This window comes from Euphorbia lathyris, chromosome 7, assembly GCF_963576675.1.
Source record: "Euphorbia lathyris chromosome 7, ddEupLath1.1, whole genome shotgun sequence".
NCBI lineage: Eukaryota > Viridiplantae > Streptophyta > Magnoliopsida > Malpighiales > Euphorbiaceae > Euphorbia > Euphorbia lathyris.
Window position 1 is genome coordinate 64,144,515 of NC_088916.1, and position 72,089 is coordinate 64,216,603.

Genomic DNA, 72,089 nt, shown 5'->3' on the forward strand with positions numbered 1-72,089 from the left:
TCAACTATGGAAGCCATCCATCTAATGAGATAATTAATGGAGCACTATCGAAATAAGAAGAAAGACTTGCATATGGTTTTCATTGACTTTGAGAAAGCATATGGTAAGGTACCAATGGAAGTACTTTGGTGGGCCTTGATAAGGAAATGCATTTCGCGAAAATATATTGACATCATAAAGGACATGTATGAGGGAGCATGCACGAGTGTACGTACTAGTGTTGGGAAGACTGAAGAGTTTCCTATTACGATTGGAGTGCATCAAGGTTCCGCACTAAGCCCATTTCTTTTTGCCATCGTTATGGATGAACTAACAAGTTCACTTCAAGATGGTATACCATGGTGCATGCTGTTTGCAGATGATATTGTGTTGGTTGATGAGACGAAAGAAGGAGTGGAGAGGAAGTTGGAACTATGGAGACAAACTCTAGAATCTAGAGGCTTTAAGTTGAGCCGAAGTAAGACAGAATATTTGGAGTGTAAGTTTAGCGGCCATAGGAGTAGGGAGGCAGGGACAATCACCCTAGATGGGAGAGTTGTTCAGGCCTCGGATTGCTTCCGGTATTTAGGATCTATTATCCAAACGGATGGAGAAGTAGATGGAGATGTTGCTCAGATTAAAGCTGGTTGGTCGAAGTGGAAGATTGCTACGGGTTTCCTTTGTGACCCCGGCATGCCTAATAGATTGAAGGGAAAATTCTACCGGACGGCAATTAGACCAGCATTGTTATATGGTACGGAGTGTTGGGCAGTGAAACACTGCCACATCCATAAGATGTCGGTGGCGGAGATTCGTATGTTGAGATGGATGTGTGGTCATACAAGAAAGGATCGGGTGAGTAATGAAATAATTAGGACAAAAGTAGGGGTCACATCTATTGAGAATAAAATGAGAGAAAACCGACTAAGGTGGTTTGGCCATGTGAGACGTAGAGCGCTTGATGCGCCGATTAGGAGAACCGAAGAGTGGCAAAGGGATGTAGTGGTGAGGGATAGGGGAAGACCTAAGCAAACTTGGAGAAGGGTGATCGAGAGTGATATGAGTTTACTGGGAATTGAGGAAAATATGGTAGTGGATAGGACGGAGTGGAGGGAGCGAATTTGTGTCGCTGACACGACTTGATTTCACGGTTTTATATGATGGTTCATGTTAGCCGACCCCGAATCATTTCGGGACTAAGGTTTTGTTGTTGTTGTTGTATAGCATAAGAAAAAATAAAAAGGCAACTAGCCATGGTTGTATGATATGGTATATTTATTTTTATTTTTTTTGAAAAGAATATGGTATATTTATATTTTTTTTTTTGTAGGAATAGGAAAAGAAAACGAACAAACAAAGAAAACTAACCCGGGATCAGCCTAGAAAGGCTAACCCCAATTCTATCCTCTAAAAGAAGAGACGAAAGAAAGATGGGAGGATCAGAAAGGGTAGAGACACCTAACATCCCCTCATGCCCAGCTGCCGCCAAGCGATCCGCAACCCGGTTCTGTTCCCTGTAAATGTGGCTGAACTTTAAGAACTAAAAGGAAGGGCGAAGCCTTAAAATAGCTTTAATAAGATTTTGGCTGTTAAGACAAATAGCCTGGTTATCTGAAATCCTGTTGATTGCCTCCATGTTATCATACTCCACAGATAACCTCTTTACACCCAGGCTAATGGCAAGCTTGATACCCGAAAGAATACCCCACAGTTCCGCCGAAAAGGAAGAACCCATCCCCAGGTTCTGGGTAAACCCAGACAGCCAGGCGCCACCCGCATCACGAAGAACTCCTCCGGCAGCAATCTTGTCATTGCTAAGGTAGGAGCCATCCGTATTCAGCTTCACCACCCCTTCTCCTGGCCTGCTCCATCCAACGAGGTGGACCTCTCTTTTCTGGGTAGAACTCGCAAGGGGATCCCCTTTGAAGCTCTCAGTAATAATAGAGAGTTTTTTCGAGAAGAAATCAAGTAAGTCAGGAATAAAGACAGTTTTATCAGCAAAAATCTCCTCGTTCCTCCACTTCCAAATTTGGTGACAGATGATAGCAAAGAAAATGTCACCATGCTCCATGTTAGCCAATAAATTTCCACTAACACCATCAGAGAACCAGTTATACTCAGAGTGGGCCATGAAGGAAGGAAGAATGTGGTGAGGGATAATTTTCTTCCATACCTCTTTACTCTTAGAGCAATCCCTCAGAGCATGACACAAAGTTTCATCATGGCCTCTGCATCTACTGCAAGCTCCTGAATCCGCCAAGTGCCGTCTGTGTCGATCCGAATTAGTAAGCAACCTGTTCTTGACTCCCAGCCACAGGAAACTCCTAATACGGTAAGGGGTTTTAAGTGCCCAAATGGATTTCCATGTATCCGAAAGAGGATCGGCCCTGTTAGGGGTAAAAGCTTCAAAGGCTGACTTGCAAGAATAAGCACCATTGGTAGTCAGGGCCCATCAATGCCTATCCTTATCTTCCTCATGATTACTAATCTTAACTCCTCTAATTCTAAGGAGAGTCTCCAGGATAAAGAATGTATCAAACTTTGACCAGATCCAGTCTCCCTCAGAGTCCACCACATCGGCAATTCTCCAGTTACGGATGTTACTAGGCCGGGGGGATCTACACACCTCAACAAGCGGTTTGTCACCAATCCATGTATCATACCAGAAGCTGATGGACTTACCATTACCCACCTCCAGACCAACCCCCGAGCAGAACTCTTCAAACACAGCGCTAAGCCCTTTCTAGAGGAAGGAACAACTGACAACTCTCTCCTTAGGGCCACCAAAGATTTTGTCTTTCCGATACTTGCCACAGAGAAGATGAACCCAAAGAGAGGATGGGCATTGCCACATTCTCCAGAGAAGCTTCATTAAAAGGACTTTATTATTGTCCTTAGCTTGTCTTATACCAAGACCTCCCCTGCTTTTCGGCTGGCAGACCTCCTTCCAAGGGACAAGGTGAATCTTTTTCCCTTCTCCAGACTCTCCCAAAGGAAACGCCGGTCGATTTTGTCAAGCTCGTTGAGGACCGGCTCAAGCAGTCTACAGGCTTGCATGATATGATTAGGAGCCGCGCAATTGACAGATTGGATTAAAGTTAGACGGCCTGCTAGGGAAAGAGAATTAGCTTTCCAACTAGCACACAAACCATTGGTTTTGTCCAAAGTTTCTTTAAAGGAGGCTTTGGAGACTCTGTCGCTACGGAGAGGGACCCCAAGATACTTACCCAAAGAGTGAGTAAGGGGAATGACGGAAAGATCACTCAGCCTTCTACAAATGCCTCTGTCCATGTTTTTAGAGCAAAGCATCCGAGACTTTTGGATATTAATCTTCTGGCCAGAAGCAGCACAGAAACAATTAAGAATATCCATTACCACACTAATTTGCTCCTTATTCCCTTCCACGAAGAGCATCACATCATCAGCGAAGAACAAATGGGTAATAGGAGGGCAAAATTTGTTGATGGACACAGGATGGAGAATCCCCTTGCTCACAGCCTCTTGGATCAGGTGCGACAATCTTTCCATAGCAATAACAAAAAGGAAGGGGCTCATGGGATCTCCTTGACGGATTCCCCTAGAGGGAGAGAACTCATCAGACATATCTCCATTGATCATAACCTGGAAAACATGAGAGGAAATGCAATCCTCAATCAATTTCCTCCAGCTCTCCGGGATACCAGCTTTCTTCAAACTATCCAGGAGAAAACTCCAGTTTAAACGGTCATAAGCTTTCTCCAGATCCAGCTTGAGCGCCACAAACCCTTTCTTACCCTTCTTCATTTTCATGGAATGAACCATTTCCTGGGCGATAACCACATTGTCCATCATTTGCCTGCCAGGGACAAAGCTGCCTTGGTTGTGGCCTATAATCTCAGAAAGAATACGCCGGATCCTATTAGCCACAATCTTAGTGATAGCTTTGTATAACACATTGCAAAGACTAATCGGCCTCATCTGCAAAAAGGAGGAAAGTTTTTCGACTTTTGGGATCAGGACCAGGAGGGTTTTATTCACCAGTTTAATATCATTAGAACTGCTGAAAACACCTTTAACAAAACTGTAGATGCCTTCCTTCACAGTGTCCCAGTGTTTGTGGTAAAAACTAGCAGGAATACCATCGATCCCCGGAGCTTTAGTGGCTCCAATACTAGAGAACGCCAGATCAATTTCTTTCTGGTCGATAGGATGGAAAGCTTCTTTAATAGCATCCTCCTCCAACCTAGGAAAAGAAATCCCAGCGAGGGCTTTATCCAGATCCACCTCGTCCTCTTTAAAAAGGACTTTGTAGAAGTCAAGGGCCAGGCGACGAATCTCTTCATCCTCATAGACCCAGTCTCCATTGGAATCTTTAATAGTATTCATCTGATTCCTCTGCCTCATAACAATAGTCGAGAGGTGGAAAAACCTGGTATTCCGGTCTCCGTCCTTAATCCAAGCCTTCCTAGATTTCTGGAACCAAAGAAGCTCTTCCTGTCTAAGAACAGCTTCCAGCTCGTTCTGGAGGGATCTAAGCTGACAACTCAGACTGTGATCAAAACGGATCTCCAAACAGCGTTGAATGCCGTCAATTCTTCTCAAAAGTTTACTTTTCCGTCTGATAATATGGCCAAAGATGTTTTTATTCCATCCCACCACATTCTTCCTAAACCCCTCCGCGGCGAGGAGAACATTAGAATGAGGCTGCCAATTATCTTTAACAAAATTCCTAAACTCAGGATGAGATTCCCAGGCAACAAGGTACCTAAAAGGTCTATTCCCTTTAGGCCGACATTTAACTAGATTGACGAGGATAGGACAATGGTCAGAATGACGGAAAGGGAGATTCAGTACGTTCACCTCGGGAAATCTACAAATAGCCGCAACATTCACATACATTTTGTCCAACCGAACAAACACGCTATTCCTTTTCCAAGTAAACTTGTGGCCAGCAGCTCCCAGGTCAGACAGTCCGCATAAATCCATATTCTGCTTATGGTTAAGGCACCGGTTGACATAATGATTACCTCCCCCTTTCTGATCACTCATCAGGGCAATATCATTAAAGTCCCCAACAACCAACCAAGCATCCACCATGCTTGTACTAATAGAGTATAGGATCTCCCAAAGCCTTTTCCGGTTAGTCAAAACAGGATCGGCATAGACAAAGGTAACAAAAAAAGGTTTATTGCCAGGATAACACACCTTACTATGAATGAATTGATTATCTATACTGATAATATCAATATTAACACGACCTGGCTTCCAAAAAAGCCAAATCCTCCCTGCCCGACCAGTCGCCTCCGATCTGACACAATTCCAATTTTTAAACTTTTTAACCACCTCATCTGTTTTAGAACCACTAACCTTGGTTTCAAGAAGAGCAAAACAAGAAGGATTAAATTTCTTAATAAGATCATTAACATGGATGCGGGTCGCCTTGCTAGCCGCACCTCTAACATTCCAAACAAAAAAGTCCATCAGAAGGAACACTACAAGAAAATATCTATTTACTGACGGAAAATTCCGTCAGTAAACATAGAAATTCCGTCAGTAAACTGGTTTATTGACGGAACTATGACGGAACGAGTCAGTAAATTATTCTGACGGAATATTGACGGAATAATGAATTGACGGAATACTGGCGGAAATATTCCGTCAAAAAATTTTGACGTTGGAACCGTCAAAACTGTTGCCGTTTAAAATAACAGAAACATTTTCGTCAGGATATTTATTCTGACGGAAGTTTCTGTCAATAAATTTAAAATCAAAATTTTTAAAATAAATAATAATATATAGCATTGATTTTATAATTATAGTTCATAAATTAAAAAATAAATATTATTTGTTAAATATCAACATTTGGATTGAAGGGAGCTAATTATATCTACAAAGACGCATTAAAAAAATTGTGCCCAAAACTAATAATAAAATTGTCCCAAAAAGAGGATAACCAACACAAATATGGTGACCATGGATAAACAGTTGTAGGTGAACATGTTACATTTGGATTGAAGGAGCCAATAAAATATATAAAAGTGGCAAACTCTTACATTAAATTAGCAATAAGTGAGTAATGCTAATTTACATCAGGTTTATATATACAAAAGAAAGAAGACATTATAATAATCCATTCCAGGGAAACAGAATATACAAGCTATACTAAGAAACATTGTGTAAGATGGGCACAATTTCGTAATTGAAATTTGTGAACCTTTAAACATTATGTGCAATGTGGCATATCAGCAAATCTATGAACACAAACAACAAATCCAATTTTTCTAGTCACCAACACTTAAAATGAACCCATACCCTAGAGTTTACTTTGGCAGATGAAAACTGCAATAGACAACTTCTACATAGGACGAACAGATGCTTACTGCAATTAGCTCGATTGCCACCTGCCTTGGTTAGTTACATACATCTGACTACCTAAATCTCAAATTAGCTCTAGTAATTGGCACCAACCTAAAACACGAACTGAACTTAGTACAACATTAATAAATGACGTCCTATAATTTTAAACAGATGCCTATCTTGTTTAAATAAGGCACGAACTAATACAATGTATCGACTAGACTACCGAGTTAACTAAATCATGGTGATACATGAACAACCTTGGACTAGTGTACACTTACAAGTGATAACGAGTATGACAGCAAAGCCGTGACAAGCAAAACATGGATCTTTCACTGATTTGAACATGAACATCTACAACTTGGATCTCGATGCCCCTTTTTTCTTCAAAATCTATTTCACAAAGCAGGAACCAGCATGGTCCAGGAAAGCTTCAGCCCTTTAACTGCTGCTGCAAAAATCTGGAGATCCAAATGTGGAACTTGTCAAAGAATTGAAACACAAATAGCAGTCAAAGAATTGAAACACAAATAGCAATCAGATGCATATAAAAAAAAGCAGGAACCAGCATGGTTCAGGAAAGCTTCAGCCCTTTAACTGTTGCTGCAAAAATCTGGAAATCCAAAGGTGGAACCTTATATATATATATATATAGTGTTATTTTATTTTATTTTAATTATGATGAATGGAATACATATATCTATTTTAGGTCCAGGTAACAACCCCTAAAGTAGGTCTTATATAGGTCCAGAGGCAGAGTTAAGAAGCACGAGGATAGAGGCAGAGCTAAGGTGCACGAGAATGTCGGTGCACTTCTAGCCCTTCGGAACCACCCTTTACAGGATAGTTCCCCTTCCTCTGCACATCTCTCATTTTACATTTTTAGGGAGTTGATTGCATCTTCAGTAGATGAAGGTTTATGTATCTACTTTTTTTCTCCAACCTAAGCCAAAACAGTGTCGTTCTGGCCGAGGTTATATGTACTTTACCCCGAACATCAACCACATTTTGATGAGCAAAAAAATAGGTGAAAGAAGTAAATTTAGAGGACTGTTCATTGGTACTTTGCTACAAATCCTTTACTTCCTAGTGTTAAAAGACCTAACCATTGAGGTTGAATTTATTACAATGTCAAAAATCACTTACCATAAAAAAGCAAACAAACAAAAAGTGTCCTTATTTGTGCCATAAAACATCAGTTTCAGTGTTCACACCAATAATTTGACACTATTAATAACAAATTAATAATAATTTCAGAACTCATATTCTTCACTTTACGAAATACTTCTTACCAGACTATATATTAATGTCATTATCTAGTTTCACAACAAACTCAAACTCATTCACAAGGAAATGGCTTTCCTGCATTATATGTTAATCATAGCATTCCACTTTAATCGTAATAACATGGTTATAGCTACCTGGGTTCTCTTACACTCCACAAAGAGCTTATCGTCGATCAAAAAGTTTAAGGCTCTGCCTCCTTTGCCGAAACCTAAATTGCCTCCTTTGCCGAAACCTAAATTGCCTCCTCTGCAACCAACCCCACGGGAAGCATCACCGACTCAGACATCATCAGAATTGCCTCCTCAACCTGCATTTACACCTACCTGCATTATATGTTGATCATAGCATTCCTCTTTAATTGTAATAAGAACCAAAACCAAACCCATTTCACATTAAAGCCGAAAAATCAGTCATTACTCAAATTATCAACATAAACTATGCAACACAAAAACCCATTTGCAGATGGTACGAGTTAAATGTAAAAAAGAACAGATCTTTTTAAGAGAAATCCAACAAAGAGCTAAAAAAATAACAGCAAAGACTAATGATCACATTAATTAATAATATAGTGCAAATATTAAATAAAAGGAACACAATGTTGAACAAGTTGTATATAACATCCATAAAACGCTGGAATGAAAAGGGAACAAAAGCAAAATAAAAAAATGAAACTAAATTAAACGGAGAAAAATAAGAGAAGTACGAAATTTCACCGGAATAAGTAAGCATTCGGTGAAGAAGAGAGCAGATCCATAGGAGCTTCGAGGAATAGACATCATCGTTTCCGTTTGGAAGAGAATCACCAGATGGGAGAGTGTAGCGCCTGTACATAATAGCTACATGCGGATTTTGCGAAGATATCGCAGATGAGAGAGATGGGGCAGGAAAATGAAGAGAGAGATCAGCCATCTGAGAAAATGTGAGAGAGGCGTATCAAATGAGGATGAGAGAGAATAAGTGAGACTTTTATATGAAGCCATTAGGTTTTCATTTTAAGCCATCTGATTGGAATCATATCAATGGTTAGGATTAATCATCTTGGCAAATGCTCATTTGACCCCTTAAAGATAATAATAATCAAATTTAATTGTAAGTTAATTATATTTTTTCTTTTTTATATTAACTTCTCCATTTTTATATAAATAACAATTTTCTCTTTATAATTGAAATGAGAACCAAGTAATACGGTTTAATTGTGAGTAAAAAAAATGATTTTCTAACCTTAAAATTAAAATACGAAACATTTATTTATATAGAAACAAATAACCATTAATATGAATATAAATTTTAAACATTTAAGTAAACCATTAATATGGATATGAATTTATAAATATGGTTAAACATGTAAGTAAAAACAATATGATCTTATAATCTTAAAAGGAGATAGTAACATCGGAAAGCATTTATAAAAATGATAAAAAAATATAAAATTGATATTTATTAGGGGTTTTAATAATTTAGAGCTACATATTAATAAGCATTCAAGTTAGAATAATATGATTTTTTTTTTTTTTTTTATGTCTTTATATACTTCACCATATATTTTCAAAATTAGATTATTAGTATAAAATAAAATATTAATATATAAATATCTAATTATAATTGATAACAAATATAATAAAAAATGAAGCAATAAAAAAATCTACAAATGAATTTTTGGTTTAAAAATGGAAAAATATAAAAAAGTTAGTGTTTGACGGAATTCCGTCAGTAATTCCATCAGCAAGTCTGACGAATGTATTTCCGTTAAAATAGAACGTCAGTCATAATGGCGGGAATGTTCCCGCCAAATTATTTTGATAGAATTTTCGTTCCGTCAGAAAATCCATCAATCAAATTGACGGAACACCTTTTGACGGAATTCCGTCAAACTTTACTGACGGAATATGTTCCGTCAGAAAATTCCATCAGAAAACAGACATTTTCTAGTAGTGGAAGACAACTGATCACAGGCCCAAACCCTAGAGCAGGTATTTATTCGGGGCTCCTGAGAGCCTTGAAGAGGTGCCAGCAGGCCCTCTTTTATCCCAAGAATCCAGAGAACTATGGTTCTTTTTATGGTTAGCCCTAGGTTTCTTCAAATTCAACTTATTAACTCCCATAGACTTCCCACTAGGGATATCAACAAGAGTTTGCAAATTACTAACCTCATTGAGCTTTGCTTTCCCTGTCGAGCCAATGATCTGGGATTTCCCCTTAGCATAAGCTTTGGGGTCGAAAAGAGGATTAATAGAGTCACCTAGGATGGTAGCTGGCTCGGCAGACTCAAGGCCTGGCATGCTTAGCTCCATATGCTCATTAGGTAAATCCGAATCATGTCCATCCTCAAGAGATAGGACTCCGAATCTAGATCCTGACCGGGAAGCTGAGCCAGCACCAGCACCAATCTTAATATCAGGTGGCCTAGCCTTGATCTCAGGAGCAATTTGGAGAGAATTCATCTCCTTGCTGATATCTGGAAATTGATTCAGAGTAGCATTTGCTCGTGGCTTCCTTCTGACAGACCTTTTGGCCAGCATCCAGGGACCGAAGTTCTTCCCTTCACTTTGGTTCTCTTCAGCTCTGCCTATGATAGGCACCACCACCTCCTCGACCACTTTCCTTCTTTTGGGGCAGCCATCATAGGTATGGCCAAACATACCGCATTCATAGCAGATATTGTGAATACCTTCGTATTCGATATGAAAGACCTTATTCTGAACGGAGAATTTAGACAGAAGAGGCTTAGCAAGATCAATGTCAATACAAACCCTGGCAAACTTGCCTCTCACTGCCCCAACGGTAGTTTTGTCAACATGGAGAACTTTCCCAACCAAGCCACCAATCTTATTCAGAAATCTTTCGTTATAGTATTCAATGGGTAAACCTAAACCTGAGAATCTAACCCAAGTAAGGATCCTATTAACAGAGCAATCATGAGGATTAAAATTTGGGACCCATGGCCTCAGCGCCAAAACATGATTGGAGATGATATAAGGTCCACCATTAACAACTGCATTATAATCTTCTGCCCTTGTAAATTTTATGACATAATAGTCATTCTCCAGGTCCGTGATGGTGACCTTCCCTTTCTTTGCCCATTGCGCCTGGATCCTCTGGGCAAAGTAATTGAAGCTTATCTTTTTCCCAAGCACAGTGACAATTAAGGAAAGTTTCCATTTGGATCTGGGAACCCGCTTATCTTCCGATGAAAGCCGGATAATAGGACACAACGTGTCCTCTTGCTCATCATCCTCAATATCAGAGTCGGAAAAAACCTCCTCAGAATCCTCCTCGATAATATCATCCTCAATCATGGGTTCTTCCTCAACCACCCCCATCACCTTATCTCTCCAGGACAAATTCTCCAGCCCTATTCCCGGGTTAACATAATTAACGGGATTAGTACTAGGAATTGAGACTTTCTGGCCCGCAGCCCCCTGGGTCAAGGCCCCGCTCAACGGGGGAACCGCAAAATCCCTAATCGCCCTAGACTCCATTATAACCGTCGGGGCCCCGCCCTGGGCAACCTCCTTAACTGCCGGCTCCCCCGCATTACTGCCTGCTTTAGCAGTAGCGCTAGGCGCAAGCTTGCCGCCCTCCCCAGCCTGGACGAGGCCAGCCGCAGCGCAGGCCACAACCAAATCAGAGCCTGCCCCTCGCTCCTGCCCTCCCTCTCCTGCAACCGGCAACACCACGGATCCAGCAAGCGAGCCGTCACCAACCCGTCCGAGCGCCACCGATGCCCCGGTCCGCTCCCGACCACACTCCGAGCCCCGAATCCCAGCACCATCAACCCCTGTTGCCGGATCAGAACCCCTCTCCCTCGACCTCTCACGAACACGGTCGGAGCTATTCCGCCTACCACGCGGAGAATCCACCTCCGATCTCTTAGCCTCCTCCGCCAATCTCCCATCCGGATCCAAATCCGCTCCCAGCCCCCTAGCCGCCTCACGATCCGCCGCCTCCTTCGCAAATCGGTCGGCCGCGCCTCCCAAAGTCACCCTCGTTCTCGCCTCACGCTCCTTCTCCATGGAAATCGCCTGTCTCTCTTTTTGAAATATTGGTATATTTATATTATAATAATATAGTATATTTATTCATATATTAATTTATTTTACGAATAATTTTATAATTAATCTTTTTTCGGTTAACATATAATGAATGGTTTTCATATTTCATTTTTTTATTAAATTTAATTTTTTTTTTATTTTGTTGAATTTTGATTTTGATTCCAATTTCGAAATTTGAACCAAACACTCTTAAAAGTAATTGGATTCTGATTCCGGAATTAAACCAAACAAAATAAATAAATAATCATTCCGATTTTGATTCCGTAACATTCCGATTCCAATTCTGATTCCGAAGTTTGAACCAAACACCTCCTAAAGTTAATTTGAACATTTCCAGATCAAATCATCTTGCCATGTAATTACATGTATCCATTGACTGTCACGTCTCTCTCTTAAATTCTAACCTTCATTTAGGCTATGTTTGATAAAGAGAGGTTCAACATCTAACAATATAAAAGAAAGACAGTCTCCAGCCAAACTTTTCACCTCCCTTAATTTCCATATTATTTTGAATATGTTTTATCTTTCCAATTGTATGTACCAAAACATAAATGTTTTGAAAAGCTATAATTAGATAATAATATATTTATCAAGTAATGAGAAATTAAGAAAACTTTACAAAAAATATGTAACGGAAAGAGAGTTATATTATTCAAAGAAAACTCATTGCATCAAACACAACCACATTTCTCACAAATGAAGGAGTCGAGTCCCAAAAAGGAAAGTTTCAGCTATGGCATCTGCGACACAATTAGCATGTCGATTTACACGATTAATAGCAAGGCTAGTACAAGAAGAGGCAATAATGCTAGTACAAGAAGAGGCAATAATGAGACACTCAGAGATAATGTACCCAAACTTTGAGCAATCCATAACTTTGTTAAAGAATTGTCAGGCTTGATTGGATGAAGGATAGGGAAGGGTTAATAAAGGAAGGGTAAAGAAGGGTAAAGAAAGGTAGAGAAAGCAAATGAGAAGGAAGGGTAATTTCTAACCCTTCCAAACCCACCAAATTGGAGGGTTCAAAATTGGATGCAATTTGTTAAAAAGAAACCCTTCAAAACCCCTCCAAACCCTTACCCTCCTAAGTTTTTTATGTTCCAAACATTGGTTTGTAGAAACCCTTACTAACCCTTCCTCCTTCCAAACAAGGGTTTCTATCAACCCTTACTAACCATTCCCTTACTAACCCTTCTAAACCCTCCATCCAATCAAGCCCTTAGGGTCCATTTCCACAATGACATTATGCATATCTTCACGCCTAATCCAGCTGAGAACCTCCTTCAAGCAAGTTGCCTCAACAATTAAAGAGGTCCATCTGCCTTTGGTGACCTTCTTCCAACAAGCTTTGATTTGACCAAGTTCGTTCCTTTGAACCACACCAAAACCCACATAGCCAACCGAATAGGACCGAATCAAATTACAGTTGGGGGTGAGCATGATCCATTCGATCCAAAAACCAAACCGAACCGAATAGGACCAAACCAAATTACTAGTGTTTTTTTGAAACCAGACCAAATTGTAATTCTATTCGGTTTGGTTCATGTTAGAACCGAATGGTAATCAATTTTGTTAAACTTTTTCATTTGTTAATCGAAGGTGGTGGCATTGATTTTTACATTTTAAAGGAAAAATATAATTAGAGACAACAATTGAATTGAATAGCTTAATTGTTGGTAAAATCTTACGGATTAGGAGTGAGCAAAATAACCGATAACCGATTACCAAACCGAAATCTTAGTTTGGTTCGGTTTTAATTTTAGCTTAATTTGGTAATCAGTTATCGGTTCGGTTATTGAAAAAAAATATCGGTGTCACCGAACCGAACTTAATATATAAATATAAAAAATATAATTTTATTTTTATATATATAAATAAAAAGTCCAACCCTAAAAAATACACTTTTATCTTTTGTATATATATATTTTTTGATTTAGTAGCCTTTAATTTCTTCAATTGTAACTTTTGTACAAGGATATTATTTGAAAACTAATTAAATAAAAATGTACGAAAAATTAAACTTTTTGAGTTTTCGGTTATTCGGTCGGTAACCGTACCGAAAATTTTCAATTAAATCAAATTCGGTTACCAAACTTATTTAGTTCGGTTCGGTTACGAAAATAAAGCAAATTTCGGTTCGGTTAACTGAAAATTCAGTTCGATTAGTAACCGAACCAAACCGATGCTCACCCCACAGATTGGTTCATGAGATATAAATGTATTTGTTCTTTGACTCAATAATTTGAGTAGACTTAGTATAAAAAAAAAATCTGACATGCCAATCAAAGTTAATTATCTTTTGAACCTTTCGTTTATATTAGTTTCACAAAATTAGTAAGTAATTCTTACATGATGCCCTAGAGAAATGTATTAAATATATTCGTAAGAAATCAAATTCCAGTATATATATAGTAAGCACTATGAAGAAAGAGGCAAGAATGAGTAGAATACAGTAAAACCTTTATAAATTTTAATAATGTTGGGACCATGAAATTTTATTAATTTATAGAGATATTAATTTATCGAGTATAAATTTACTGAACTGGCTCAAGTCGGGATATGAAGGTTTTATTGTAGATATATTTTTCTAACCATTTTAATAGTATTAGAAATAATTACAGTGTAAGCTCTTAGATGTGTTACCTACTTTTCACCTCTTATTTGTCTTTTTATTTTAAAAGGTACAGTTTTAGGTGTTTGATTAGACACATTCTATTTGCTTTTACAAAATCAGATAATCTCTGCTTTTTGGAAAAGCAGTTTTTCCAAAGGCAAACAGAAAAACGTAACAGCAACTAGCAAATAGGAACACACAAACACCAAGTAGCCAAATGACTCTTAAGTTTCAGATGAAAAGGTTCAAATGAAACGCATTCAACAAATTTCAATTTTAGAAAATAACAGAGAATATATACGTAAAGATGGAATAGTAAGAGATATGTAATCAGACTATAATTCGATTCGGTTTTGAACTGAACTAAATCGGACCGAATAAAAAACCGAACTGTTTGAAAAATAAGAACCAAACCGAACTGAAATACAATTTGGTTCGGTTTGGTTCAGTTTTTTCGATTCGGTTTCATTAGTTTTTGAGTTTTTGGTTCGGTTCTACTCACCCCTAATTGCAGCATCGAGATTTACCTTCACCAGGCTCGAAACAGGAAAGCATTATCGGGTAATAACTTCGAAGCAGATTTCCTTTTTTTTTATCTTTAGTACATTGTTTGACATCGTCTTTGTTTTTTTAACAGTAGCAATATGTCAACCAACCATTTCTTGTGTGTGATCATGTGGAACGACCAATGAAAACCTATGGGAAAAGCCATAACATACGAGGGAGTGAGTCGAAGTTGCTTCGGCTTTCAACAAAAATCAACTTTGAAATGCTTCAATAGAGAGTATACACTTCTATACATGTTGATTCAACATCATTTGATGTACGAATGACTATGAAAACTACATATGGTCCAAACAAAGTTTCTAGGATAGTGATTCAACATCATTTGATGTACGAATGACTATGAAAACTACATATGGTCCAAACAAAGTTTCTAGGATAGTATTTCTGATTGTCGATTCAAGTGATGTTGACTACTTCATAGAGTATTGATAGATGAATCCAAGCGATGTTATCCCACTATATGTTAATTTTGAATCACGAACAATAGATGCACAACTGTCGCGAGCTATGAATTCAAAGAATGTTATCCAATCAAGTTGTGATGCCACCATTGAAGTAGACACAATCGTTAAAGTCGAAACTCATCGGCCAGGCAAAGAAAATATCATTATTTTTAACCTCACATCCAACCTTGGTTTAGATGATATTAGCTCGAATCCCTTTTTTGATCCGGAAGAAACGATATATGAAGAAGATATTTGAGGTCATTTTAACCTTGAAGAAACGGTATATGGTGAGCATCCTATCCCTCGGAGAGAATCTCGTCGTGAAGGTGTTGCCAAAAGCAATGCACAAGCTGACCAAGTATCAGTAAGTATCTATGATGTGGATGATGAAGATTGAAGAACAAAGAGGATTGATCCATTTCGATGGCTGCCAGAGGTCCATAATGCACTTGTGCTTGTTATTGAATCAAGTGCATCAAAATGGGTTATCGGTTTAAAGGTGCATGATATATTCTCAAACAAATAAGAATTGCAAGATGCATTTGGAAAATACACAGTTAAAAACATGTTTGAATGGATAGTGTACAAGTCTAACAAGTCCATATTTGAATTTAGATGTAAGTATGATGAGACATGTAAATGACGTGCTAGAGGTATTGTGATACCCAATTCTGATATGTTCAGGCTCCAAAGAATGGATGAAATGAACAAACACACATGTGTTAAGGATCAAATGTTATCACATCACACGCAATCGGGGAAACGAGTTGTTGGCAATACTACATACAGATACATTTGATCTCGAGGATAAAGTGTATAGACTAAAGGACATTGTGAAAGATTTTGAGAAAGTGTATAAAATCAACATGTCTTACATGCAAGCTTGGAGATCAAGAGGTTGGGTGTTAGAAGATGTGGGGGTTCACTAGAAGAGTAATTTATGTTGTTATCGGACTATTACGACACCTTGAAAAAATTCAATCCAGGTACGATGACACATATTCAAATTGATGATGCTGATCACTCCAAGTACTTCTTTCTAGTGCTGGGTCCTTGACTTTGAGCGTTTAAAAAACACATTCAACTTGTTCTTTATGTTGACGGAGCGTTTTTAAAAGGTAAATATCATGACCAATTGTACAATGCAGTTGGCAAAGATGGTAATAACCGGCTTTATCCTATTGCTTTTGGGGTTGGACCAAATGAAAGTAATAAGACATGTACTTGGTTTATGACCAAACTTAAAGAATGTGTTGGGGATATAGAGAATTTTACCATAATCTCGGGTAGGCATAAGGGAATTGATTATGTTGTGAATTTAGTGTTTCCAAATGCGATATATGGATGTTGTTGTCAGCATCTGAGAATGAATGTGAAATCTAAATTCCAGAAAATTAGAAAGATAGATGAGGTGTACTGGCGAGTTGCTAAAGCTTATAGAGTTTCTAATTTTAACGAGGCATTTTCTCGACTTCGACAACTATATGGCTCCCGCAGCAGAATAGTTAGAGGTCGGCATCCAATAATAGTCATATGCATATTTTCATACATGTTGGTATAACATGATGACCACAAGCATAGTAGAATCATGGAGCGCGGTTATGGTGGTAGGAAGACGTTTACCTATCATAATGTTGGTAGAGAATATTAGAGCTACTCTATAACGATGGTTTACGCAAGACATCAATTTTCTGGTATATATTTTAGATATGGTATTTTATGAAACCTGGATGTTATATAAATATATTAACGTAACAACTTTGATTTTCAGGATCACGACACACACATTTGTCGCATTGGGCTGAAAAGAAGATGAGAAGTCATGTTGAAATAGTTATCACTTGTACCTTTTCTGGAATAAAAGCACACACATTTCAGATCGAAGATCGAATAAAAGGGGGAGTTGTGGACTTAAATGCAAGAACTTGCACGTGTAGGAAATGACAAATTTCTCAGTTTCCTTGTAAACATGCATGCAAAGTTGCGTGTTAGCATCGACTGAGTAATGCATACTAATGGGTGGATAGTTACTACACAAATAACACAGTTAAATTATCCTACGTTGAGTAGCTGGACCCCAATCGGAATGGACAAACTGTGATCCTCCAATGAAAGTTCTTCCCTTGTAAAAGGCTCTGCACCTGTCGATCGACCAAGAAGTCAGAATAGAAGACCTTCACAAGGTGAAGATCCAGTTCCAATAACATGTAGCCGATGCAGGAATACTAGTCACACTAGGTTGAATTGTCATCAACTGCTACCAAATACAAGTCAGCTTTCAAGTATAATAACAAGTTCTTTAAGTTTTAGGACATAATGTAAATTTTTTGCCATATTATAATAGTTTTGAGCTCATTGTAATATTTTTGAAGTTATGAATTTCATTGTAATAGTTTTAAACACTTTGTAATAGTTTTGAATTCATTGTAATAGTTTTGAACTTATGAATTTCATTGTAATAATTATGAACTTATTGTAACGTACACACCTCTATATATGTCAAATGCCCAAAATAAGTTTTTCTAAACATCAACATTTGCTATTTAGTTAATTTAGTTTTCACTTTTTTCATTACATCCCAATCACCCCTCACTATGATTGATGCATTTGTATTCAAGTTAAACGGATGCTTGAATTTAATGCCTTTCACACTATCATCAACTGCTACTATGTTCCTCTTCTTTGAATCCTTCTTAGAATTGTCAATCTTCACAAAAATGTAGTTCATTTTAGGAAAATAATGAAAGAAAAACAGTTCGCAGTTTTATGAGATACTTCGCACAGCAAAGTAAATCATGTGTATTTTCTTCGCAGTTGAGCATAATTGCGAAGCAGGAGTAAGACTGCGAAAGCTCTGTAGCTTTTAGGATTTCAGCTCTATTCTTTATCGCTGAAAAAAACTAAACTGAACTGAATTGAACTGAACTGAACTGAATGCTATTGAATACTGAACTGAATTTAACTGAATGCTACTAAACTTAACTGAATGCTACCGAACTTAATCGAACTTAACAATAATGATGATATTAGACTTTAAAATAATTTTAATGATAATATTGGACATTAATAAACTTATAATAATAATAATAATAATAATGGTTCTAATAAATTTAATAATATCAATAATAAATAAATATATTATTAAAGATAAAACTAAATTGAATATCAAATAAAAGCTCGGGTTGATAAAATCTTGGCTCGATAAAAGCCTATGAAATTAAATAAAAATGAGTCTAATTTAAATTAAAAATACAAATTACATACAAACACAAATTTACATATAATTTAAAGCCTATGAAATTAAATACAAATTTCATATGAATATAAACTCTTAACTGTTTATTCTAATTAAGGGTTAAAGTGCAAACATAACGTTTTGGGTCAGGAGTAATTTTACCCCTAACGTCTAAAATGGTGCAATTTTATCCCTAATATTGATAAATTCGGTAAATTTTAGAAATAATTCATAATATGGATGCAATTCCTAATTCTTAAATATGGATGCATACTTTAATTTTAATTTTTTTTATTAAACGATATATATTTTAATAAACTATCATTTCTTGACTTTTATCTCATTTATAGATAATGATAAAGGATAAATAATAATAATAATAATAATAATAATAATAAATAATGATAAATTATAGATAAATAATAATAATTATAATATAATATAATAAATAATGATAAATTACTGAATGCTGAACTGTACTGAATTGAACTGAACTGAATTGAACTGATTGTTACCGAAATTAAGTGATAAACAACATGCCTTCTTTCTTTTCCCAAAATTCTCTCCTCCCTCATTCTGAAACCTCAACTTCCTTAAATATTTTCGTGCATTTTTCTCTCACCCACCATCCCGAGTGCTTCCTTGATTTCAGGAAGTTGTGGGAAAATTCCCTACATAGCCAATAAGCTATATCAAGTGGCCGATTTGTTATGATCGGATTAAAATATGCTGTCCCAACTTTGCTGTCCCTCCCCCTGTTCCCCATTTATTTGTTGACATATGGCAATTTAATCCTAATCAGCTTTAACGTTTAAACCCTAAAGGTTGGTTAACGTTTAATTAACTCTAGTAATCCTAACTCAGATTAGCGTTTCTCCTGATCAGATTTTCTTTCTTCCCATTATCATCATAAACCTTTTTCGATCATTGTCCATCTTTTCTGATCATCAACCTCCAATCACTGACTTTCTATTTGGACACCAAATCTCCTACTCTTCTCCAATTATATAAAACAATCTCTCTTCCATTTTTTTTGTCTGTCGATATTTTTCATTTTTGTCTGTCGATATTTTTCACTGCTGAGATTTTTTTGTTTCAATCTGTAGAATGTTCTGTTGAAATAATAAACTTATAATTAATAGAGTCTTTAATGTGGTTCAGTGTATTATCTAAGAGTCATTTCTGTATCTGTATTTATAGTGAGTTAATGTGGTTTACTAAGAGTCATGTTTGTAATCTATAAATACCTATCAATACAAAGTAGTAAGGCAAGAGAATCAGAAGAGAATTTCTTCCAGCAATTATACTCTTCCCCTGTACCTCTGAAAGTTTATTTATTTGATCCAACATGTTCCACCTACATATGTTTGATTCCAACTCCTCCAAATCGAATTTTATAATTTTTTAGATTACCGAAAATTTGAGTTTTATGTGAAAACTCATCTCTTTGATACATTGGGCTTGGTTCAACCTGTGCAGGTGCTGACCAACCTCTGTATTAGATATTAAGTCATATAGGATATACAATGCAGCAGCTAATAATCTATTAGAACACTGGAAGAAATCAGTTGGAATTAGCCCAACTTATTTTTCCTTTTTCTGTTTCAATATTTTGCTTTTGTCTTCAATTTACCAAATTGATATGTATATTTTGTGATGGAAAAATCAATAAAATGTCATTATCAGTTTGTTCATGAATGAACTGCATTACAATTGAATTTTTTTTTTTCCAGCCTTGGCAATTGTTGATGTCATCACCAGTTTGTTAAACAGTGATCAGATTTAGCTGCTCTCTTACTTTGATGATTAGGTATTAGAGATGTTACAAATTTATCACAATAATAAGTAATAATGAAAGGTCACGGGTTCGAGTCTTAGCAGCGGTCTCTTGCCAAAAAAAAATTGGTAGGGAAAGGCTTACTTAAGTTAGTCGCGTCTTAGCTTAATCAAAATACAACAGCTCATGACATCTTACTTCAATTCTGTATGAGATCTTCTGCAGAGCTTATTGCTTGGTACCAAATCATTAATTCAAACCTTTATCATTATGTGACTAAGCTAGATGTTAGTTAGACCTTATATATTTGTAATTGTCATAGTTAACAAGAGCAATTTTAATTTTATTAGTGAATACCTTTCTATACAAGAGTTACTTCTATATATGTTCTAAAGGAAGAAATTACCATTTTAACTATTTGCAAATTTCATTGTGGAATCAAAGTGATTATGATTTTGGTTCTTTTTCAAGTTTTTTTTATCAATAAACAAATATGTATATATCAACAAACTATAAAATATCTATTACAAGGAAAAATCAAATAAAAATCAGCCTAACTATTTCAGAGAAACAGCCCTAAAACAAACAAAAGCCCAATCATAACTACAGGGATTTTGAAGCATCCCCTTCTTAGTTTTAACATAATTACAAACATTCTAAATCACAGGTGCACAATTAAAAGGGATCCCTTCAAAGCACTGCTTATTACGAGCAAACCAAACTTGATAAACCAAAGCTGAGAAAGCAAACCCCAGCAAGGATACTTCCACTAGCTCTCTTACATGTGGTTCAGTCATGGTTGACGGGTTGTGAAACTCTGCGCATCATAATGGCTTGATGTTGCAGCTGTCATTTTGCACTTGATAATTTCAAATTTACATATCCACCTTTGCTTAAGATGAATTGTTAGTTACAGATTACTTCACATAACATAGCTGAAGACATTGTGGGATGGGGGAGTGGATATGAGGCCAATACTGAAGTGTTCATGCCCACATATTTCTATTGCTTTAACATTAGTTAGGGAATATATGATACTTATATCACAATTTTATTTTCCCATAAAAACAATTATGACAATTTTTTCATGTTCATATTCTTTTGAACTATCCTTACATCTCACATGTGCTCTATAACAATATAACTTAATGTCCCATGCTATATAAAGCGTTTACTTGATACATATCTGCAAATACAGAAGATTTTACCCTTGGTACCCATCAAGCAAAAGCTAAACTAACAAAAAAGCTACACCAATATTGCATACCATTTCACCATGCATACATTCTCCATCGCAAATTTAACTTTGATTTTTGTGGCTTCAACATTCCATGAATTCTCAATAATAATAATAATAACTGAAGAGAAATAAACCATAAAAGAATTCAGTAATCGGAATTGGGAGAGAAAGATGATGCTCGGTAATCAGCTTTACTGGGCGTGATTGAACAATCATAAAACCGGAAGAAATTTTTTTATCAGCAATAACAATTACAACGTATTTGTAAGAAATCGGAATCAGAAGAGGCAAAACTCTGTTAATTGGTAGAAAGAGAAAATTGAAAAGCAGACTTGAATATGTGTCATCGTACCTGGATTGAATTATTAGAGTTAATTAAAGGTTAACAAACATTTAAGGTGTTAAAGCTATTACATTGCCATATGTCAAATGATAAATGGGGTACAGGGAGAGGGACAGCAAAGTTGGGACAGCAGATTTTAATACGCTATGACCTGTTTAGAGAGCTGATTAATTCTTTTTAATTAATTGACGTGGTTGATCCACCAGCCACGCTCAAAAAACCTCTAAAATTTATAAAAGGAAATTCAGATTTCAGTCTATGATCTCATACAATGAGATGCGGAGTCCATCTATAACATGTTGGATAAAGGCAACTTAATTTCATCGTGAGGATTGGAAAAGTTACATGCTCACATCACCGTGGTTTCTCAATGGTTATTGTTTAGTTCCCATTCCTTTAGATTTTATGTTTTGGACTACTTTAACTCTGATTTGTTGGTTTATGTAATTTTACACTTTACTATTACAGTAAAACCTCTATATAGGAATACGTTTGGGACCGGACAATTTGTATAACAATTGGGAGGTTATTCTTATATAGAGTTTGGTACCCAAAAAAAAAATCAACACTTAAAGTTTATAAATTTAATGTTTAGCATATCAAGTCTACGAGTTTTATTTCCAATATCTAAAGAATTGGAAGAGTTTTGAGTTTAGTTTCCAATACATAAAGAAAAGAGTTTTATGGGAAAATGGTAAGAATTTATAGTTAAAGTTGGAATTTGTGTGCCAACTCATATTTAATCTCAATAATTTTTAAATTTTTTAATAAATTTTGTTTAAATCCTTAATACATATATACATTATTTACATAATTATTCCTATATAGAGGTATAGTTTCTAAAGGTGGGACTTGGATTATGTATAACAATTAACATTTGGGAGGTTATTCTTATTTATAACCGGCCCAAGTTGGGACCAAATTTTTTTATAACAAATTGGAGGTTATTCTTATATAGAGTATTCCTATATAGAGGTTTTACTGTACTATTATAGATGTATAAATTTCTCTCTTTGAAATATGTACATAGTTTAGGGGTTAAAGCTGTATAAATTTCTCTCTTTGAAATATGTATTTTTTTTTTTTAGCATTTTTATCAAATCAATTTTAGATTTATGTGGCCTCAGAGGTAGAGCTCTTGAGGGAAAATTGAGGATTTTTCTATTCGTTTGGGATTTTAGCTAAAAAAAAAAGATAATATCCATTTGACTCCTTAAACTATCATTTTAAAGTCAATTAGGATTTTAAACTATCAAAATCATTAATCAGGTCACTAAACTAATAAAAAATCATTAATTGAATCCCTATTCTAAACAAAAATCATCAATTGAAGCTTCATAAAAAGTCATTCGGTTAAATAGTTTCAGACCATATTCCCTAAATTTATTTTAAACCAACACAGAGATTATTACGGTCTATATCAAATAGTCACAGTTTCTAATTTTAGAATAGAATATAGACTTAATTGATGATTTTACTTAGTTTAGGGAACTGATTTGATGTTTTTAATAGTTTAGGATCCTAATTGATTTTGAAACTTTAGTTTTGGGACTAAAAGTGTGTGTAATGCCTATAAAAGAAAAAAAAAATAGAGTTAGCTTGAGAATTGGGAATTTTGCTATTCCTTCCCATTTTAGCTTGTAAAATTGGAGGTTTTATTGATTTAGGTCAAAACCACCTTCTCTATTTTCCTTCTCTTAACCCCTGACTCCATCATCCGCCGTCCCAGTACAGATCGGAACACACAGCAGCGATGAGGCCAATTTTGATGAAAGGCCACGAAAGGCCCTTGACATTTTTAAAGTATAATAGAGAAGGCGATCTATTGTTTTCATGCGCCAAGGACCACACTCCCACTGTTTGGTTCGCCGACAACGGCGAGCGTTTGGGTACCTACCGCGGCCACAACGGTGCTGTTTGGTGTTGCGATGTCTCAAGCAAGTTTCTTCTTTTTTCTCTTTTGATATGGTTTTCGATTGGCCTTTTTTTTTCCCGGTTAAGCTGTATATATTCTTCAATGCTTGATTTTTCTTCTTCAAATTGTTGGTATTAGTTTTTGCAGCTTCCAATAACATTATTTTGTTTTTGTAATTATAGGAGACTCTATGCGCCTTTTAACTGGGAGTGCAGACCAGACAGCAAAGCTGTGGGATGTTCAAACTGGGACTCAGTTATATTCTTTCAATTTTGATTCACCAGTGAAATCTGTAGATTTAGCTGTTGGAGATAGACTTGCTGTCATAACAACGGATCCTTTCATGGAGTTGCCCTCGGCAATTCATGTAAAGCACATTGCTAGAGATCCTGCTGACCGTAAGTATTTTTCTTTTAAGTAACTTCAACTGCTTCATGTTGTATATGTGAAATTTGTGTTATTCAAACTCTATTGAACCAAGTAGTACACTTCCAATGGACTTATTTTGGTAGTCTGCTTGGGCTTGCCTATGAAAATTCCAATTTATTCTGGGTTTGGTTCATTATTGATGATTGACTACTACAGCTTTCTTTCTTTGAATGAATAAATTATTTGTATTTTGTAATTGGTACTGCTAATATGTTTGAGTGAACTTAAGATTCCAGGCTTGACTAGATTTAGAAGCTGTGTTGCAATGAAACTCTTTTTCATTAGCGTTTCAGTGTTTCATGTCCGTTTCGATTACTGTTTCCTAGCTAATTTTTATTAGAAATAACCTTTCCTGGTATCCGTTTCCATTTCATTTCCCGTTTCCGTGCAACATAGTTTAGAAGTTTTTATGTAATTTATCTTACATTAGTTTAATAATTTGGAATCCTGATTTTGTTTGAAGAGGAAGCGGGATTCTTGAGTGAAAAAAAAGAAATAACATGGATTATGAGATATATAGGGTTCAACTCTTTCAGTTGTGTAGCAGAAGCCATCATTGTCTTGCATTGCTGCTATTGCATCATGCGGATTCACAGAGCTATTCATTGGTCCATACATTCACTTATTATTGTATTTGCATGGAGGTTTTGGTGTATTGCGATGCAGATGCTACGTCTCTCATGTCATTGTTTTTGTTATTTATACTGGAAGGCTTTTATTTAGAATTGTGTACATCTAATTTTATCAATAATATGTGTAGAGACTGGTGAATCTGTGCTTGTTCTCAAGGGCCCGCAAGGAAGAATTAATAGAGCTGTTTGGGGACCCCTAAACAGGACTATCATAAGTGCTGGAGAAGATGCTATAATTCGTATATGGGATGCTGAGGTAACTACACTACCTACTATTACTTATTTAGCAATGTAGGATTAGAAAAACGTAATCTTGAAGTCATGTAGGACAGCTACGGAAGATTGTGTCGTAGCTGATATGTTTGCCTATTCTTGGTAATGAATAATTCTGTAGCACGTTTAATATATTTGGTATAGCAGAGGAAAATTTGGTGTCCTGAATGATCTTGTCTTGTGGCTAAAATGGATGGATATGTTGCATATATGGTTGCATGAGAAGAGGCTGAAATCTGAAATTTTCATTTGGTCAAACAGTGATCATACTAATCTACAAAAGTGTAGCTCATGGCCTTACCTCTAGAGATTTCCAGGCTCCTTTCACCTGGAAATGGAAAGCAGTTGAAAATAATTTTGTTACATCCAAAACAGGTGGATGGATTAATTTACTTGAAAATTTCAGATTCCGGCCTCTGAAAGTGTAGCTCATTCAGTTAATCTCTGAAGTGTTGGTCCTAAGTGGTACTACATCAGGTTGAACAATATGATGTTTGGTTGACTATTTTGCTAGCTTCTTATGCTCCGAATCAAGTAGCACTGCAGCCCTATGCAAAGGCTTGAGATGATTTGGATGAAAATGAAATATTTTTGTTCAAGATTGGATAGTATCTTTTTGCTGGTGCATTTGGATATGCATGTCTCTTATGCTCTGTATTTATCATTTGTTTCATGTCTTCTGTATTTTTTTTTTTTTTACTGTAGTTGACTTTTGAGGGCGAGCCTTGGCGCAACGGTAAAACGTTGTTGTCGTGTGACCGAAGGTCACGGGTTCGAGTCTTAGGAGCGGCTTCTTGCCAAAAAATTGGCAAGGGAAGGCTTGCCCCCAGTACACCCTTGTGGTGGGACCCCTCCCCGGACCCTCGCTTAGCAGGGACACGTAATGCACCGGGCCGCCCTTTTACTGTAGTTGACTTTTATGAGCTGACTTTGTTTGAAGTGTTTAATTTTAAAGCTGTGCTCTTCAATCAAACTTTGCAGACTGGAAAGCTTCTGAAAGAGTCAGATCAGGAAGTAGGGCATAAGAAGACAATAACATCACTCTCAAAGTATACTGATGGCTCACACTTCCTTACTGGTTCTTTAGATAAGTCTGCTAAGGTAAAACGCCAAGATATATGTTCTCTTCCTGACTGTTTATGTTTTAGTTTCGCTATTTCTCATATCACTTGGCATTAATTGACTCTTCATATAGTAGTTAATTGCTATTCTCTTACTTCTTCTTAGCTTTGGGACACCAGAACTTTGACTCTTATCAAGACTTATAAGACAGAACGTCCAGTCAATGCTGTTACGATGTCTCCACTACTTGATCATGTAAGTTAAGATGAATTATTATTGACTATTTTACTGATATGGTAGTGTTTTTTATTTATTTTTCAAATTCAAATTATTTTTTTCATTGGATACTTGTGAACTTATGAAATTGTGTTCCGAGAGGGCTGTTTCTTTCACATGATTTTTCATGGACATAGTTGCTCTTTGGCTCTGCAGGTTGTTCTTGGAGGTGGTCAGGATGCTTCATCTGTCACTACCACTGATCACCGTTCCGGCAAGTTTGAAGCAAAATTTTATGACAAGGTTAAAATTTTCATGTTCATAATAAGATTTTTTTTTTTTTAATGAGGAGGATTTACTTTTGAAACTGATATTCATTGGCTTACTTGTTTAGATTCTTCTTGAAGAAATTGGAGGTGTGAAAGGCCATTTTGGACCTATAAATGCTTTGGCTTTCAATCCTGATGGGAAGAGGTACATTTTATGTTATGCTTCATAAAAGGTTCAGGTCATGTTTGTGTGTACATAATCGGGTAAATTACATCCATGGCCACTCAACTTTACTCATGTTTGCACTTTTCATTGTGTAGCTTTTCGAGCGGCGGTGAAGATGGGTATGTGAGATTGCATCATTTTGATCCAGATTACTTTAACATCAAGATTTAGATTTAGTGCAACATAGTTTGGTGTCTGGTCTTGTTTACCAGAAAGAGAAGAATGAAAGCAATTTTGTTAGTTGTATTTCCAAGGAGGAGGTCATGGTTACAGAATGTTTATTCAAATTATAACAATATTTATCTTTTTCTTGTAATGCATCACTTGTTTGTACTATTGTTCCCTATTTCTCCCAATGTTCTTAAAATGATTTTCGCCCGTCAATTAAGAAAGTCATTAAAATGTGTTATTTTATTAGCATGTATTCCTTCAATTTCTGAGTGGGGTTTGAGTGGAGAGTGAAACGTTCTTTGTAGGAGGCTTCCTCGATCAACGAAGAAGTTGATCCTCTCAGCAGGGGATAATTTAAGGCATGGGGTTTGCCATACCCAAACTCAATCCCAAATACTACTCTCCAAACTCAACCCCAGATACATAGTGGTGGTGAATAGAATATATTAACGTACGCTAACCGTAAAAGCCGAGTTGGTATGTGGAATACTACAGGAAACAAGGACTATCCTGACATTGGATCTTCGTCACCCTCTAGGTTAGTAATCGGTAAGTGATCCATACTAGTCACTAGAAACTAGGAGAGTCGGGAATTCGTCCTTCGTGAAAAGAGGTGGATTCGTCCTTCGTGAAGAGAGGTGGATGTCTCCATAGGGTTGGAACCCTAGGGACTTCGACATAGGCCATAATGTGTGATCCTTATAGGATGAGGTTTATATACGGAGGACTCTCCAGGATGGAATATCGATAAACGCATTGTCGTGACGCTTAAAGGGATAAGTCCATTCGATAGAAATTGGCTGGCCTTGTCGAGACCCATATCTGTGACACTTACGGTTCATCAAACAACATTTCGGCTCATATGGAATTTTAGAGTTGATAAAAAAAATTATTTGAAAAAGATTATATACGCCTGGTTTTTAACTAGTTATATTTATATTTAGATCAATCGCATATTTCAACTTTTCATTTTGAATCTATCAACTTGTCCATTTGAATCTATGATACACATGAACTTGTCAATTTTGTAGCTCATCCACTCTTAAATTGAATCTATCAACTTGTCAATTTGAATCTATGATACACATGAACTTATCAATTTTGTAGCTCATGCACTCTTAATTGTTGATTTGGCAAATTTAAGTCTAACAAGGTATGGAATATGCTTTTCAATTCTCGGTGAAATTCATTGAATAAAATAATTAGATGATTAACAACAAGTTTCAGGTTTTCGATAGTTCAAGATACGAATAATGTGCAAAAATACTCTTAGCGTTTATATGTAGGAGCAATTTTATTCTTGACATCTAAAATGCTGCAATTTTACCGCTAACATTGTCATCCAATTGCAATTTTATTCCTAATATTGGCAAGTTTGGTCAATTTTAAACATTATTATAAAGAAAAAAGTATAAAAATAATGCTTGTAGTTTGTCCAATTTGCAAATAGAGACATGTGGTTTAAAAGCTTGCAAATAGAGGTCTATGGTATGGTTTAATTTACAAATAAGGTATTTCATATTACTGTTCTGATGTAATCAAGAACATTTTTATTTTATTTTTTTAATTACATTTACATATTGACAAAATACATGCCTAAAAATTAAACTGCAGTTGTGTAAAATGAACCTCGATATCAATTTTAGTTCATAAAGTGTGAAATAAGTAAAGAACGTAAAATTTCCATCGTATGCTATATGATTCCGATTTAGGGAGCTGCGTTTTGGGGGAAGGACCGTGTTTTGTCGATATGTAAGAATAATTTTTTCCAAGATAAAAATGTCATTGCCAAGCTCCTTGATGAAATCGAATAAAAAAGAAGAAGCATTACCGCGAGAATCGAAACTCGCCTCCAAGGATGTAAGAGTAAATTCTTATCCCTAAGAGTTACACTTATCAAGTCAATCAGTCTATTTTTCCGGGTTGGTTGTAATTAGAATTTAAAAATATAATATGAAATACCTTATTTTGTAAATTAAATCATACCACCGACAATTTAATGAATAATTTCTCCAATTAACCCAACTTGTTAACATTAGATATAAAATTACTGACCGCAAATGTTAAGGATAAAATTACACAATTTTAAACATTAGAGATAAAATTAGCCATAGGTGTAAACATTACGGGGGTATTTTTACACCTTATCAATCAAAATATACTATTAAACTTGCAAAATGTTACAAGTTAAGGGCTTATATTATATAGTAAGCATTACTTTAACAAGGTTCTACAGAGAAGTGGATAAACAATCAGTGACGAACCACGCCAGTAGTGATTGTCAGCGAATCAATAATTACAGAAGAAAACCAAGTTCGTTTATTCACAACCAATTTTCCAAGTTTACGCCTTCCGATTAAACTCTTTCTCCAACTCTTCAATTTCTATGAGATTATCCGTAAATACTTGTTAGTATCAGATCCGTACTTTGATTTTCAATTCATGTTCTCTGTTTCTATACTTTTTTTAACATAGCTTTGTGGTCAAGGCTTCACTTGTACCCAGTTTAACATAATTCCTTTCTTTGGATTTGACAAGGCACTGATTTTTCTCCAAATTTCCCTCCAGGGAGATAATCATTTATTTTTCTGATTACTCATCACCTGAAAAATGTAAGCGGAAGAAAAGAGTTTAGAAATGGAGGGAAATCTAGAGGTTGCCATGGGTGAGGTCTTTTATTCTTTTTCAAATGTTCTGTTTCAATTCTACATTTAAATTCTCCCATTTTTGAGTCTGATGTTTATGTAATATGGTTTTTGTTATATTGCCTTCTATTTTCAGAGTATAGAATAGTCTCTGGTGTTGCCGGGCCTCTGGTTATTCTCGAGAAAGTCAAGGCTGATCTTTTTGCGCTTGGTTATTTCTACTCTGAAGTTCAATATCTTTCATGTCACATAACCTTTCGAATGTTGCAGGGTCCAAAATTCCAGGAAATTGTTAATATTACCTTGGGAGATGGAACAATTTGGCGCGGTCAGGTCTTAGAATTAGATGGGGAAAAAGCCATTGTGCAGGTCTACTTGTGCTCATTTCTTACTTTACTCCTTTCCTTGAACTTCCCTCCCCTATCTACCGATGGAGAAATCCCCAGAAGCATCAAGTAGCTTCCTTCTTTCCCTATATAAAATTAGTAGTTAATTGTTGAACATGATTTTCGCCAATACACCTAATTTAAGCTTTTCTTTCCTTATGATTTATTCACAAATTTCTATTTGTTGGAGTCTAATTAATTTGCACCTAAATCATGGGCTTCTCTCAAAAATTTAGTTAATTGAGTGCTGCCTGAGCAAGGTGCAGAAAGAAAACCTAGAAAGATGGAATCCATAAGAGGGTGGCATCAATTTACTATTGCTCTTCTTCTACTGATTCCATCTCACATTTCTGTTCATTCTTGTTTTTCACTAATAACGGTTTCTTCTTTGTGCAATATTCTTCTTCTTCTTCTTCTTTCCTTTTGTTTTTGGGGTATGTGTCTGTTTTGAGCAATTGTGTATAGCGCTGCAGTTTTTGCATTGCTGCAGCCTTGAACAAGGGTGCATAAATCAGGAACTGCTTAACCAAGCAGTAGCCTAGCCTGGAAAATGGCTGGCTACTTACCTACCCATTGCATCTTACAGTTCTCTTGAGCCCTCAGATAAGACTAGCTTATTATCGGAAAGGACAAAGATGCAGAGGTTGGTATCATTCTATGTCTTATTTAAAGTTTCAAGTTTAATTCTTTTGTGTTTAATGTAGAATAAAATTCATACTTTCTTTTTTGTGTTCATAAAATGGTATAAAATTACAAATGCTCCATCTAGAGTCAAAGACCTCCCTGATAGGATCAAATAAGCATTTGTACTTTTGTGCCTACCTAAACGGTTTAAAATTTCAGTAAGATGTTTTATTTTTTTTGTTGTGTAGATGTTCTATCCTTATACTTGTTTGACATTATTATTGGTCTTTGTAGAAAGGCTTGGTTTATGTCTAATTCTCCCTCCCTTTTTAGTGAAGGCTTCTACTGGAGACTGATTTTTTCTGTTTACTCCAAGACAATTAAAGTTGACCATTTCCTTTGATTAACTTCATGATTGTTAAGCTTGCTTGTGTATACTATGAGACAAGACTAGCCACTCCATTCTCTTATATATGTTTTTCTTTGCTTGCAGGTTTTTGAAGGAACATCTGGTATTGACAACAAGTTCACAACTGTGCAGTTCACAGGAGAGGTACAACGTTTTCCTTTCTTTTTCTTTCAGTTCTGGAACTTAGTTGAGTTCATTGATTTGGGCCATGAAATGTTTGTTGAAATATGCCAATAATGCAAGAAAAGTTGAATAATCAATTTATTAGTTGTTTGTTCAGTGATGAGCCATGATCAAAAGAAATATTATTTATTTACTATAAAATCTTTGTTTGGCACATTTTAGTTTCATTTTACTATATTAGATTGAGTGGAATTTAAGCTAACCGTTAATGACTCTTTTCGTATAATCTTTAGCATAAGATGCATTTCATTTTCTTTAACTAGAATATTCTAATTTCATTGTGGTATGGGAGACAACTTTCATATATTCATCCATTATGGTAAATTTTGTGATTTATGAAAGATAGGAGCAAAGTTTTTACGTTAGTGAACATTTAGGATTCTGCATATTGCCATATTTTTTGTCCAGCTGCACATATGCATGACCGATGGCTGAATACACACTGTTATATGAGTTGCTCTTGTTATAATTGTTGTAGAGATCTTTCTTGTGAAGTTGTTTTATTATATTATTGTGACCTTTGTAATAACTGAAATTTCGTCAGGTTTTGAAAACACCTGTATCATTGGATATGCTTGGATTGGGCGCATATTTAGTGGTTCCGGAAAACCCATTGATAATGGTCCTCCAATTCTGCCAGAGGCTTTCCTAGATATTTCTGGTAAGATGTGGAACGTGATATTTGCTCTATCATTGGGTGTTAGAAGTTTTATTGTGTTTTATTTTGTTCTTTCTCGCTTTAATTGGAACCCTTTTCCTTTTCCTTGTCTTTCTCAGGAAGCTCCATAAACCCTAGGGAAAGAGCCTATCCTGAAGAGATGATACAGACAGGGATATCATTGATGTCATGAATTCTATTGCCCCTGGTCAGAAGATTCCACTTTTTTCTGCTGCTGGTCTTCCTTGTAACGAAATAGCTGCTCAGATTTTTCGCCAAGCAGGTCTTGCGAAGAGGCTTGAAAAGTCTGGAAATCTTTTGGAGGTATATTTTGTACGCTGGTGTTGATAAGGAGGCCATTCCCACCTTTTCTTTATTAGTATGCTTTGTTGAATTGAAACCAAATTCTTGGTCTTTCTTAGTCCATCATCACTTGAATGCCATTCTATGCTTGTTTGTCTGTCAGAGATGGCCGCCTTTAACTTGTATTTGCTTTCTCTCTGTAATATTAACTACTGGAAACTAACCATTAATCTGCACTTCGGGGATAAATAACTTGCCAGATTCAATTGTTGTCTCACTGGGTATAACTTTTAATTTATGATTCAGAGACTTTTCTGAAAGAAAAAGGTTTTATTGTATTGGATTGAATTATTCAGATGGTTATTCATATGGTTTTTGCCTTTTCTTATTTGGAATTAGGACTCCATTTGCCTTTTCTTTCTCTTATTTATATGTTTTCTTCTAACTGAGTTTGCTAAGTACGAAGCTGTTCTCTAATATGCGATGATTTTGTCTGTAGAATGGGGAAGAGGACAATTTTGCCATTGTATTTGCAGCCATGGGTGTAAACATGGAGACAGCCTAATTTTCAGGCGCGATTCTGAGGAAAATGGATCAATGGAGAGAGAGTTCCCTTTTCTTAAACTTGGTAATTTCAACTTAATTAATCTCTGTTCTTTTCTCATTTTGTTTGTCTAACTTCGCTTTATTGAATAGTTTGTCTATAAATATGCCTATGCACTACTTGTCAACATTTTGCTTGCTGTTTTACAGGCCAATGATCCCACCATCGAGGGAATCATCACTCCTCTAATTGCCCTCACAACTGCAGAGTTTTTGGCCTATGAATGTGGGAAGCATGTTCTAGTTATACTTACTGATATGAGTTCTTATGCTGATGCTCTTTGTGAGGTAATGAATTTACCTCAACGAGTTTTGTAGACACATTAACATCCTTTAAACTTGAAGATCTTCAGTTTCTTGCGAGGATTGGATCATGACTTTTCTCGTTTTCTTTTATATGTTTCATTAGAAATTTTCTGCAACTGACTGATCTGATAAAACATTGCTGATTCTAAGTCCAGGTATCTGCTGCTAGAGAGGAGGTGCCTGGAAGGCGTGGATATCTGGGTTACATGTATACTGATCTTGCAACAATTTATGAGGGTGCTGGGCGCATTGAAGGCCGAAAAGGCTCCATCACCCAAATTCCAATTTTAACCATGCCCTATGATGGTAATCTTTTGGGTTAAAAAAAAGAAGATATGCTCTACTTGGCACACAATTGCACTTGCCATCAATTTATGGTTGATTTTTTTTATATTTAAATAGATATCACACACCCTACTCCTGATCTTACGGGTTATATTACTGAGGGTCAAATATATATTGATCGACAACTTCATAATCGACAGGACTCTTAGTAGGTTTTGGTTCATTTCTCTCAAAATTGTTTCCTTAACGTCTCCCAGCAAACCGTTCTTACTGGACCGAATTCAAGCTGTGCCAAATCCTCGTAATACTGTTGGTTATTATGGAATAATAGTTAATGGAAAAGTTTTTTTACTTTGCCAAGTATGCCAATCAGCTACTAAATATGGAACCTCCAGTAGAACTAGTCTAACACGAATTCTGCTCATCATGTGCTAGAATGCCCCCTTTGCTTATATTAAGTGAACTTCATAGGATCCTTTCCAATATGAATGATTCAGAGACTCGTTAATATATACGTTCTTTCTCTTCTTTGAAAGATATTCATGGAAATGAGTATTGTCCTGCTTCTTTTGAGTTAGCATAATAGACCTTTTTTTTTTCTTTCTTTTTTTTTATTTTATAAAAAGCTGTGTAATTATCGGTTCATCTTTTGAGCAGATATACCCACCTATTAATGTCCTGCCGTCACTTTCTCGACTAATGAAGGTAAGGCATATCGCCTTGCCTCATGCTCAGGGTGTCTTCTTCAAATACTGATGTATACCGAGTTAAGAAATTCATTTGTCAAGGCTCATTGTTTTTGATATACCTGCAGAGTGCTATTGGCGAGGGAATGACTCGTCGAGACCATGCTGATGTGTCCAACCAGGTCATTTTCTTTTTGGAAGTTCGAAGTTTATGATCACTTAATATATCTTGTAGGTCTCTCATTTAATTCCCTCTTGATTTGGAATTTCAGTTGTATGCAAATTATGCTATTGGAAAAGATGTCCAGGCAATGAAAGCTGTGGTTGGAGAGGAAGCACTTTCTTCTGAAGATTTGGTAACCTCTCTTCTCTCTCTATTCTTTCACGTGTCTTCTTATTGATTGAAATTTTCATATGGAGGAAGGGTAAATTACACCCATGGCCTTTCAACTAAGGTCTTACTTTCTTTATGGCTTCTTACCTTCAAAACCGGACATAAAAGTCACCGAATTTTGTTCTTTACTTACATAAAAGTCCATTGATCTCAAAATGACTGATGACGCCTCAGAATAGAAAAGTCCAAGAATTGAAGTTGTTTAGAACCACATTTTCCATGGAACTAACATTTTCAGTTTTCCAAATCACCATTTTTGGAGCTCTAAACAACCATTTTCGCTCTCCTAACCAAACAATACCTAAACGACATGAAAACCAAACGATTCAAGAATTCAAGTTGCTTAGAATATTATTTCCATCAGCTCTACAATGGGAGGGTTACCTGCTATTTAAGTGGTCAAAGGTTGGTAAAAGGCAAAGTTCAAGGACTTTTATTTCCGGTTTTAATGTTCAGGGGTCATAAGAAAGTTGCTTGGAACACAAGTGGAGGGGCCATGGGCGTAATTTACCCTATGGAGGAAAACAATTGGCTTGAATACAACTGCCTTCAGCATAATTGTTTTTTATGTTAAAACAACTCTGTCTGAGTGCAAACAATCTTTCAAAAAACACTGAATGTGTGTTTCTTTTCTGCAACCACTAGCTATATCTGGAGTTCTTGGATAAATTTGAGAGGAAATTTGTGGCACAAGGGGCTTATGACACCCGCAACATCTTCCAGTCCCTTGATCTGGCATGGATGCTGCTCCAAATCTTCCCTCGCGAGCTTCGGCGCCGAATATACTACAGTCGTGATGCAACAAACTGAGCTGATGAAGCTAGTGAGTTTTCATTTTCTTATTTCTATCCGTTTCTACTAGAGCAGACTTGAGTTATGCAGTTGCCCTGCCGGAGTTTCAGGACTCGGCCATCTCGCTTGCAGAATGCTGTGTGTAATCTCAACTAAGGGTGCATTAAGATGTTTGTCTGGTTTTCAAAATTATTAGCAGATTTTTGTTTGTCAAGAACCTGGAAGTGTCAGCCTATGATATGATAATTCCTCTTGCATTTTAGCAAACTGGAACTGATAGAAAGGTCATTAGAAACATAAAAAGCCCTTTGTATTTGAAGTTTATATTCCCTTCGAAATAAAAAGAAATGCTTGTCAAACTAAACACATCCTTGAAGAATAAAAATTAGTTTTAGTTTATCCTTGTACAATTTGAATATTCTAAACCTATGAATATGTACAAATAAAGAATCAATCTTTCTCTAAACAAACCAAACCCCAACAAAGAACAAATGAATGAATTTCTTCCTACATTCTATGCTTAAATTTCAAGTATCTTTTCCCATTTTAACTATCATGGCAATCCAAGTTTTTGATACTCTTCTTCTGCACATTGGGCAAGAACAGTGTCCCGTAAACCACTTACAGATACATGACAGGTGGAAAGTGTGTCGGCAATTCGGCAAGCTGCAAACAGTATCCCCTAATTGGAAGTCCTTCCAATGAGAAGGAAAATGAAAAATTCTCTAGTAAGTTCATATTCTTATTTGGCTTTAGTTAGCTCCTGTACTTGTACGTTTTTGGACAGTCTAGCCGCTGACTAACAAATCTGTTAGACGAATCTCTCATTTTTCGTTAACTGGTGCATCATTAGTTTCTATCTGAGCCAATTAATGGAGATTGGAAGAAATGTCTAACAGATTTATTAGCAGAAGCTAGATTATCCGAAATTACAAGCACATGAACTCGATAAAACAAATAGAAAGTGATAAAGAAGAAAACCTGAAGGCAAATTGAACAGAATGGTCCATTCCATAGGGTGTCCACTAGGTTCTTGTCTGTGAGTATAATCTTATTTTTCTGGACTTCATTTTGCATTATATGCACAACATTTCTTGCCTGATAGATTACATTCATATTGGAGCAATAAATTAACATTACCATCTTATTTAAAGGAAAGGACAGTAGAAGAAAAAGACTAATTTTGAGCATTTGAAATGCAGGTGCCTTCTATGCTTACTTTGTTTTTTCTACCATTGGATGAGCTTACTTTGATAAAGTTCATCACCATCCAATGGTGAAAAAAACAAAGTAAGCATATCCTAACCCTTGAAATGCATATGAATACAAGGGCGAATACAGACTTCGAAAGCTAGAGAATGCAAATTTGCATCCCCAACAATCTATTTTGTGGGAAGACTGAACCACCACTCTCAGAGGTGGTTCCCGGAAGTTAGGGTGCTATCTCCGTCTTGTCCTCTTTTTCATTTGTAAAAGGGGAAATAATTTATTAGTCCCCTACTTTTTACCTAACACACTGTTTAGTCCTCCTATTTTGAAAAACACATTATAAGGTCCCTAGCTTTTGCCAATATTAATCCTTTGGTCCTTTTGTCTAGTTTTTTTAGACTTATAACCGTTATATTTGGCATAAACAGACAAATATAAAATAAGAGTAACATGATCATTTTATATTGTGTCGTGTCTGTCCTAAAAGCTAAGATATGTTCGGTTGAAAATCTAAAAAAATAGATAAAAGGACCAAAGAGTTAATATTGACAAAAGATAGGGATCTTAAAATGTGTTTTTTAAAATAGGGGGACCAAACAGTGTGTTAGGTAAAAAGTAGGGGACTAATAAATTATTTACCCAAAGACAATATGCTTTGCATTGGTAGGAAAAAGAAATTAAGTTGTTGAAAGTTACCTGAGTTTCTTGCAGGACATGCATGGTTGGACTAAATCTTCCTTGAATTAGTGTTTTTCTGAGGCAGTTTGAACCATATTCGACCTTGAAAACAGAATTAGGTGTAAATTAACTAGTCAAAAGTTGAAATAGAGGGTTAATTTCACCTATGATCCTCAAACTTTTATTTTTATAACAGTATAGTGATAATACTTCAATTTGTAGCGTCAAGCCCTACAGCGCCTAAAAGATTTTAACGTTACAAATTGAAATATAATGGCTATACTGTTGTAAAAGTGAAAGTTTATGTACCATAAGTGAAATTAACCCTTCAAATTTATGGAGAAGAAGAGAAGCAGGAAGCTTACAATGGAAATGAAAGAAGCAATTGTACAATGATCAAAATCGAAGGTTGCAAATGAAACTTTAAAGATTTCGGCAGAGAGAATACAGCCCACAATAGTTCCAACTGTGGCTCCATGGAAAAACCCACTTTTAGTACTTACTCCGACCAAACCTCCCGATATGGCTCCCAATGTGGCGCCAACTACAAGTATGGATATCAAAGTTGTGGGTGAATAATTATGTAAATCAGTTAAAAAAAATTACTAACTGAAAATTTGACAAAAATAAAAATAAATTTACGATATTATGATATTTTAAGATTGAAAATTATATACTGATAAAATACATAAAAAAAAGATTTTGATAAATGTAAATAAAAAAATTTAATGTAATTTTCTCTAATTTTTTTTTTCAAAATTACCCTCATTGAAAAACTTTTTTTTTTTAAGAACCAGAAAAGGTAATAGAGCGCTAGAGAAATGGTAATTTTGTGACCCAAAACCATGCATATTTCATGATATAATTGATGTCATATGTTACATAGAAAATCCTATGACGTGAAAAGTATAATTCTGCAGTCTGCCTTTATGTTATATATATTCATAATTTTATACACAAAAAATTTAATCTCAAATTTAGAAAAAAGTTTAGACGTGATTATTTTGAATGAAGTTTTGAGGTGATTAAATTGGTTTAAGACATAGAATTTTTCTGATTAAGCTTGAAGTAGACTTGTCCATGGCCAGACTGGATTGAATTTGAGCCAGGCTTAACAAGTTTTTGTTTAAAAATGTTCAGCCCAAATCAATCTGTTATTAATTTAGATAAGTTCGAACTGGAAACTCAGGCTTAAAAATGAAAGCCCAAGCCGGTCCATATAAATCCAACTGAAAAAAAATAAATAATTTTTAATAATAAAAAATAAAATTATACTTAAAAAAAAATATTTAATAAATAAATATATAAATTTAGTAGTTAATATTAATAGGCCGGGTCGGACCGTACTATTTTATAAAACTCATGCCTATTTCAAAAAATAGATAAAATTTAATGGGTCTGGATGGCTTAAACCTAAGGTCAATTATTTTATATAAGTCTGGCCTAGGCGGACCAAACAGATATCTAAACCCGTGAACAAATCTTGTCCGAATCTGACCTTTGAATTTTATGGGCTGAGTTGGATTGGGACAAACCCGGACCGACCCAACATAACCCATGAACCGATATTAGAGAAATTAAACACATTCTTAGAAAAAAAAAGATTTTTTTTTTTTTTTTTAACCTTTGTGCAACAACTTTGAATGATAAATAATGGTGAGCTTTACTAAGAGGCGACAAGTCGTAAAGTCAAGTAAGTATCCATTTCTCACACGGAACAGAATAACAAAATTATTGCTTAACATTTAACTTTTACGTTTCCTAATAACTCAAGCATCTATGGCTGCTGCTGCATTTCGCTATTTTCATAATTAAACTGATCTATTCTACATATGGAAAATTTAAGGAATAATAGTAATAATAATGAAAGAGAGGAATTGAACAGACCCACTGCGAAAACGAAAGCTGAGATTGCGAAAAACAAGCTGCAGGAAATTGATGAAATTGCAGAAGAAACCCCTAAAATTAAAGCTGATGAAGAAAATATGTACGTCGCCATGGATAAAAAAAGAAGAAGAAGAAGAAGAAGATGGTGAAAAGGAGAGAAGAGAAGTCTATAAATATAATAGACAAGGCAATGAAGCCGCCATAATGAGAAAGCTGACCATTTACCTCTTTTCTTCTTCTTATAAAGGAATTTGTCAACTTCTTTTTCATCTTTATATAGAAATTTACACTTCTGTCTCTTTCTCTCTCTCTGGATATTTTATCATTTTTTTAAATACATTATGAGTACTTTAATTTGGTACAAAAAACTAATTGAGTCCTTAAATTTACAAATTGTCTCTTTAAAGGAACATATCACAAATTTGTTTAAATTCTTCAACTTATATATTTCAATTTGCATAAATCTCTTTGCAAGTTCTTCAAATTAACCGCCTGTTTGTTAGAATGGATATAGGAGATGGGATAGAGATAAAAAAACACGAGATAAGTTATTCCGTGTTTGTTTGGGAAATAGAAGAGTGAGACGGATGAGGGATAAGCTTCTTATCCCTCAAATCCTATACTCAGGAAGGGGATGGTATAAGGAGGTGGGATAAGCTCCTGCGATTTTAATAGCATGAAAAAGTCATTCTTATCTATCAATTTAATGTTATGTAGTTTAAATAGAGTTAAAATAGTAAAATGTATTATTTTATCCCCATCCCTATTCCACATACCAAATTGAATAATAATTCTCGACTATCATATTTTTATCATTATCCCAACCATTTATCCTTATCCCTATCCCAACCTTTATTCCTATCCCTATCCCAATAGAATACCAAACGCCCCGTAACGACAAAATGCTTTATAAATTTAAAGAGACAAGTGGTGAAGCTCTTTAGCCAGATGATTGAGAGGTCATAGGTGGGAGGTGGATTGAGGGTTTTTCTTTATCTTTAATGTAATTTTCATTTGTTTAATGTAAGTGCATTGCGCACAACTTAAAAAAAAAAAAAACGAGACAAATAATTTTTGTAGTCCAACTTGAAAGAGTTCCTAGTATATTAAGCCCAATTCTTCCAAATTATCATTTAAGACAACTGAATTAAGGGTCAAAAATGTTTAGTAAATAAATCTAATTTTACGCATCAATTTAGTTTTATTAACAAATATTAGTTCAATTTTTATATATTTTAAATATTAAAACTAGTGGAATTTTAGATTATTTTATCAAATATTACCAATTTAAAAGTTAAAATGATCCAAATTTAATCAATTAAGGTTGATTTGAGTGGTTAAGAGTATCAAATCAATTAAGTTAAATCTTAAATTCGAGTCATAGCGTATGCATAAAACTTTAATTGTGAGGGATCCACTTAAAAATTGTCTGATGAGCCTCAAACCAAGAAATCAGATAAACTGTATAAAAAAAAAAAAGTTAAATTGAGATCTGAATTTAATTTGTACTAAATTGATTTTTAAAAACATTTTTTATCCTGTTTTATTTTTTTCCTACGAAAACACCATTTTGATCCTTAATGTTAAGAGAATTTCATGATTTTGGATTCTTGCACCAAAATAAACGTGAAAGAGGAAAAGAAAGAAAGAAGGGGAATATTCTTACTAGCCCAATGCAGCCCAATTTTGTGTTGACCATTGACCATGTCGTCCCATTTCTTCTTCCAATTCCATTTCACTATTTGCAATGCAACTAACTTCAATTAATTACTTTCTTTTAAATATGATTTAGTACAACGTAATCAATGAAAAAAAGTAATTAATTTATTAGTCCCTATATTTTCAAAAACACACAGTAAAGTCTCTAACATTTTTCTCGGTGAACTGTTTAGTCCATGCCGTTCAGTGGCGGAGCCAGAGCTCAAAGTCCGGAGAGGCTCCATTGCATGGAGATTTTTTTTCCTTAATAACGACTTAAGGTTTTGATTCAAAATCAAAATTTTCAATTTTTTGATAATATAAGGGTAAATTTGATCATAATTAGAAATATTAAGGTGCAAAACAATTAAGCTTCAATATAAAGTAAGGATAAAGTGTAAAAATACTCTAACATTAACACCTAAGAACAATTTTATCCCTAACGTCTAAAATGGTGCAATTTTACCCTTAACGTTGGCAGCCAAGAGCAATTTTATCCCTAACGTTGACAAGTTTGGTCGATTGGAGAAATTATTCATCAAATTGTCTTCTCGATCATGAATTTTATAACTAAAAAAATACAATTAAAAATAATAAAGACGAATGAGGTAAATAATGATTAAAAATGATACTTAGGTAGTAATATTGATATTTTTAAAGCAGAATTAGGTTTAAGGGAAAAAAAATTAAAATGAGATAAAAAATGAAGAGATGGAGATTTAAACATGGGACCAATTGGATGTGGAGATTCCTTCAATTATCACTACAACCAACTGTGCAAATTTAGTTTTATGTTATATAATCACATTCTATATTATAAGTACTAATTTTAACTATTTTGGGGGCTGCTCGAGACTGAACCACTGTTCGTCAAGGGTGTTCCGGAGGGCCGGAGGGTCGACCGACCCTCCCCGCCCCCTCTGGATTCACCCCTGACGCCGTTAGACTTTTATGAAGATTCTGTTAGTCAATTTGAATGTGCGTTCTTCTTTTCCTTTATTTTCCTTTCTTTTAAACTCTACTGCATTTGAAATCAACTTTGAGTTTTCTTCTTCTTGATTTTCTTCTTAATCGTTCAAATTCGTAAACATTGGGTATGTTCTTTTTCTTGTTCTCCATACAAATAGCTTCTTCTTCTAAATTGGATTTCCTCTTCTGAAATTTGAAGGTAAATAGTAAAGGGTAGTTTAGTCATTTCCAAATTCATAAACGGTAAAAACTCTAACAAACAAGCGGAAGGACTAAACAGTTCACTGAGAAAAAGGTTAGGGACCTTAACATGTGTTTTTGAAAATATAGGGATTAATAAATTATTTATCCACAAAAAATAAGAGAAAATTACAAAAATGGATCAAATGGGAGGTCCATTTACATATTTAACCCATTTACTCAACCTACTACATATCTAGATTGATTTTGTGTGATTTTTCCATAATACCCTCAATATTTACGCGCGTCTGTCTCCCTCCCATCTGACTTCGCAGATTCGATCTTATGCGAAGCCTGCGAACTTAATGTTTGGGTTTACTTGATGAATTTAATTAGCATATGCGGAGCCTGGATGTGTTTTGAAGCTAATTTGCGAAGTGGTATATAAAAAAAATACCAAACAACAACAGATTCTAACATTAAAATCATAACATTATCAAAATTTAGAACAAGATTGCCACAATAAACTCCTAACAAATCACTTCATAATACATAGGCTCTTATTCACTACCGATGGATGGATGTGTCTCACGGTACAGAACAAGATTGCCACAATAAACTCCTAACAAATCACTTCATTATACACAGGCTCTTATTCACGACTGATGGATGGATGTCTCACGACACATAGGCTTTTATTCACCACTGAGGGATGGATGTGTCCCACGGTGTAAGCTCATATTCACCACCGATGGTTGGAAGTCCAGGCCTTTTGAAATGGATGTCTCTCATGGCACCCCAGCACGCCGACTTCTAGGAATGAATATTATGTATTCAATCACCTTCAGAAAAAATTATTCGTGTTAGGTAGAAAAAAGGAAGATTTGGCTTCGCTAAGTATTCGAACATAAATGTGCAAGGAACAGGGTGATTTTACTTAGCGAAACAATGATTTCGCGACGTTTGCGAGGAGGAATGTAACGCTCTGACTTCGCGAAATGATGATTTCGCGGAGTCTGTGAGGAGAAATGTGACCTTCTGACTTCGCGAAATGATGAATTTGCAGAGTCTGCGAGAGAAATTTATCGAATTACCTCCCAAACTTCGAGTAATCATCGTTTCGCAAAGTGAAATCGATAAATTTCTCCCCACAGACTTCGCGAAAACCGCATATGCTAAGTGGATTAATGGGAAAAACGCAGAAAAAACAATATATACTTACATTTTTCGACGAAAACAATATGATAAACTGAGAAAAACGATCAAAATAACGTAGAATCACCATTTCTTCGATGGTCATAAGAAAGAAGAAACCAAGAAACGAGCAGGAAATGGAAGAGGAAGAACCATGGCTTCGTTTTCTAGGATTAGGAAGTTGCAGGATCAAGAGATGAAGAGATGAAGAAGAGAAATACATTGTGATTTGGAGAAATGGTGCAGATTTCGTGCAATTTAGAGGAAGATAGGAAGATCAAAAGTCTTGGAATCATTAATGGAGGAGCTGTCAACCGTTTCGCATAACCAAGGAGAAGAAGGGAGAGAACGTTCCAGTAAGGGGGAAGTGGGAAGGTTAGGGGTATTATGGAAAGTCACACAAAATCAGTCTAGATATGTAGTAGGTTGAGTAAATGGGTTAAATATGTAAATGGACCTCTCATTTGATCTAGTTTTATAATTTATCCTAAAAACAAACCTACAGACCGTATATGTAATACTTTTGTTCCACTTTAAGGTTAAAGTACAAAAATTTTAAAAAAAATTAACTTTAACTAAAAAACTTTATTACCCTAATATTAATTACATCCACTAATTATCTTTTTATCTATTCTCAAAGTAAAACGACAATTTAAAAAAATATATATTTAATAAAAATCAATTAATGTATATGGATTGAATCAAAATGACATGTATTATGGAATAAAAAAAATTCTCTAGAAATAAAAAGACATATATTATAAAACGGAGTATATTATACCCACTACAAAAAAAAATGGTCTACTATGACACTAAAATTTAAGGTTTAACGACGCTTTTTGACGTCCTTAAACATTTACCCACGCTTTCTAAAGTGTCGTCGCAAGCGTCATTAAATCGAGTGTCGTTAATTTTAACGACGCATTAAAGCTTGTGTAGGTAAATTCAAAGCGTCGTCACAAGCGTCGTCATGCTTCCAACGTTTATATTTTTAGCGTCGTAATTTTTTTATATTTTATATTTTATATTTTTGAAACTTTCACTACGTTTTAATGAAATGTCGCAAAGTTAACGACACGTCATTTTTTGCTACACAAAAAACCACGACGTTTAAATTTTAAAAGCATCACTAAAGTCACGAGAATTATATATTTAACTACAAACCTATTATGTTTTTGTTAATTAATTATGCATATACTTTTGATGATACTTCAATATAACTTTTTTATATTTCAAGTATAATCACGTTGTTTTAATTGAAAAATGTAATCATTATTATTAGTGTTAAATATAAGTAGTCTCACACGGCTCATTAGTAATATAAAATACATATGAAAAATCAAGTAGAGCAAGAGCAACTGAATGTAAATAAACAATATATTGTCCAACATTTTATTGAACCACTTTTTAAACTAAAAAATGAACACAAAATCAATACAAATATCCCAAACGGTTGAAAATTGAAAAGGCTACATATTCAAATAAATCAAGTATAAGTTTATAGATAACAAAAATAGCTTCAGCCGTTCAAATTTACTAAAACAAAAACCATCGATTAACTTCGTCTTTTCTTCCTTTATCTCAGCAACATCATTCTTCCATCTTTCGTCTGCTCATCTAGAAATAAAAAAATCGATAGTCAAACTCACAAATTAAAGGTTTCTACTGCATTTCAAAAATCAACAACATAAGAATAGAAAAGGAAAAGCTAAAAAACCAGAGAAAAAAATAAAAACCAAGAATTAGAAGAAAAATTGTCGAGATTCAGAAAGAGAAAGATACCACAGGCGAAATGAAACCCATTCGTCTTATAGTCAATGGTGGAGGAGCTAATACATGCTAGAGTAAAACAAAGAAGATGAAGTCACCGGATGTTAGGATATGAAATTAATATTAGACAGTAGTTTGTATTTAATGGGTAATTAGGTATTACTTTTGTTAGTTGGTTAGTATATGCACCACGTTTTAACTCCACTAAGGCTTTTAATTATTTCTTTCTTTCTTAATAAAATTTATTTTTTTATTAGTTTTGAGGTAATCTTTTTTATTTGTCTAAAAGCGTGGTTGAATATTAAATATAGGGACAAAAAATAAAATTACATTCAAATAAAAAATATCAAGACACTTTTTTATGATGCAAATTCTAAACCGTCTTTAATTTCAAAAAAATGCCGATGCTTTTTTTTAAAAGTGTAGTTACTTTTTCTAAATGCCAACGTATAATAAAAGTGTCGTTAAGTGACAATACAAACCAACACAAATATAAAAGCGTGGTTAAATTTTAAACTATGAAGACACATGTCAAAATGCGTCGCTAAGCAAGTGTCGTAATAAACCTTTTTTTTTGTAGTGACCCAACTTAAGTGAACATGTAAATTAGAATTATATTTAAGTGCACGTGGCTTGTGGATAAAAAATTTATATAAAAATTTAACTTTTAATATATATATATAGAAAAAGAGGGCGAGCCTTGGCGCAACGGTAAAACGTTGTTGCCGTGTGACCTGAGGTCACGGTTCGAGTCTTAGGAGCGGCCTCTTGTGGTGGGACCCCTCCCCGGACCCTCGCTCAGCGGGAACGCGTAATGCGACCGGGCCGCCCTTTATATATATATAGAAAAAAAACATGCTAAAATGAAATTGAGAATCGACAACAATAACATATATTGACTCTGTTTGACAATTAGTTGTTAGCTGATTGACTTTTTGGTTAATTGATTTAATTAACGGATTGTGTAAACTTGTTTAGTAAAACTTAGCTGATTGCTAGTAGCTGTTTATGTAAATGACAAATAAAAATATGATAAAACATTTATTTGAGGTTAAAGTGTAGTAAGTAGGGGTAAAAATGTCCAGAAAAAGAGATGAAGCAATAAGCTAATTGAAAAACCTCATAAAATGAGCTTTTTCAAAATTAGTCTTTTAAACTCAATAAGCTCTTTCAAACATTTCTTCAGCAAACACTATTATTACAGATCTGACTAGTCAACTTCTAAAGTAGCTCAAGCCTGTAATTTTACCCTAAAAAGCTCTTTACCAAACATGGTCATTGTCTCTTTCAAAATTTATTTCACAATTTCTCTCTTAACAGTAATAAGGATAAACTACAGTTTTAGCCATATGGTTATTGGAAGAGAGCAAATTTAACCTCTACGTACAAAATAGTACAATTTTAAACCAAACACTTAACATACGGTGCAATTCCAAATCCCACTAACGGAAAATAACTTCATTAATGGAAGACGAGTTTTTTTTTTTTAATTAACTTAAGATGTGCAATGTCAAGTCTTATTGGATGGTTAGAAAGCTAGAGGTTGGAGAGTACCTAGAACATGAAGGTGCACATGAAAAAAACTCATCTTTCGTTAATGAGGTTTGAGATCAGTGGCGGAGCCAGAGCTCAAAGTCCGGAGGGGCTCCATTGCATGAAGATTTTTTTTTCTTAATAATGACTTAAGGCTTTGATTCATAGTAGTCAAATCAAAATTTTCAAATTTTTGATAATATAAGGGTAAATTTGATCATAATTGGAAACATTAAAGTAAAAAACAACTGAGATTCAATATAAAGTAAGGATAAGGTGCAAAAATACTCTAATGTTTACACCTAAGAATAATTTTACCCCTAACGTCTAAAATGGTGCAATTTTACCTTTAACATTGGCAGTCAAGAGCAATGTTATCCCTAACGTTGACAAGTTTGGTCAATTTGAGAAATTATTCATCAAATTGTCTTCTCGGTCATGAATTTTGTAACTAAAAAAACACAATTTAAAATAATAAAGGAGAATGAGGTTAATAATGATTAAAAATGATACTTAATATTGATATTTTTTAAAGGAGAGTGATGTTTAAGGGAAAAAATTAAAATGAGATAAAAAGTAAAGAGTTAGAGATTTGAACATAAGACCAATTGGATGTAGAGATTCCTTCAATTATCACTACAACCAACTATGTAAACTTAGTTTTATGTCATATAATCACATTCTACATTATAAGTACTAATGTTAACTATTTTGGGGCTACTCGGGACTGAACCACTGTTCGTCAAGGTGTTCCGAAGGGTCGGGAGACCCTCCCCTACCCCCTAGCTCCGCCCCTGTTTGAGATTGTACTGTTTGGTAAACGTTAAACTTAAAATTTACATTATTTTATACGCAAGAGCTAAATATGTTATTCCTCAATAATCATAGAGTAAATTTATACTTTAACCCACAATAATATAGTCATAAACTGTTTCATTCTCTGCAAATTACCTAAAAAGAAAAAAGAATTGCACATGGGAATATTACCCCAGCCCAAATTTACGTTGACCATGTCTTCCTATTTCTTGATCCAAATTCGTTTCACTTTTGTACTGCAACTAATTTGAATTAATTGAAATTTATAATTATGATTTACATCGTAATCACTCTTTCAGTAAAGATAAACGTGCACATTATATATGTAAATTATTACATATTGTTAGAGTAAGAGTAATCCCATATTATATAGAACTAGATTTAATTTTAGCTAACTTTTCCAAAATAATTAAACTTTCACTTTTCAAATTTACCCTTATATAAATTTATTATATATAACCAATTTCGTGGATTAAACAATTTTAAATATTTTTTTTTGATAGAAGTTGGGACGATACAGTAGTAATGATCCTGGAATCCCAACTAGGTTAGCACCCCAAGAACACGCACTGAAAACCCGATATTATTAAAAAAAAGAAAAAAATAATGTAACACAGGGAGGGAAACGGAAAAACAAAGTAAAAAATAAAAAAAAATAATAAAAAGCAAAAAACAAACAAACAAATAAGTCAGCGAAATCTAAAGTGACCAACATTACAGATATTATCAAAAAGCAGTGAGTGGCAGAATTGCGGAGCCGATTGCCACCACGTAATGCCGGAGAAGGAGACTATTGGGGTTTAGTGTCCTATAGTCAATTGTTCTAGGATATAAACCATCTGTAAATGAATTGTTCTTTTATATCATTTATTTTAATAAGATATGGTTTTCAAACTATATAAAAGCAATTACTTTTAAGAACTAAATAAGTCTAATAAAAGGAAATCCTTGAGTTTATTTAAAATGATTATAAAGTGTTAATACAAGCATGAAGTGAGACAAAACATTATAATAAACTTACCCCAAATCTAGTAATATGTTTGGAATAGGGATTGACATAACATTGTGGAGACTTGCATGTAATAATATTTTCTGTCGAGACAGAGAGCTGATCTCACAGGCTTCAGATATGTAGATATCTGGACAGTTACATGGATCCAGTGGAGGAGTTCATTAGGATTGGGGACCCAACTTGAGATAACAGGATGGATGCATTTATCCTATGTCACATGTTCATCACATTGGTATTAATAGGTATAAGTAATCTTCAGACTCAAAGGAATGTTAATTAGTGATTCTGGATTATGGAATGTGATACTTTGACTTTGTTCAAACACGATCCATAACAGAGATGACTCTGGGGTGTGTGCGGGCAAGCATTGGGTATCATAGGTAGTAATTGCAGAATAGTTAACATTGGATTGAGCATTTGTCACTCCTGATAAATGAGAGATATGTCCAAGGATCGCTTGTGGAAGACTTGACTTTAAATCCTTGCAAGGTGATAGCTTAAGACTTGAAATAGAGATTTCACTTAACCTATCTATTCAGAGTTAACTCGGCATGTACAAGTAAAACGAAAGTCTCGCTATATGTGACTTGACATAATCCGTAGTCATAAGATTCAGTTCAAAGATGTAGTTGATAAAGGATCGAATTATACTATAACTAATACGGAAAGGTCAACGACGGAATCAACCTGTCTTCTTATAGCTCTGGGGGAATGTTTACGGTTCTGCTAATCATAGTCCTCGCACTCATTCCGTTATACAAAGATTAAATGTAATTTTGGGAAATTAATTTAATGGTTGTATACGACTATTAGTAATAAGAACCTAATGGGTTACACATAAGACTTGGAACCAAAATGAGGAATGGATATTAAGTAATGGATGGAAGCCCAACTTAGTCCACTAAGGCCCATATAGAGAGAGGGGGGGGGGGAGGAAATTCATGTGTATACATGTGGGAATTAATTTAATTTTGATAATTGTAATTAGAATATAATTGTGGATTAAATTAATTATAGGATAATTAAGTTAGAAGGTTTATTATGATTAAATTGCTTCTAATTATTATCCTATTAAATAAATTAATATTATCTTTATATTTAGATATAATTATAGATAATAATAATAAGAGTATTATTCAGAATATAACTTTTAATAAGTAACCTAATTCTATCTAACTAGGATTTAGATACAAGAGGTTATTTATACCCCATGCGGCCAACCCTAATCATCCCTTAGAGTGAGAATTTCGACCCCCATCGTAGAGGATGAAATCGCACTGCTTGCTTCCATTCAATTGATTTTATCTCTTCATCTTTCTCTATGATCTTGTGTTGATTTGTTAGAGACAATCTACTTTGATTGTTTTCCAAATAGAGTAATAAATAGATAGCAAATATAAAGAGGGTTGTTGGAGATAATATGTATTAGTCACTCTTAAATCACTAAGAGTCAATTATTTATATTATTTTTAGAAAGCGAACTAAGAATATTTTGGAGATGCTTTAATATCCATAAAATTTAAATATTGAAAAGGTTAATATGTCTACTTAAAATACATTAGAGTTCTAAAAAAAATAGACCTACATACTATGGTTAAAAGAAAGTTTCACTACTGTGCATTGAATATTTTAATACACCGTAATGAATCTTTTTAATTTAATTACTCATTAGGGAAAGTTTTCGTTTTGCTCTGAAAAAAACTTTTCTGAAACTGCCGTAATCCTTCCTTTCTTCTCTTTTTTTACTATTTTCTATCAAAATCTTCGAGCTTTCTTCTCTTTTGTGGATCTACTTTGAGAAGGAAGAAGGAAATTCCTTCTTCCTCCTCTTGTCGGGTTAGATTTACTGTTTTTTTTTTCTTTCTCTTTAGTCTGTGTTTATATATTTTATTAGATCTTTTTATCCGTTTGAATTGTATCTACTCTCCATTATTCTGCTATTTATATCTTTTTCGGATTTAGCATGAGCGGAAACGATTTATTTTATACGTGGATCAATATATCTTTGTGGATCATAATATTCCTACAGTGTGCAAGGTGTTTCTATGAAAAGGGAAGCCATTGAAAATCATCTATTATTTACTACATAATATTAGTTATATGCATTCTAATCCATTAAGAAAAGGAGAGTTGAATAAACCAGTTAGCAGGATTTACCGTGGTCAATCTACATTTTGTGTTCTTATTGTTCTGCATGCAGAAAGAGGCAAGTGTTTTAGGCTGTGGATTTTAGGATTTAAGATCATTCCTAGTTATTTCATGTTTGAAGTGCATTTCCGATAAGGATAATATTACTAGCAGTAGACTAAAATCTCAGAGGCCATCATTCAATTTTGCAATCAAATACGTGAAGTGACAACAACAACAACAACAACAACAAAGCCTTAGTCCCGAAATGATTCGGGGTCGGCTAACATGAACCATCATATAAAACCGTGAAAATCAAGTCGTGTCAGCGACACAGATTCGCTCCCTCCACTCCGTCCTATCCACTACCATATTTTCCTCAATTCCCAATAAACTCATATCACTCTCGATCACCCTCCTCCAAGTTTGCTTAGGTCTTCCCCTACCCCTCACCACTACATCCCTTTGCCACTCTTCGGTTCTCCTAACCGGCGCATCAAGCGCTCTACGTCTCACATGGCCAAACCACCTTAGTCGGTTTTCTCTCATTTTATTCTCAATAGATGTAACCCCTACTTTTGTCCTAATTATTTCATTACGCACCCGGTCCTTTCTCGTGTGACCACACATCCATCTCAACATACGCATCTCCGCCACCGACATCTTATGGATGTGGCAGTGACAAAAGAAAGAAATAGACTGACCTTGTTAACACTAGGGACCAACTCCTGCAATGCCCTTATTCTTTCTGCAATTCTTTCTCTGCGCAACTGCAGCAAATAGGAAACAACTAAGAGGGAAAGTAAACATGTGGCCCATGTGCCAGAGCTGCTCCTCAAGTGTCAGGTGTTCATACTACTGTCACTAACAGTTTGATACTCTTGACATTAACAATTACTTGGATAGTGAAATCATCTAGAAGCACTGATATGAAAGGGGAGAAGATAACATGGAACATAATATATTCAATCTTAACAAAATCAAGTGCAACATGAACTTATTTGACCTCAATAACAGATAACTCTTTCCCCCTTAGCTAAATGTTTCAATCTAGTTAAGCAATTATCCTGCAGGCATTTGCACATAGTTGTGGAAATTGTGCAGATGAAACTTGTACCAGATCAATCTATTCCCTTAAATAAAATAAAAAGAAAAATGCTTACGAGCTTCTAATTTGAATTTATTTTTCAAATTTTGTGTTTGAGAAAAAAAAAAATCTGAAAGTTTTATCTATTTTCTTGACATTATTGCATTAGTTTGATGGTGGTTTCCTTTCTATACTATGTTAGACCTGCCTGTTCAGCAATGCTATGCACATGCCGCAAATATAATACAATCCCCAATCATTTTGAAAATCAATACCCGGCCATAAGGAAACATGCCGCTATTGTACCCAGACATGCAATTTTCCACCATAGGCAGTCCAACAACAAAGTATTTCCTATATCTTTACGTCTCATTACAATTCTAAAACTTGTAATGGTAATTCTTTCTATACTAAAAGAAAACGAATTGAAAATCAATAGATGAATTGGGAGAGAATTTCCCCGCAATCAGCATGTTCAGAACAACTGCAATTTCCAGGAATCCACCATACCAGATCCATCACCGATATATCTAAAGAAACTCCCGAATCAATAATGAAACCAAAACCAAAACCAAGACCAATAAATTGAAAAAAACGCAGTCAGATCACTAATACAGGAAAACAAAAAGGGATCTAGCCACCTAATATAAGAAAAAAAGGCAGCTCTATATCACGCAGACACAACAACCAAAAAATTATGGCAAGTAAAAATCAAAGCATCAGAGAGCTATCAAATATGATATCGAGATGTCAGTACGAATATGAAAATAAACTAAAATTTATCTGATAGAATCACTTCAAATAACAGCAAAGGAAAGTTCTGATACTCTAGCATCGGTAATCAGCACAATAGAAGGTTAAAAAACCTAACACGAAAGAAAAATAAAGAAACTACATTGTGAATATAAGTATTATTTTTGTCTTAAAAAACTATAATAAAAATTATATTTTATTTTTTTTTTATATTTTTCTGTAGGAATTTTTTTCTCATAACTCTTAAAATTATTATATATTTGATCATAGTTGAAAACTAAAATCTATAAAAACAATGAAGATTAAATAATTTAGTATCTAACATTATTTGGGTTCCAAAATTATACTTTTACAAACCCAAAATTGTTTAATGAACTATAACTCTTGAAACTGTAACCCTCGTCTCGGGTCACATTGAAAACACATAGAAAACCAAGCAACTATCATAATTAAGCATAAACACGAATATAACTACATAAAGGCTCCCCATTTAATTACCGTTCATTAAAAATTCATAACCAAATGGCTAAATAACCAATAAAACAATTTAATCGATCAATAAAAATTCACTCAATCTAAATAAAGTAATCCAGTTCAACAATATATTAAATCCTAATAGATGCTCGTAAAATTTCTAATGGGAATAAGACGCTTGTGATGGTCAGCCTGAATGTAGAGTAAACCTGAAAATCTAACAAATAGGAGAATCTCTGAACCTAGCCTGAAAATGTCAACGTGGCAAAGGGTGAGCTGCCTACTCAATTAGAATAATTACCTACGTTTATATATACAAATATATATATAATTTCATGCATCTTAACATTTAATTAATCAAACAATTAACAATCAATCAATCAAGAATACAATATAAACATATAATCTCGTATATGACTCAATTTACTTCAAACAATAAAATTATAATTTATTATCTTTATTTTTAAGGGCCCAGCTAGACCTAAGTGAAATATACGCAATGGTCTCATGGTTAACAATATTCCAACTGTTTCCAGTTTCAGGACACGTACCCTTTTAACCTCATAATGATTATCTCAATAATACGGTATCAGGACACAGTACAAGCTCAATTAAAGCAAAATAACACCCTACCCAGGTGCCTGTGATTACAGTATCAACAAAGCTCCAGACCATTGAATATACCCACTCAAGCTAACTATTTATGTTTTGTACTAACTCATACATAAACCAACACAATTTTATAATTCTCAATCTTTTGAACTCATATACATTCTTATTCTACCATGGTATAATTTCACGGCTAATTATCTCAATAGGTAATTACATTAGTAACACGATTTCAAAAGAAACAAAACATTATATCAATAAATTCAACTATACAGGGAATATTTGAAACTCTAATCTCAAATCACCGTATATATAAATCAAGTACCAATTAAAGGATAATCAAATACTCAACATTCATCATTCAATATACATTTAATTATCACTACTCAACATTCATCATCCAAACATACATTTAATTATCATATGACAATATACCAATAAACACTCATATATATATATATATATATATATAAACATAAGCAATTAAGTTTACCTCTCATCCCAAAACACTAATTAATTTGTCCGGGTTCTATCTGACTCATTACTGGCTCCCCGGAGTTTCGTCGGAGCACGGTGGTCGGCCGCCGGAGGTTCGCCGGAGATGTCAGAATCGTGAACCGAGACTATCACGAGATAGCCAACGATGAGGGGAGTCCAAAAGTACACTCCTTTCATTATTAAAATCGCCTAAAAGGTCGAGATCTAACATTATCCCGGTGAAAAATACCCACTCCGACCACTATATTTTTCAATCAGAAAAATATCAATAGTGGTCTTAAAATCTTCCTTACGGAATAAGGAATTTAATGGTGTAAATTTCGTTTCAAGGAGTGACCGGAATAAGGAATTATAAAGGAAAATAGAATTGGAAGAAATAAGAAAAAAAAAAGAAGCTGCGCAGGTACTGTTTATAAAAAAAAAATCGTTTTCTTTTCCTCCCCTTCCCAAACCTAATTCGAATAACCATAATAATAATAATAATAATAAAATGATAATAAAATAATAATAATAATAATAATAATAATAATAATAATAATATAAAACTTAAAGAAAAGAAAAGGTTGAAGGTCCTTAACTTAATACTAAAAATTCTATTTTTAAATGATAAAAGTTATAAAATAAATACTAATAAAAATTACGGATGTTACAGAAACTGTCACAGATTTGATAATATATTTTCCCAAATAACAAAAATTAAATGATTTAGTGTCTAACATAATTTGAGATTTTAAGATCATGATTCATTAAATTAACATAATAACTCTTGAAACTACAAACACATTTGACAATATATTTTCCAAACTATATTCTAAGAAATCAAATTTAGTAATAGCCAATCAATATTATTAATGTTTACAATTTATAAATATTTTCGAATATAAAATTTATAATACTTACAGATTGCAAATTATAATTTAAAAATCACAATGATTTATAGTTTAATTGAATCTAGTTTAACACATGAAATAACAACCAAAGTCAATCGTCGTTACCTTCTGAGAGATTCTGTTGTGGTTGACTTGTTTATATCGAGGAATGACAAAACAAAATCTCCAAATTAAAATAATATACTACATTGCTTAATCTTACACCTTTTTGTTTGGTAATTTTGTTCTCTTACACTTAGGGTGGGTTAAAACAGGAAATAACAACCAAAGTCAACCGCCATTACCTTTTGAGGGATTCTGTTGTAGTTGGCTTGCTTCTATCGAGGAATGAGCATCCATAGATTTTCACAAGGTCGAAAAGGTTACGCCAATTCCGACGAGGCATCTCAGGTTCATGGGGATTGCCATGTCTATCACCTTTGTTCGGTGGAGCCGCGGCGGTCGCAAATGTGAGGACCGCGGCAGCACATTAATGAGGAATCCTTACGTAGCAAGTCTTGGTTTAAAAATTCTCCTTATTAAGTGAATAAGGATACTATATTATTACATTGATTTAAGAGAATTTACATAAAGTAGGATCTAAAAAAGCTCAACACTAAGAAATTCAGTATAGCGGATAAAATCAATATTGGTCTTTTATTTATTTATTTATTTTTCATGGGTCTCCACTCAATCTTCCTTGGAATCACCCTACATTGTGATGTGTTTGCCTTAGTGCCAAACATTGCATCCATTTCGATTTTTATTGGGTTGGGATGCCAAACCATTTATTTTTTATGAGTTTTATCCTATGCGCTTCACAAAAATTGAAAGAGTTTTTGGATGAAGAGATGGCAAAAGTGATGAATATCAATAAGTTGACTGCTTTGATTGAAGAGAAAGATCAGTTGATCGAAGAAAATCGAAAGTTGAGGGAGGAAAATCTTAACTTGAGGGAAGAATAGATTAGTATGGTTAGAGCACACAATACTTTGAAACTTGCATATTCTATGCAGTTAAAAGCAATGCAAGCCTCCAAAACAATTTGGAACAGTTGCGTCGTGGTTTGCATTGAGCATATTGTGAGACTTGAGGGGTGGTAACAACTAGAATTTCTTTTTTTTTTTTTGGAATTTGTTCCTCTTGCCCCTTTTGAGTATAATTCTAATAAAAATGTTTGGTTTAATTTTTTTACTTTGTAATACTTTATTTTTCTGACATAGTTAAAATAAAACCGATGAACAATTCGCCGGTTTCATATTTGTATAGAACCCGACGTATCAAACACCGGGTTTACACTTGTTAGAATTGCTGCATCATTAATGCTACAACAACATAAAAATTTTGATACCGGTGATTAGATTACTGGTATCAGGCCCAACTAACACTCCCACCCATAGGAGTGTTAATAATAGGGTCTAATTTATTTTTTTAAAAGGTCTAGTTATTCTACTAGTTACAGACTCGTGCAATGCACGACATTTATATATTAGTTTGAGATAATATGAAAATACTATTTCTAATTTATATTAAAATAAAATAATAAAATGTAATGAATGATTCTTTAATTTTATTTTTTTTAAACTACATTGTGAATATAATTATTATTTTTGTCTTAAAAAATTATAATAAAAATTATATTTTGTTTTTTTTCATTTTTTCGTAAGAATTGTTTTTCTCATAACTCTAAAAATTATTACATATTTGATTCTAGTTGAAAACTAAAATCTATAAAAACAATGAAGATTAAATAATTTAGTATCTAACATAATTAGGCGTTCTAAACTTATAATTTTCCAAATCCAAAATTGTTGAATGAGATATAACTCTTGAAACTGTCACAGATTTGATAATATATTTTCCCAAATAACGAAAATTAAATGATTTAGTGTCTAACATAATTTGAGATTTTAAGATCATGATTCATTAAATTAACATAATAACTCTTGAAACTACAAACACATTTGACAATATATTTTCCAAATTATATTCTAAGAAATCAAATTTAGTAATAGCCAATCAATATTATTAATGTTTACAATTTATAAATATTTTCGAATATAAAATTTATAATACTTACAGATTGCAAATTATAATTTAAAAATCACAATGATTTATAGTTTAATTGAATCTAGTTTAACACAGGAAATAACAACCAAAGTCAATCGTCGTTACCTTCTGAGAGATTCTGTTGTGGTTGACTTGTTTATATCGAGGAATGACAAAACAAAATCTCCAAATTAAAATAATATACTACATTGCTTAATCTTACACCTTTTTGTTTGGTAATTTTGTTCTCTTACACTTAGGGTGGGTTAAAACAGGAAATAACAATCAAAGTCAACCGTCATTACCTTTTGAGGGATTCTGTTGTAGTTGGCTTGCTTCTATCGAGGAATGAGCATCCATAGATTTTCACAAGGTCGAAAAGGTTACGCCAATTCCGACGAGGCATCTCAGGTTCATGGGGATTGCCATGTCTATCACCTTTGTTCGGTGGAGCCGCGGCGGTCGCAAATGTGAGGACCGCGGCAGCACATTAATGAGGAATCCTTACGTAGCAAGTCTTGGTTTAAAAATTCTCCTTATTAAGTGAATAAGGATACTATATTATTACATTGATTTAAGAGAATTTACATAAAGTAGGATCTAAAAAAGCTCAACACTAAGAAATTCAGAATAGCGGATAAAATCAATATTGGTCTTTTATTTATTTATTTATTTTTCATGGGTCTCCACTTAATCTTCCTTGGAATCACCCTACATTGTGATGTGTTTGCCTTAGTGCCAAACATTGCATCCATTTCGATTTTATTGGGTTGGGATGCCAAACCATTTATTTTTTATGAGTTTTATCCTATGCGCTTCACAAAAATTGAAAGAGTTTTTGGATGAAGAGATGGCAAAAGTGATGAATATCAATAAGTTGACTGCTTTGATTGAAGAGAAAGATCAGTTGATCGAAGAAAATCGAAAGTTGAGGGAGGAAAATCTTAACTTGAGGGAAGAATAGATTAGTATGGTTAGAGCACACAATACTTTGAAACTTGCATATTCTATGCAGTTAAAAGCAATGCAAGCCTCCAAAACAATTTGGAACAGTTGCGTCGTGGTTTGCATTGAGCATATTGTGAGACTTGAGGGGTGGTAACAACTAGAATTTCTTTTTTTTTTTTTGGAATTTGTTCCTCTTGCCCCTTTTGAGTATAATTCTAATAAAAATGTTTGGTTTAATTTTTTTACTTTGTAATACTTTATTTTTCTGACATAGTTAAAATAAAACCGATGAACAATTCGCCGGTTTCATATTTGTATAGAACCCGACGTATCAAACACCGGGTTTACACTTGTTAGAATTGCTGCATCATTAATGCTACAACAACATAAAAATTTTGATACCGGTGATTAGATTACTGGTATCAGGCCCAACTAACACTCCCACCCATAGGAGTGTTAATAATAGGGTCTAATTTATTTTTTTAAAAGGTCTAGTTATTCTACTAGTTACAGACTCGTGCAATGCACGACATTTATATATTAGTTTGAGATAATATGAAAATACTATTTCTAATTTATATTAAAATAAAATAATAAAATAATAAAATGTAATGAATGATTCTTTAGTTTTATTTTTTTTAAACTACATTGTGAATATAATTATTATTTTTGTCTTAAAAAATTATAATAAAAATTATATTTTGTTTTTTTTCATTTTTTCGTAAGAATTGTTTTTCTCATAACTCTAAAAATTATTACATATTTGATTCTAGTTGAAAACTAAAATCTATAAAAACAATGAAGATTAAATAATTTAGTATCTAACATAATTTGGCGTTCTAAACTTATAATTTTCCAAATCCAAAATTGTTGAATGAGATATAACTCTTGAAACTGTCACATATTTGATAATATATTTTCCCAAATAACGAAAATTAAATGATTTAGTGTCTAACATAATTTGAGATTTCAAGATCATGATTCATTAAATCAACACAATAACTCTTGAAACTACAAACACATTCGACAATATATTTTCCAAACTATATTTTAAGAAATCAAATTTAATAATAGCCAACCAATATTATTAATGTTTACAATTTATAAATATTTTCGAATATAAAATTTATAATACTTACAAATTGCAAATTATAATTTAAAAATTACAATGATTTATAATTTAATTGAATCTAGTTTAAAATAGAAAATAACAACCAAAGCCAACCGTCGTTACCTTATGAGAGATTCTATTGTGGTTGACTTGTTTATATCGAGGAATGACAAAACAAAATCTCTAAATTAAAATAATATACTACCTTGCTTAATCTTACACCTTTTTTTTTTTGTAATTTTTTTCTCTTACACCTAGAGTGGGTTAAAACAGGAAATAACAACCAAAGTCAATTATCGTTACCTTTTGAGGGATTCTGTTGTGGTTGGCTTGTTTCTATCGAGGAATGAGCATCCATAGGTTTTCACAAGGTCGAAAAGGTCATGCCAATTCCGACGAGACATCTCAGGTTCATAGGGATTGCCATGTCTATCACCTTTGTTCGGTGGAGCCCACGACGGTCGCGAATGCGAGGAACGCGAACCGCGGTCGCGAATGCGAGGAACGCGGCAACGCATTAATGAGGAATCCATACGTAGCAAGTCTTGGTTTAAAAATTCTCCTTATTAAGTGAATAAGGATACTATATTATTACATTGATTTAAGAGAATTTACATAAAGTAGGATCTAAAAAAGCTCAACACTAAGAAATTTGAAAATTAGTTACATTCAAAAATTAATTAAAAAATTAAACACATTTTTGTAGGGCCTTTAAACATTTTTTATAGCGTTCACCGTTCTGTCCTCTAAAACTTGTGGGGCCAAAATAATTCAAAAATATACTTGTCACGTCCGTGTCCTTAATTTTTTATTTATTATACCCCGAAACCAAAGTTATATTATGTTCATTTTAGGATTAGTCGATTAATTGGATGTTACGGATATAGTTTAGAGGGTAATTGCATATTTTTAGAAGTGATTATAAGTTTAGGGTGAATTTTAAAAAGAAATTGGATTTTGAGGGACCAAAAATGATATTTTACAATCATTATAGTGGGCTATATAAAGCCTTATTATATGAATTATGATCATTTAGATCATAAATATTGAGCTTCTACATCATTCTTCTCCATTTTCTCTCCTTTCTCATCCACCTTCAACCACCACCAAAAACATGGCAGCTCCACCGTTTTGAGTATTTTCGGAGATCTAACCGTCCAAATCACCTCAAATTTGAACTGGAGACTCTAGACACATAGAATCAACTTCTGACCGGAGGGATTTTGATTTGGAGTAGTGTACAAAGAATACGGGCTAGGAAGATTTGGGACAGATTTAGGGTTTTGGTGGTGTTGTTCTCAAATTTAGGCTAAGGTAAGTAACTATCAACTAGTTTTGATTTGCATGTATAAATATATGTATATTGAGCTATAAATTTTCACGAGTTTGTCTCCTAAGGGCTTTCTTAGAAATGATTTGAGTATTGGTTGTTGATTTGAGTTTGTGTTCAAGTTTGAAGGAAATGAGTTCACAATGGTAATTTTGGACTATTTTAATTCATACGTTGATGTTCAATTGATTTTCTTAAGAGTTTGATTATTATTTGGTTCAATTGATGTTGAATTGGTTTTCTTAAGGGATATTTAGTTCAATTGATGTTGAATTAGTTTTCTTAAGGGTTTAAGTGCTATTTGGGTTCAATTGATGTTGATTTGAATTTCTTTAAGGTTTTAATGTTATTTTGGTTCAATAAATGTTGGATTTCGATTTATTGATGATTGTAGTAAAGTTTGATCTATTTGATGAGAAAATGTATACAATTGAAGTTTGGTTAGATTTTGGGTAAAGTTTGTATCCATCAGGAGTAGTCCGAACGGGTGGTTTGATATTTGAAGACCATATTCAGTGAGGAACATGGCCTGTGTACACAGTCTAAAGACTTAGTCGGGTATTGGCAGCGAAGTGTTGGGTAAGACCAATACGGGATCATGCATGGTTAAAGAGACGTCTCGATTATATTTGCGTGTTGTGGATTGATTTACGAGGGGATACTCGGTGATGGATACGATATTGAATTTGATTCGAACTTCGGTTTTTAGTAAATGTTTATATAAGAATCGTTGTGTTTTGATTAAGTTTGATTTGAGGTTATTGATTAAAATTCTGTTTTAATTGGATTTTGTTTACAAGTTAATAAGTTTAAGGTTTGGTTTGGTTAAATGTTTTCACAAATGTATACATATAGCTATTTTACGTAAAAACTAGTTTCTATAGTTGATAGTTGTTTACTGAGATTTTTGTCTCATATTTTCAAATGTTTTAATGTTTTTAGGTGAAGAAGTACGAGGTACCGAGGGAAGTGTTCGACACTAGGGCGAGGATTGGATACGGCCACGATTGTCCAAGTCGTCTTCTAGGGTATTGCATACCATTTTGTACATGTAAATATAGGTTTGTTTTGTGCTTATGAATGTTTAGGCACCCGAGTTGCCAATTTTGAAAGGGTAAAGAAGTTGTGGTATGCCGGATTTTGGTTTGAATGTCCAATTATGGTGTTAATTTGTGAGATTAGACAAATTAAAAGTTAATATGTTAGAATTGGAGTAATTTTCTATGTTTCGAACTTGTTTTGGTAAAACGCACGAGAAAATGATTCGTAATTGGAAATTATAAATGATTTTCGATCTTTTACAAATGTAAAAGTATATGTAGAAAGTGTTTTTAAGTTCAAAAAAGATTTGTAATTCTTAACATTTGATTGTGAGATGTTACTTCCGACTCGTTCACGTCTGTGGTAATGTCTCGCTGTCATATCCGACTCGTTCACATTTTATGAGTTCTTGCCAATCTGCTTCCTTATCTTTGGTTTCACTGGCACTTTTTCCAATCTATATTTATCTATTTGGTTTTTGAGGTCAGATAGATACTCTTTAAGATCTTATTTAATCAATTCATTTTCGCTCATTGAAGTTGGATTTTTGATACTTTCGTCATTGCGATTACTGAGCTTGGTACAGTTCAAATTTGACACTACTCAAGGGCTTCTTTGTCAGTGTTATGCCATGATCTTCTACTTCATATGTTTGCTTATCTCAAGCATCTAAATTTTTGCTCTTTATGTGCCATTTCAGATCTCTATATTGATTCACATGTGTCCAAGTGGGTATGTACTATTGATGCGTGTCACCTAGTAGCGTCGTTTTCTATGACAAAATATGTATATTGCGATGATTGTGCTATGACTATGGATATGGTCTTTCTAAGTGCTTTGTATCTACTAGATACCACTACGTAGGGGCAAGTGTACCCCGTCGTATCAAGTAATAATCCGGTTAAGACCGGGTATCGAATCCACGGGATTTATAACTGCAAGTATAAAACGACTCGGTTTTATACGTTATTTAAGCGGTGAATATTTTAAGGTTGGTGTGAGACATAACTACAAGCTACTACTAACTATGTGTGAGGCGAATTTATATAACGAAACTCTATGGGGTGATGTGAATGCGATAAGTTATAACTATGACAAATAATGACTTCTAATGTTTATACGGTTGAAGGTTTGCTCGTGCAAAGACGACTACGTGTAGTATAACCGACCCGTCAAGTACTTAGACTACGTGGTTCCTAGTCAAGGCGTGTCTAATGCTTGGGACTAGAAATTAGGGCCCGTAAGTTCCGTGGCTTGTCAATTCCTACGGTTTCCGGTTTGTCACTTCCGGTAAGGCAACACATATATGAATCCCTAAGGATAGCCCGAATGGCGTCGGAAATCGCGTTCTCCTACACAATAGTCAATTATGAATGTCAAAACAAGTAACAAACATCAACACATATATAGAAAAGAAGATTATGAATCATAAATTATAAATATGGAAAGTGTAAATATGAATTACAAACAAGCCTAGTACATAGGATGAGATCAAGCTAATTAGCAAGTGTAAAGGGAAGAATCCACCCTCGGAACTAGCTAACCGGACTCAAAATCCGTCTCTAAGGTCTTGAATGGTGGAGCTCTCGAGCTTGGTGTGCGGAGATGGAGCGGAACTTTGGTGAAATGCCGGTAGCAACGGGCAAGCTCTCGAGATGGAAGAGTTTAGTTACACAAAGCCTAAAACAAACCTAAACTACAATAATCAAAACAAGTATAGTTTTGCTCTCCCTAGTTGTGTGTGTTGAATGGGGTTCAAGAGCTTCCTATTTATAAACATCAAGCAAAGGGCAAAGTTGTAACTTCACAAGGAACAAGTATGGAGCAACATTATTTGGTGCAGAAATCCCATGACACGCCCCGCGTAAGGTTATCTACGCCCCGCGTAAATGCCCATTCCATCAGAAATCTCTTGCATGTGGACCAATTCCATGTCTAATTGTCTCAAACATGCCCTGCGTAGCTGGAGTACGCCCCGCGTGTTTGAGTCTCTGAAGTTTTATTGCTTGAATTGGAGCTTTTACGCCGTGCGTAGTTGAAACACGCCCCGCGTAAATGAATCTCTGAGCTTTTATCATTGAAGAACTACCTGATATGCCTCGCGTATATGGTGGTACGCCTCGCGTACCAAAAGTTGACTCAAGGAGACAATACAGTCTGACTTTCAGGATTAGGCCAATTATTTCCGACATGTGTCATACGCCTCGCGTAGGGTGGCATACGCCCCGCGTATGCTGAGTCAATTCCACATGGCGTCCATGGATAAGGCAATTATTGCTGACACCATGTTTCACGCCCCGCGTAAGGGGTGATACGCCCTGCGTGTTTGGGTGGATTTTCGCTTCTTGCTCGTACCTGAAATACAAATCTTGCGAGCCGAGTTAGCTTGACGTTTTTATTTCAAAAACACGGAAAATTAACTGCAAGTACGAAATTTATTTTCATTTCTTTATTTTATTAAAACGCTTTATTTTTGTGGTTAAACTTATTTATTTTATCCAAAATCAACCCGTAAATCATGCTAAAAGATAGTGGTAAAATACCCCTATCAAACCTCCTCGGACTTTAAAGTTTTACTTGTCCTCAAATAAAAGAAATCGAAAGACAAGGGATTGAGAAAATTAAGAAACAAACCGAAGGTTGGTTTTGCCAAGTGCGTGATTTCAAAGTTACGGTTTTATGCAAAGGTTTCGGTAGGTACCTACGCAAATAATTGAGTACAAAACTTATTTGAAACCTCCATGATCAAGATTAATAGGCAATATTAACGGGGGTTGATTATCTTTTGAGAACCCGATAGTACCTCACCAAGGGATTTCGCTCTTTCGCTCAATTAGGTGGGTCGGTGTTTTAGCACTCTTCTTTGCACTTACTCGAGATCATGTTGAATTTGCATTTGCATCCGGGTTTTTTCTCCAAAAATATGATTAGGAAATATTAAAAATGAATCCGGAGGTGGGTTGTAATGTGGGTGGCTTTTTAGTGGTTAGTTTAAAGAGACTCAAGTTCCAAAATACCGACTTATGATCGCACCGTATTTTGCTTCGGCCTTAGCGAATTTTACAAGATATACTTCAAAATTGCTCGGGTGGAGCTTGAGAATGCCTTTTTACTTTTATTGTGTCCTTTGTTTTGATAGAGGCACAAAAACAATATTTTGAAAGCTTATGGTGCTCATTTGCTAAGGCCGTGACTTATTTCGGGTAATTCGGGTGCAAATTGATTTTATCGGTATTTGAACAAGAGGAAAAAGGGTTAAATGTTAAAAGGGTATTAACCAAAAAAGTTGGTTAATAGGCTCGAAGGGTTTTTCTAATGTTTAATGAAAACGAGAAAAAGAAATTAAGGAAAATTAGCCTAAGTGGGTTCAGTTTATCATCTATTGCCTTTTTACCACAAATAAGTGTACTTAACCCGGTATTGGATGCAAATTCTATGAGTCGAGTGAAGTCAAAGCTCTCGAGAAATTGTGAAAGAATTAGAGTTCTCGTACGAACTCTTTTACACTCAAAAATACCTCACAAAGATTCGGGTTTAAATTGTGTACTATCAAGTCTTCGCTAAATTTTCAACTATCCCGTTTTTATTGTCTTTTTAAAGTTTATTATGGAGATAACATTTGTGTTAAGACTCAATGTCTTAGTTTAGCACTAACCTAAGCTTTGCACAAATTTCCTAACTTCAAGACCAAGACTAAAATCTCTTAATTGAATCATTCCTTTATGTTCTGACGCTTTTATTTTTGACGACAAATAATGGAACTTTAGTCAATTTCCGAAGGAGGGATAGCGTGTCGGGAAAATTTAAAAGAGTCAATAAATTAGTTTAACTTTTTTTTTTGTTATTAAATTTTCATTTTTGTTTTTGGTAGTGCAAACCAAACTAAGAGTGCAGGGTTGCACGACCCTCCGTGTTATTTAAAATGACGCCTATTCCAAGGGCGTTGCAAAAAGAAGTCAAAACAAAAACAAAAATAAAGGTAAGGAAGGAAAAGAGGACCCTTAGTAGTCAGGGACCCTACGCGAGGCGTGCCCAGGGGGCGCTCCGCGTAGGGCAGCATTTTTATTGCATTTTGAGTCAGAGACTCAAATACGCGAGGCGCAGGAATAGGGCGCCCCGCGTGTTTGAGTTTCTGAACTTTTTTAAGGCGGGGAATGCAGGGTACGCGGGGCGTACCATGGGGTACGCTCTGCGTGGTGGGCGCAGTTTTGGCTGAATTTGGCCAGAGGCGCGGAAGCGCGGGGCGTGATAGTGAGCACGCCCCGCGTGAGGTGTCTTGGAGTAGTGTGGGATTTGTTTTTCATTGATGTCATGGGAAAAATAAAAATAGTGCCTAAAAAGAACAAACGGGTTAGATACATATATACAAAGGGTTTGGAGTACGCAAACCGAGGCTACGTTTAGAGTCGGAGTAGCTCGACTTTTCTGGACGTGTGCATGCTCACGGTGTTTTGAGGAATGTTGTTTCTTTGTGTTGTGGAAGAGTGCCCCTGCAATAGGTTTTTAGTCGGTGTCCGTTCACCCGGTGGGTTTCGTTGTCGGAACCTTGGATGTCAACCGCTCCAGAGGAGTGAGCATGGACAACAGTGTATGGCCCCGACCACCGACTTTTTAACTTTCCTGGGAATAGGCGGAGGCGAGAATTATATAGGAGGACTTGGTCCCCTTTCCTGAATTCCCTGATTTGCACGTGCTTGTCGTGCCATTTCTTCGTTCGTTCTTTGTAAAGCTTGGCATTCTCGTATGAACCGAGACGAAGTTCATCAAGGGTATTGAGTTGGAGGAGACGTTGATCCCCAGCGGCCTGCATATCAAAGTTTAAAAATTTTAAAGCCCAATAGGCCTTATGTTCCAATTCCACGGGTAAATGACATGATCTCCCGAAAACTAAGCGATAGGGAGACATCCCGATAGGCATTTTAAACGTCGTGCGATAAGCCTAAAGAGCGTCATCGAGCTTTAGGCTCCAATCTTTTCTAGAGGAACTAACCATTTTTTCCAAGATACGTTTTAGCTCGCGGTTAGAAACCTCGACTTGCCCGCTAGTTTGCGGGTGGTAGGGTGTTGAGACTCGGTGGGCAACCCCATATTTTTGTAAGAGTTGGTCGAATTGGCGATTGCAAAAGTAGGAACCCCCGTCACTAATGATATCTCGAGGGGTTCCAAACCGAGTAAAGATATTTTTCTTTATAAATCTTCCTACCACTTTCGAGTCGTTTGAGGGTAAGGCAACGACCTCCACCCATTTAGAGACATAGTCAACCGCTACGAGGATGTAGGAGTTGTTATGCAACTTAGGGAAAGGCCCCATAAAGTCTATCCCCCAAACATCAAAAAGTTCGCAAACTAAGATTCCCTGTTGGAGCATTTCATGTTTACGGGAGATGTTCCCGCTCCGTTGACAAGCGTCACATGTTTTGACGAAGTCTTGGGAATCCTTGGACAAGGTAGGCCAATAGAAGCCACATTGTAGAACCTTTGCCATAGTCCGACTAGGGCCGAAGTGGCCCCTCGGCTCTTGGGTGTGACACATATGCAACACATGGTTTACCTCATCTTTCGGTATACACCTACGAATGACATTATCAGCGCAAGATTTAAACAAGTAGGGCTCTTCCCAAAGATAGTTCTTAGCGTCATGAAAGAATTTTCTACGCTGCTCGTAAGTAAGATGTGGGGGAAGAATATTACCGGCTTTGTAGTTTGCCATATCGGCATACCAAGTGATGTGATATCAAAAGCACAAGAGCATGGAACAAAGGAGCTTGGAGTTAAGGAGCCTAGTAGAAGCATGAGGGATCCATTGGAGCTGTCAATTGGACCTATGACGAAGAATCGTGCAAAGAAAGACCAACAAATGCTTAATGGACTCATCTTGAGCTTCTTTAAACAAGGAATGAATTCTAGCGAAGTCATTAAAGATGGTGTGTTTTTGTGTTGTATCCAAGCCCAAGCCCATAATAGTGATATGTAAAAAGGTTGATCATATTTTAAGAGAAGCTTTGGACTTGCATGTGTTTGGCATGTGCAAAACCCATTGGGACTCATTAAAATTAATGCTATAACCTTATAGGTTTGATTGGGCTTATTTCTAGCTAATTAAAAGGCCCAAATAATGTTAATTAGTGGGCTGAAATTGGGCTCTAAAGGACAAAAACGAATTTAATGTTTTTCCTTGTCTAATTAGGATTTCTTTTACCTTGGTGCACTAGGATTCAACTTCCTTTTTAGTTTAGGTTTAGGTTTATTTTGTAGTCTATATAAAGGCTTGTATTCTTCATTATTTTTATCAATCAGAAATCAATATTTTTATGAACAAAAGTTCTTCTTTTCCTTTGGGAATTATTTTCAATCCGGGATTGAATTCTTTATTGTGAGCTTGAGAGACCGGGTCATCATTCTTGCAATATTATCTTGATCGTGAACAAGTATTTTGGTAAGGTACTTGTGAATCGCCAAACACTCAGGTTCCAATTTAATTATTCGAAGGTGTAAGGTCAGATCTCCTTTCATTGTCTTTAATTCTTTGGGATTGGTTTGTTATCACCAATTTATGTTTGTTATTTGATTCTATTAATTCCTTAAGATAGATCGGGAAAACTTGTTGATTTGGTTATTATCTCTTTTTCATAACCAATATCACATCACCAAGGTAAAGGTGTTACCGCATAAAGAGTTTCATCGGGGAAGGTCTCCTTAATCTCCACAACATCCGGAGATGCGGCTTGCTCGCTTTGTAACCGGGAAAGATGGTCGGCTACAACATTCTCCACTCCTTTTTTATCCCTGATTTCAATATCAAACTCTTGTAGGAGTAGAATCCACCGTATTAATCGTGGCTTGGCATCCTGCTTAGTCATTAGGTACTTGAGAGCTGCGTGGTCAATGTATACGACAATTTTGGATAAAACGAGATATGATCTAAATTTATCGAAGGAAAAGACTACAGCAAGCATCTCTTTTTCCGTAATGAAGTAATTTTGTTGGGCCTCATTGAGCGTTTTGCTCGCATAATAAACGGGGCGGAAAATTTTATCCACCCGTTGGCCCAAACAAGCACCTACAGCCAAGTCACTGGCATCACACATGAGTTCAAAGGGAAGACTCCAATCAGGTTTTACCATGATGGGTGCATTAACTAGTTTTTCCTTTAGCGTATTAAATGCAAGCAGACATTCGGAGGAAAAACTAAATTCCGCATCCTTTGCAAGGAGTTGGGTCAAGGGGGTTGCTATCTTAGAGAAATCTTTAATGAATCTCCTATAGAATCTCGCATGACCTAAAAAACTCCGGATTCCTTTAACATTAATTGGAGGAGGTAATTTCTCAATCACCTCAATCTTGGCCGGATCGACCGCGATTCCTTCCCCGGACACCTTGTGTCCCAAAACAATACAATCTTGAACCATAAACTGACACTTTTCCCAACTTAGAGCGAGATTAGTGTCCTCGCAACGTTGAAAGACTTTATCAAGATTGTCCAAACAGATTTCAAAGGACGGTCCAAAAACAGAAAAATCGTCCATGAAGACTTCCATGAAGTCCTCAATCATTTCGGAGAATATAGCCGTCATGCACCTTTGAAAGGTGGCGGGGGCGTTACAAAGCCCAAACGGCATCCGCCTATATGCAAAAGTCCCATACGGACATGTGAATGTCGTCTTTTCTTGATCCGAAGGATCAACGGGAATTTGCATATAACCGGATAGGCCATCGATGGTGCAAAAGAATTTATGACCCGCCATTCTTTCCAACATTTGGTCAATGAACGGCAAGGGAAAATGATCCTTTCGGGTGGCTTCATTAAGTTTCCTATAGTCAATGCATACTCGCCACCCGGTTACTTTCCGTGTGGGGATTAATTCCCCTTGATCATTTTCCGTCACCGTAGTGCCCCCCTTTTTGGAAACACATTGGACCAGACTAACCCATGGAGTATCGGAGATAGGAAAGATTATACCTGTGTCGAGGAGTTTGATTACCTCGGTCTTTACTACCTCTTTCATATTAGGGTTAAGTCGTCGTTGCGGCTGTACGGAGGGTTTGACTTTATCCTCCATAAAGATGCGGTGTGTGCAGATGGTGGGGCTGATCCCCTTAATATCGTGAATAGTCCATCCAAATGCGCCTTTGTGTTTTTGTAACACCGCAATTAATGCTCCCTCCATTTCCGCTGTCAAAAGCGAAGAAATAACAATTGGTAAGAAATTAGGAGGTTGTAAAAATACGTATTTTAAATTAGGAGGCAAGGGTTTAAGTTCCAAAGTTGGAGGATCCTCGAGAGAGGTCTTCGGCTTTTCTTTGCTATCCCGGTCTAAACCCTCGAACCGGCTCCTTGCCAACAGACATTGTTCTATTTCGGAGGAGTATTCAAATGGCTTGTTCAATGGCTCCTCATCCAAGTGCTCAATATCATCTAATTCCGAAGAGGTTCCCGCAGAAGACCTATCACAAAAATCTTCAATAAAAAGGTCAATAGAGTCTACGGAATTTAAAAAATTGCAATCCTCCATGGTGTTAGATGGGAATTTCATGGAGTTGTACACGTTAAACTCTACCTCTTCATCTTGCAACCGCAGGATAAGTTTACCTTCGTGGACATCAATGAGAGTTCTACCCGTTGCAAGAAATGGTCGTCCTAGGAGGATCGGCACCGTATCGTCTTCCGCCATATCAAGCACTACAAAATCGGCGGGGAAAATGAACTTGTCCACTTTCACCAAGACATCCTCCACAATCCCTTTTGGCCGGGCAATGGATCTATCGGCCAGCTGGAGCGTCATATTGGTAGGCTTTGGTTCTCCCAAGCCGAGCTTTCTAAACACAGATAAAGGCATTAGATTGATACTAGCACCCAAATCACATAGAGCTCTTCTAAACTCAACATTACCAATTGTACAAGGGATAGAAAAACTACCTAAATCCTTGAGTTTAGGTGGGAGTTTGTTTGTTATAATTGCGGAGCATTCCTCCGTGAGCGCTACCGTTTCATTATAATCCAACTTCCTCTTTTTGGCGAGGATTTCTTTAAGAAACTTCGCATATGTAGGCATCTGTTCCAATGCCTCCGCAAGTGGGATGTTAATGTGAAGTTTCTTAAAAACCTCCAAAAACTTACCGTATTGGTGGTCCAATTTTTCCTTTTTAAGTCGTTGTGGAAAAGGGAGCTTCGGTACGTAAGCTCCAATTGGATTACACACATTGTTATTTTTATCCGAGGAAGTTGTGGGTTTCGGATTCGAACCGGGGTTGCTTACCGTTTCCGGTTCATCACTTACCTGTGGAACGGGTGGAGTCGCCCTTAGAACCGGTGGTTCCAAACCCTTACCACTTCGGAGAGTTATGGCTTGCGCGGTCTCCGGATTCTTTGGTCTCGGGTTTTGTTCGGTGTTAATTGGGAGGGACTCATGTCGTCTCTCATGTTGTTGGCGACTTAGTTGGGCCACTTGCTGTCCCAAATCCCTACAAAATGCTTCATTGTTAGCAAGACGTGAAGATATTTCTTTAAGAAGATCAATTACCATTGCGTCTTGCGCATTGCTAGGAGGTTGTGATTTTTGCCCTCCTTGGATATGAGGGAGTTGGCCCAAACCGCGTTCCATGATTTTACCATGGGGTTCGGATGGGGGTTTCAACACATAAGATAGAGTCGGGTGTTGGTGTAAAAAGGTTGTATCCAAGCCCAAGCCCATAATAGTGATATGTAAAAAGGTTGATCATATTTTAAGAGAAGCTTTGGACTTGCATGTGTTTGGCATGTGCAAAACCCATTGGGACTCATTAAAATTAATGCTATAACCTTATAGGTTTGATTGGGCTTATTTCTAGCTAATTAAAAGGCCCAAATAATGTTAATTAGTGGGCTGAAATTGGGCTCTAAAGGACAAAAACGAATTTAATGTTTTTCCTTGTCTAATTAGGATTTCTTTTACCTTGGTGCACTAGGATTCAACTTCCTTTTTAGTTTAGGTTTAGGTTTATTTTGTAGCCTATATAAAGGCTTGTATTCTTCATTATTTTTATCAATCAGAAATCAATATTTTTATGAACAAAAGTTCTTCTTTTCCTTTGGGAATTATTTTCAATCCGGGATTGAATTCTTTATTGTGAGCTTGAGAGACCGGGTCATCATTCTTGCAATATTATCTTGATCGTGAACAAGTATTTTGGTAAGGTACTTGTGAATCGCCAAACACTCAGGTTCCAATTTAATTATTCGAAGGTGTAAGGTCAGATCTCCTTTCATTGTCTTTAATTCTTTGGGATTGGTTTGTTATCACCAATTTATGTTTGTTATTTGATTCTATTAATTCCTTAAGATAGATCGGAAAAACTTGTTGATTTGGTTATTATCTCTTTTTCATAACCAATATCACATCAATTGGTATCAGAGCTTTGGCTCTTAAGGAATTTGTTGTTTTTGTTTTGTTTGTCGAAATTAAAAAAAAAAAATTACCCCAATCTAGAGTCTTTAATTATTGATCGAGTTCCTCATATCTTTGCATCTAGTTATTTAGGTTCTTAGTTGTAGCGAACTGATTATTTTTGGATTCTATTCTTACTAGCCAAACCCATTTATGTGTGTGAATTTCTACAATTTTTTTTTGCATGCTAAATCATTAGTGCAAGTTTAATTTGTTAATCAATTCCAATCTAGTTTAAAAAAAAGGAAAAAAAAAAAAGAAAAAAAAAGGAAAAAAAAGAGGAAAAAAAAATCGGCTCATTGTTTGTACTAAAGTTACAAGTTTTCTAGAATTTGCATGCTAAACACACATTCTTAAAATTTCTTTCAAACATTTGTCTCTTCTTCGAAAATCGTCTTTTATTCTATTCTTAGTGTGCTAAACTTTGGTTATCGTTACAATATTAGTCTTCTTTGCTTCTAGTTTCTGCTCTACTTTATT

General features: G+C 35.1%; 2 protein-coding genes, 2 long non-coding RNA genes and 1 pseudogene across 6 annotated transcripts; 2 read left to right on the forward strand and 3 right to left on the reverse strand.

The window, feature by feature from the left end:
- Positions 1-6,214: 6,214 nt before the first annotated feature.
- LOC136234981 (uncharacterized) lies at positions 6,215-8,526 on the reverse strand. 3 transcript variants are annotated; one of them, XR_010691593.1, is made up of 3 exons: positions 8,316-8,526; positions 7,737-7,909; positions 6,215-6,776 (listed from the first exon to the last, which is right to left on the reverse strand). It is a non-coding gene; the product is annotated as an uncharacterized lncRNA (long non-coding RNA). The 3 variants fall into 3 exon arrangements; XR_010691594.1 differs by having other exon boundaries at positions 7,737-7,925; XR_010691592.1 differs by having other exon boundaries at positions 7,737-8,526.
- Positions 8,527-23,478: 14,952 nt separating this feature from the next.
- LOC136201277 (eukaryotic translation initiation factor 3 subunit I-like) lies at positions 23,479-27,244 on the forward strand. The gene is made up of 8 exons (XM_065991901.1): positions 23,479-23,813; positions 23,974-24,189; positions 24,981-25,108; positions 26,107-26,226; positions 26,353-26,442; positions 26,620-26,706; positions 26,798-26,877; positions 26,994-27,244. Exons 1-8 carry the CDS (start codon positions 23,630-23,632, stop codon positions 27,067-27,069), a joined length of 981 nt encoding a protein of 326 aa, XP_065847973.1. The 5' UTR covers positions 23,479-23,629; the 3' UTR covers positions 27,070-27,244.
- Positions 27,245-29,287: 2,043 nt separating this feature from the next.
- Positions 29,288-37,190, forward strand: LOC136235102 (V-type proton ATPase subunit B 2-like; annotated as a pseudogene).
- LOC136235101 (NEP1-interacting protein-like 1) lies at positions 35,712-39,343 on the reverse strand. Its single transcript, XM_066024615.1, has 5 exons — positions 39,118-39,343; positions 37,596-37,774; positions 37,249-37,332; positions 36,325-36,441; positions 35,712-36,038 (listed from the first exon to the last, which is right to left on the reverse strand). The coding sequence occupies exons 1-5, from the start codon at positions 39,227-39,229 to the stop codon at positions 35,871-35,873; spliced, it is 660 nt and encodes a 219-aa protein (XP_065880687.1). The 5' UTR covers positions 39,230-39,343; the 3' UTR covers positions 35,712-35,870.
- Positions 39,344-44,517: 5,174 nt separating this feature from the next.
- Positions 44,518-54,292, reverse strand: LOC136235452 (uncharacterized). The gene is made up of 3 exons (XR_010691806.1): positions 53,833-54,292; positions 51,121-51,186; positions 44,518-44,775 (listed from the first exon to the last, which is right to left on the reverse strand). It is a non-coding gene; the product is annotated as an uncharacterized lncRNA (long non-coding RNA).
- Positions 54,293-72,089: the final 17,797 nt, after the last annotated feature.

Coding starts and splice junctions, on each gene's coding strand:
- LOC136201277 (XM_065991901.1), top strand. CDS start 23,630: ATGAGGCCAATTTTGATGAAAGGCCACGAAAGGCCCTTGACATTTTTA. Junction 23,814..23,973: donor TTGGTGTTGCGATGTCTCAA/GCAAGTTTCTTC, acceptor TTGTAATTATAG/GAGACTCTATGCGCCTTTTA. Junction 24,190..24,980: donor TGCTAGAGATCCTGCTGACC/GTAAGTATTTTT, acceptor TAATATGTGTAG/AGACTGGTGAATCTGTGCTT.
- LOC136235101 (XM_066024615.1), bottom strand. CDS start 39,229: ATGGCGACGTACATATTTTCTTCATCAGCTTTAATTTTAGGGGTTTCT. Junction 37,333..37,595: donor TTGCTTCTTTCATTTCCATT/GTAAGCTTCCTG, acceptor TCTGTTTTCAAG/GTCGAATATGGTTCAAACTG. Junction 36,442..37,248: donor ATGTCCTGCAAGAAACTCAG/GTAACTTTCAAC, acceptor GTAATCTATCAG/GCAAGAAATGTTGTGCATAT.